Source organism: Pinus tabuliformis, chromosome J, assembly GCF_031772625.1.
Source record: "Pinus tabuliformis cultivar Carrire ecotype Pingquan chromosome J, CPIR1, whole genome shotgun sequence".
NCBI classification, from domain to species: Eukaryota; Viridiplantae; Streptophyta; class Pinopsida; order Pinales; family Pinaceae; genus Pinus; species Pinus tabuliformis.
In genome coordinates, this window is record NC_142295.1 from 354944768 (window position 1) to 355016856 (window position 72089).

Here is a 72089-nt window from a genome sequence, read left to right on the forward strand (position 1 = left end):
AATGGTCAATCACGAGTGTCGCGCACGTCGGTTAGTCATGTTGAACATGTGTGTCGAGATGGTTTGATTTGTTTTGTCGTCAAGTCATGTGAGTGTGTGTTTGCATGATCACCTATGCATCTTTCGATCGTTCACACACTTACTCATTTTTTCTAAAGCCCTAATGACCAGACTCCCCTCTGATAGCCGAACCATCACCCCTCCATCTACTCGATCGACTGTCAACCAAAATAGCATAGAAGCACCAAGCTAGTCTTTTCAATCTGTGATGACTACAAGCAGTTCCATCAACTTCCATGTTGACCACCCAAACAGTTGACCCGACAGTCACCCGAGACTGACTCCCTTCAAAAATTGAGCAGAGGCCACTAACCTCACTCAATCAACTAACTGAGGAAAGTGCACAGAAAGGTTGGATAGACACCAAGTTCCCATCCTTGTCTCCTTTAGAAAATTGCGCAGTTTTCCCAGCCAGTCATCTAGACAATCAGCCGATTTTTCATCCAAGAAATTGCATAGTTTTCATGAGCAGGCCTTCTGCTATCCAGCAATATACTCAACTCAGAAATTGTGCAAAGATGATCAGTAGGCTGACTTCCTAGTGTCAGTGCAATTTCACCACCAGCAGACTGCTAGTTCCCTCCAAGAATTGGGCAATTTCTGCTGCTAATGACTAAGCAGCGAACTGCCATTTCCCTTTGAGAATTGCGCAATTTTGGCTGCCAATGACCCCAACAGCCAACTACTAATTCCATCTGGGAATTGCATAGTTTTGCCTACCAGCCTCCTGCACAATTCCTCCCAAAAACTACACAATTTCTACCTGTTGACCCTTCATGCATCTCAACCTGTTCCTCTAGAAAATTGCACAAATCTGGCTACCCAGCCCTGCTGCCCATTCATTCTGAAAAATGTGCAAAGCATGCCTACCTTGCCTTCTTGTAGCCTAGACTGTCCCTCCCAAAATTTGCGCAATTTTTCCTCCCAGCCGAGCCAAACCTCGTAGGCAGTCACTGTTGACTTAGATTCCCTATCTCCATGACTCAGTGACTCTTGTGCAATTTTCATCAGCAGTGCCCTGAGCCATCATCCCGCTTCACAACCTTGCTACCTATCCCCATCACCTGCATCTGAAATGATCATGTGTCATGGTAGACTAGAAGGTTTTGGATTTGATGTCGTCTCATCATGAGTGACTGTAGGTACAGGTACACCAATAAACATGGCAAGATGACGAATGGGATGAATGTAGGGACCACGTGTAGAAGGACAAGTTAACAAATGGATGAATGAATGAATCATTCAAAGTAGATGAATGCGATGAACATGCACCTTCGCGAACAAATGACCCTGTCAAGCCTTCCAGCATGCAAGCAAGGAACAACTTGCCAAAGCTTCATTAAGCGAATCAAGGACCATCAAAGACTCCATGCACTTCACCATGCGGCAGTGAAGCTATGATACACCATGAAGACATCCATCACCCAACAACATTGTGGCTTAACATGCACTCCAGCAGCAGCACGAATGTACCAGCACTATCATGTCAAGTCATGTCAATTCATGTCACGAGTCATGTCGCCCACATCTCCACTATGGGCTATATTGTCAATCAATGTGATGTAACGTGGAAGTCCAAGAGACCCACTTGTTGAACAAAGAGTCATGTAAATTGAAAATTCATTGAACCCAAACGGTCATGAGGGTAGTCGAATAGCCATAAGGGTTAGTTTCACCCTTGGCTATAAATACCCCCTTATTTGTACATGCAAAGGAATTTTCACCTCAAATCCTCCCACATAGCCAAGAGATTCTGTAATCTTTCTTTGAGGAGTAAGTAGTGGCTCCAATGCCCCGCACTCGGGGTTAGAGATGTATGGTGTAACGACGTGTCTTGGAACTTTCACTTAATTCAGAAGCCTGCTAACAGGCCAACATGTTTTCACACATGTATTGTATCTGTTGTAAGATTGATCTTTAACACTTGTAATGCATGTTGCTTTAACCTGTGTTCTACATCTGAACTATTTCATTTGTTGTAATGCATAATCTATTGATGGAAATGTGTTGTATATGCTGTTAACATTATCTTGCCCATGTAGACTACTCTCCCGAACATTAGACAAACCTTTCACATGAAGTTTGCTATCAAAACCGTTGCACTCGTTCAGACTGATCCATTGAGTGTTGTATGTGTTATCTTACCTTGTATGTTGTGACTTTCGTATCCGTGTGGATTGCTCCTACGTAAGTTGTGCATGTCCTATTGTGTTGTGTGTTTGTAGCACTATTGGGACTGCTCCCAATCAACATTGAACTCACTCTCACCCTCTCCCTCGATAGTGAAGGAAACATTGACACAAGTGACACTTACACTCACCAGGCACGGGAACCTCACTTCTCGAAGACAAAGCAAACCACTCTCCTGTGCTGAAAAGAAAGAGTTAAGGAAAATCCTTAAGATAATGGAAATCAAGCCATCATATCGGATGGGACTCCTACACCAAACAGTGCGAGGTCTAGTTGGGACTTCATACTGTGGAGATCCCCTGATGTTGGCGGGTCCAACACCATCAACATTTTGGTGCTAGAAGGAGGGCAAGATGAAAAGCTAAGTCCTCACATCTGTTTTGAATACCTATCATGGCTAACTACCAAGTTTCTCTTCTAGAGTGTATGTCTTATGGAAATGATTTCATCATCTCGGAAAAGCTCTCAGATAACTTGTCTTGTAAAACATTTGATGGTAGAGCCTATGTAGCCTTGGTTAGGCACGCAGTTGGCATTTTAGGCTCATGCGAAAGACATGGATTCTTGGAAGAATACATGAGTTGCACGTTGTTCATCTACACACTTCAAGCACACCCCATCCACTAGTGTGACACATTATCAAAAAAATCTACTCATTATCTTGCTCATCTGGTCACAGAGATGTGGAGCACTTGGAAGGTATGCTTTTTGACAAGCAATCTAGTGGTTTTTCAATAATATTTCTAACCTTTTCTGCATTATGAGTCTAAAGAATATAAGGGTTTTGATAAATTGTGTGAAAATGGACAAACGAAGCTCAATCACTAATAATTGATGTTTTCTATGCAGAAGGACGTGGAAACAGGGAATCATCGAGTAAAAACAAGAAGCGAAGGGAAAATAACTGCTGTCCCATCGACAGGGAACCGGATGCGGACAAGATCAAGTAAAATTAGAGCCGAATAGTCCAGGAAAAGAACGCAGGATACCGAGACGGAGAATGCAAGAAAGGAAAGAGAAGAACTGAATGATTAGCGAAACCCTCAGGATCTTCGATCCTGAGGGATCGCTGCTTTAGCTTATCTTTTGTATCTAGATATCTCCGTCATTTCTGTTATATAAAGGTACCACGCCATCGAGCGTGGGGGACGACTGTTGTTGTAATTACAAGCTTCAGAACAACTTTGATCATTAAGTTTTGTTAAGACCTGATTTTGTATACTTTTGTTAATGCAATCAATATAAAGGACTTGGTGTTCACCTCGTTTCTGCATCTGAAGTAACTTTAAGCAGTGTACCATTGGTAGCCAAGGGCCCAGCTCTGACGGTCACTTGCTATTGTATCATACGGTGATTTGTGTGGTTTGCTTATTTCTCTTGTTTCAGTAATCCGATATATCTTTTATATGATAGACTATGCTTCCTAATTAATATCTGAATCTGAATAAGTTCTTTAACCCACGTCTTTGTATTACACAAAGTGAATCTATTCGAATTGCATCCATTTCTATAGCAAGATATTGGTATGAATGTTATCATCATTGGATTCATATAAAATAAGTATTTGCGAGGCTTGAAGATAATATCACTTTGTTCAGAAACATAGTCACATCATACATTACTCTCGGATTGCTATAGTAGTCTAGAACGTGTACATACATTTGAGTTTGTTGTTCCAATTTATATGATTGACGTTTCCTGTTTATGATAGTTTGTTGTTCCATTTAATTACTGCTGTTCCATTTGATTACTGTTGTTCCATTTTAGAATTGCTGTTCCATTTTACTTTCGCTAATCTGCCTTTATTGCTTTTGCGTGATAGCAGGCCTAAGGCTGTCGTGAGCCCAGCAAGACGCTGCCTAGCTCCCAGACCTATAAGTCCATGCTTTAGTTTTCTTTCTTTATCAGTTTCTAAAGGGAAGGGTTATTGTTTCCGTACCCTTGACTGATCAACTACTTTGTGTGATTTTATCTTTTAAGTTGGTTTAGTTACAGCTTAGTGTTTGTTTCCTTTCAAATCATTAGAACGCTATACTACCAAGCATTACTTGGACAAAACAGCCTCGGATTGAGTTACTCCTTGAAAGAACAAAACGATCCCAGATTGACTTAATAATGTGGAATAATTGGTGGTGTGAGAGACCCTAGTTATCGCTCTACATTTTGGCGCCGTTGCCGGGGAAGGGGTAATAGCCATTTGTCCTTTATAAAGTAGTGCGCAAATCTGCTAGGAGGGAGTTGGATTTTAAAAACGGAAGGTAAGAACCTGCATACGGAGCATGTAAAAGCCCTGCTCCACCGTCCGCTTTCCTAGCAGAATTGATTGGTTAAATAGGATTTAGCAGTTTAATTGGAGTGCATGACTAAGCAGAAAAAGTTAGAGAAAGATCAAAAGCCTCCATCCAAAGCCAAGGGGCCGGTGACCCTTAAACGAACGACCTTCATAGACGAAATCTATAAGAAAGCCGACTCTCAGCCATCAGTAGGTTATAAGAAATTCAATTCTAAACAGCCTACTAGTTCCCTTCAGGCCTCGGGATCACCATCTGAAGCCTTTGCTGAAGTGCACAGTCAAACAGAGGAGCAGGATTTTCAAGAAATTGAAAATTTGACTCCTGGACCATTGCACGAAGGGACCCAAAGTAACCTTTGTGAAGGAGAAGGAGAAACAGGGGAAATCGAGGAACCTAGATCTCCTATTGAATTAAACCAGCCTTTAAATAGCCCGGACAAGGGAAGCACTGTAAAAATCCTTGTTGAAGGAATTCATTCACCGCAGACAGTTGGGGCCATTATCATCCCTGATCAAGGGAGTGGTGTCAAGACAATCCCTGTTAAGACTACCCCTCCTCAACCAAGGAACACTCTCTTGGAAATTCCTGAAGATTACTGGCATATATTCGATCCCATGGCGCAGAATCAGCCAAACACCCAGACCTCCACATTGCAATATCCGATAGTAGATTCTGCAGCAAATGCGCCCATGAAAGCCATCCCTCTCCAGCATATTCCCACATTTCATGGCCTTACATCAGAAGATCCGGACGCATTCTTGTTCGAATTTGATGTATTATGTAGAGGATACGATTACACCACCGATCCCCAGAAACTGAAATTGTTCCCCTCTACATTAAAAGGGGCTGCGTTAAGATGGTTTATGGGCTTAGATGGTGGGGTTATTAACAATTGGGATCAAATGAAAGAAGCCTTTTTAAAGAAATATCAAGATTACTGTAGTTCGAGAGAACTAAAAGATGAAATCTTTCAAATGTCAGCCAGACCAAACGAAACCCTAGAAGAATATGTGGAACGTTTCCAATATAACTTGCAAAGATCCCCTTATGCATCGCTACCTCTGCCTGATAACGTGTTGAAAACTGCATTAATTAGAGGTATGAAAGAACAATGGATCGAAACGTTAAACATTATGGGGAAAGGAGACATTTATCAGGAAAATTTTGCTGATATCATTGATCTGTGTATCAGGAGCTCAAGAGGCAGCACGAGGATAAAACCAGCGGAATATGATCGCTTCCCCAGAGATAACAGAACATCAACAGAGGGAGTAACACGGGTGGAACTTGGAAATTTGCTAGAAAATTTTAAAACTGATATCCTGGGAACATTAACTACAAAACTTGACATTGTGCAGGCTAAACAGAAGCAAGCCGAGGCGGAGCAGAATCTAGCAGTTTTTTGCCCACGATGCAGGAAGAAACACAGCCACAAGGAATGCCCGCTGGATACAGTCCAAATATGTGCTATCTGTACCAAGGACCACCTGACCGAAAGCTGCCCTTCACTTCCTGGTTTGAAGGCAGTATACAAAGAAGCAGAAGAGGAGCCAGAATCAGCATATTTTATTAACCAGCGTCGTCAATGGCAGCCTAGGCAATCAGGTATGTTTTCAGACCCCTCCTCTTCTTTTCAACCCCCGCAGTTCAATACTCAGCAATAGAATATGTGGCAAAACCAGTCTCAACCCCCGTTTTCCAATTGGTCACCTCAAATGTTTCCTACTCCGAATCCTTGGATGTCCCAATTTGGTTGGCCAAACTGCCCTTATCCTCCACCATATTGGTAGAATAATTCATATCCTCCGCAGTGGACCCCTTCCACTTCGCAAAGCTCATCCTGGCAGACAAGCTGGCCAAGATCGACATATTAGCCAGTAGGATCAATTCCGTTCCCTCAACCGACTCTGCCAGCCTTACAACAAAACCCCCAGCCTAATCTGAGACCGCAGCTCCCAGCCCAACCCAACCCTAATCCAAATAATAGACCAGTTCAATCTCTTCAAATTATAGAATCCTCAGAAATTGAATCTGATCTGCGGGAGTGCAACGATCTTCAGTTAAGATCTGGGCGAATAATAGAAACAGAGGGAGACAAAACAATTCGCATTGAAGATCAGTTACCAATAGAACAACCCCCACAACAGAAGGATGAAAACAAAGAGCAAAACAATAAACAAGCAAGTACATCCTCTCCTCCTTTCCTAGAACGATTAGTCATATCTCGACCTATACAATCTCCAGACTTCGACATTTTGGGAGAATTACAAAATTTGTATATAAAGATTCCATTCCTCCAAGCCATACAAGATATTCCTATATATGCAAAAACCATAAAAGAATTGTGCATCAAAAAATCAAGGAGGAATACAAATACTAACCCCAGAGTCCAAGTAGTTGGTACTTTATCCGACCTATTATCAGGAAAAGAGGCACCTATCAAATATGAAGATCCCGGGAACCCAATTGTAACTGTCCAAATCTATGGCCAAACCCTGACTAACGCTCTAGTTGACCTGGGAGCTATAATCAACATTTTGACAACCTCCACCTGCCAAAAGCTTGGCATCACGTCAGTAGAACCTACCTCTACTCTGTTAGAATTGGCAGATCGATCTGTAGTTCGACCAGAAGGTACTCTAAATGATGTCATGGTTTCCGTAGATTCCTGGGAATATCCCACAGATTTCCTGGTAATTAATCCTAAAACCCGACTAGATGGACATCCGTTAATCCTAGGCAGACCCTGGCTTGCTACTGCCGATGCCTACATTGGCTGCCGGCAGGGAAACATGACTATAACTAAAGGACCGGATGTTAAAAATTTAATTTTATATCCTCCAGCACAGCCAAGCCTGCCAATGATTAAAACTAACTCTTATCCTATGTCATATCTTGCTAACAATATCAGATCTCCATTAACTATACAGAAGGCTTTAGACTTTAAAGATCAAACAGAAGACAATGCCATTAACAATTTTATTAGTCAAACTGAAGCTAGAACACATATGCAGTGTTTTATGATAGAAGCAGCATTTGACAGTGAGCTAGAAGAAGATCCTTTAAAAGATCCACATGACCAAACAATACCAGTAACTGTTGTTGCCAATAGCAAAGTAGTGGAAATTGAACCTGGTAAAACTCTGAATATTAACGCCAACCTTACATCAGATCAAGAAATAAAGCTTGTTAATCTGTTACAAAAATACAAGGATGCATTTGCGTGGGATTATCCTGACATGAAGGGGATTGATCCTCAATTATGCACCCATCACATCTATATAGAGAAAGATGCAAGACCTGTCCATCAGCCACAAAGAAGACTCAACCCTCACCTAAAAGAGATAGTAAAAGACGAACTTCAGAAGCTCTTAGATGTTAACTTTATTTACCCTATCTCTGACAGTAAATGGGTCTCTCCCCTTGTGGTGGTACCCAAGAAAAATGGAAAATGGAGGATTTGCGTGGATTACAGGGAGTTAAACAAGGCTACATAGAAGGATCACTTTCCCCTCCCATTTATAGACCAAGTATTGGACACGTTAGCAGGGAAGAAATTTTTCTCCTTCCTGGACGGCTTCAGTGGATATAACCAAATCCAAATTGCCCCTGAAGACCAAGATAAAACTACCTTTACGTGCCCCTGGGGAACGTTTGCCTATCGAGTATTACCCTTCGGCCTATGTAACGCCCCTGCTACATTTCAAAGGGCTATTCTCAGTATTTTTGCAGATCTAATAAACGATGGAATTGAGGTGTATATGGACGACTTCACATCGTATGGGGATGAATTTGATCCAGCTCTGGATACCCTGGAAAAAGTTCTACAACGTTGCATTGCTACCAGACTCTGCCTGAGCCACGAAAAGTGCTACATGATGATGACGGAAGGGCTCATTTTAGGGCACTACATTTCAGTAGCTGGCATCCAGGTAGACCCTGCTAAAATTCAGATTCTTTTGCTCATCCCTACCCCCACTACTCAAACAGAGGTACGTAGTTTCCTTGGATTTTCTGGATATTACAGACGGTTTATAGAACATTATTCACGAATTGCAGCACCTCTATATGCCTTAACTGGTAATGTTGATTTCTTGTGGACAGAGAAATGTGACCAGGCTTTTAAAGAATTGAAAAAGTTTCTGTCAATAGCTCCAGTCCTTCGAGGACCAAACTGGAATTTGCCATTCCAGATCTCATCTGATGCCTCGGATACAGCAATCGGTGCAGTCCTAGGACAAGAAGAGGATAAGTAGCCATACGTTATTTACTATATTAGCAAAAATTTATCCTCTGCCGAACTCAATTATACTGTTACTGAAAAGGAATTCCTGGCTGTAATTCATGCTGTTAATAAATTTAGGCATTATATTACAGGTTATCCTGTTGTGTTATATACAGATCATTCTGCTATCAAATATCTAGCAAACAAACCTGTCACGAATGCTAGAGTAACTCGATGGTTGATCCTGTTGTAGGAGTTCAACATCACAATTAAGGATCGACCCGGCAAGGAGAACCCTGTAGCCGACTTCCTCTCAAGAATACCCAAATCAATCGAAACAGCAGCAGTAGAAGATCAATTCCCTGATGAACATCTGTTTGCCATTGCCATTCGAACACCTTGGTATGCTGATGTCGCCAATTACCTTGCAGTGGGTAAGTTACCAAAACACCTAACCCCTCAGGAACGAAAGCAAATTGTTCAAAAAAGCACTCGATTTTCGTGGATTGGAGACCATTTATTCCATACAGGGGCAGACATGCAAATCAGGAGGTGTATTCGAGAGGATGAGATCCTAGACATCTTAAAAGCTTGTCATAATGGACCATGCGGGGGGCACTTTGCCGACAAAAGAACAGCACATAAAGTACTACAGGCAGGATACTATTGGCCTACAATTTTTAAGGACGCGAAAAAGTTTGTACAAGCCTGTGACAGCTGCCAGCGAGCAGGAAAACCTGGTCAAGCTGATGAAATGCCTCTGAGACCACAAGTGGTTATTGAGCCATTTGAACGATGGGCTCTTGATTTTGTCGGGCCCATTAATCCACCATCAAACTAGAGGACATACATCCTGGTAGCAACAGACTATGTTACTAAATGGGTTCAGGCTGAATCATTAGCTAGGGCTACAGAAGATTCGGTAATACAATTTTTGTTCCATTTGTTTGTACGTTATGGACTTCCGAGAGAAGTAATTACAGATGGTGGACCACAATTTGTTGGAAATAAACTAGCTACAACACTTAACAACTATCATATCCAACATAAGATCACTACTCCCTACCATCCGCAGGCAAATGGACAAGTAGAAAACAGTAACAAGATAATTGAATCAATCTTAACAAAGACTATCGCATCACACAGGTGTGATTGGGCTGCTCGGCTACCTGAAGCACTGTGGGCTTATAGAACCACATGGAGAAGTACGACAGGCTATTCACCTTATCAATTGGTGTTTGGGAAACAACCAATCTTTCCTATCGAATTTGAGATCCAAACACTATGAACTGCACAAGAGGTCGGCTTAGATCTGAATGAGGCACAGATCAATCGACTACGACAAATCAACGAATTGGATGAGATTAGGCTCTCTGCATTACAAAACACAACATTAATCCAACAGCAGCGAGCTAAGTGGCATGATGCACTTATAAAGAATAAAGTCTTCCATGAAGGAGACTGGGCTCTGTTATACGATTCTCGGTTCCAGGATTTCCCGGGGAAACTCCAGACTCCCTGGCTAGGACCATATGAGATCCAGAAGGTGCACGACAATGGGACCCTCACTCTGATCACAATTGATGGTTCTGGACATACGTTCAAAGTAAATGGCCACCGAGTTCGTCTCTATCGAAGACCTCTTACTCGGGAATCCTTTTGTCAACAGCTACAGCAAGATACTGATTTGGAGATCTTAGGAGAGGAAGCGAAATCTTCCTCACCTATAACTTAAGCAACTCGTTTTTCATAATTTGTACATAACATCCTGTACATATGTTCTTTTCATCTTTGTTTGTAGTATTTTTGTTACCTTATTTTGCACAGCACTTTTTGATTTTGCTGTTCCTTTTCAAAAGGAACAGCACTGGTTTGATTTTGTTGTTCCTTTTCAAAAGGAACAGCACTCGTGTGATTCTGCTGTTCCTTTTCAAAAGGAACAGCACTTTTGGTGTTTTGCTGTTCCTTTGCGAAAAGGATCAACACTTGGTGTTTTGTTGTTCCTTTGTGAAAAGGAACAGCACTTGTTGCTTTGCTGTCCCTTTGCGAAAAGGAACAGCACTTTTTGCTTTGCTGTTCCTTTGCGAAAAGGAACAGCACTTTTTGCTTTGTTGTTCCTTTGCGAAAAGGAACAGCACTTTTTGCTTTGCTGTTCCTTTGTGAAAAGGAACAACACTTTTTGCTTTGCTGTTCCTTTGCGAAAAGGAACAGCACTTTTTTGCTTTGCTGTTCCTTTGCGAAAAGGAACAACACTTTTTGCTTTGCTGTTCCTTTGCGAAAAGGAACAGCACGTGTGGATTTTTGCTGTTCCTTTGCGAAAAGGAACCACACTTTTGTGTTTTGGAATTTTTTTTGCTGTTCCTTTGCGAAAAGGAACAACACTTTTGTGTTTTGGAATTTTTGTTGTTCCTTTGCGAAAAGGAACCACACTTTTTTGCTTTGCTGTTCCTTTGCGAAAAGGAACAACACTTTTTTGTTTTGTTGTTCCTTTGCGAAAAGGAACAGCACGTGTGGATTTTTGCTGTTCCTTTGCGAAAAGGAACAGCACGTGTGGATTTTTGTTGTTCCTTTGCGAAAAGGAACATCACTCTTTGTGCTTTGCTATTCCTTTGCGAAAAGGAACAACACTCATGTATTTCTTTTTCCAAGATATAGAATTTGGCTAATTTTGCTATTTCTTTTCCACAAGATAACTCATTTACATGCTTCTCTCAGAGAGGAAACCATCAGAACCTTTCTGCTCCTATTGGGACGTTTTGCGATTATGCTCTCCTAAATCCTTTAAGATATAGCAATGACATTATGCAATGAACATAAAGCATGATATACCGAAACCAACATATCATAAATCGCTACTATTTTAACAGTCAGTATATATAAGAAGACAAGAGGAGGGACATTAACTTTCGTCTTCACTGTCATTATCTTATTCCCGAACCGTGGTTTGGTAATTTTTATCATGTCGATCTCCCTAAAAACTTTCTTGATCATTACTGAGGAATATGAGCAAACGATTTATATCTGTCTGTTGGGATTGTAAGACTTCTTCCACCATTCCCCGCTCTTAAGGAGTGTGGAACCACCCTTATGTGTAATTGAACAAAGAAAAAGAGAAGTGTGCTGCAAAAGAAGAATAAAAGAAAAAATAAAAACAAGATATGAAATCGTCAAATGCAGGATAGGGGGTCTCATTCAGAGCCAGCCTACCATGATCATAAGGATGGAAGCGAAGTGGCTTTCCCATTACGGCCACCACACCAGGGATATGGTCCAAAGGTAAAATAACAAGCAAACCTTGGAACAGGAGGTCTCATCATGAGCCGGCCTGACCATGTTTCGTGCCTACCTTGTGAATGGCATTATGGTTATCTGGTCACCAAGCCAGCATAATGGCCTGCATTTTGACAAAGCACTCTTCAGTAGATACACAAAGGATAATGGTTCCGGAGGGTGAGATAAACAACTTTGCCAAGGTTATGAACACCTGTTGGCAGCAGAGCTCTGTTAATGGCATTGGAGTCGTAATACTTACACCAACAGGTATGATATTAAGTCTGTTTGTCTTTTATATCCTTTGCATGTATCATATGTCACACCCTGATATAATTATCGCATGAACATTATCACCAATCATGGCAACGGAATTGACAATGACTACTGGAGACTTGGTACAGTTGACAGACGTCCAACCCCTCGGTTCCTCATTATATCACACTGGCTTATCTAAAAAGCGATCCACTTTTCTGCCTCGGTTTCGGTACTCCATTGTCCTTTTACAACATGGCATAATTCTCCCTGCTGTACTTTATGATTTGACTCCCGACTGGCTGCTGCTCCTCTCTTTGACGGCTGGGGGCAGCCTATCAGATCGCGGGGGGGAGGTAACCTCATTACTCCAATGGTTACGTGGATGCACACCATTCGGGAAAAATAATGGCACGATTTAACGGTATGATGATCTCATTCTACAGACTGCCATCCACGATCTTTCTCTTTGCTGCATGCTCTGCGAAGATCCTTCCTAAAATTAGCATCGAGTATCCTCTCTGCTTGGTAAATACTGCAAACAATTGCTGTTTCATTCCTGAGTCTATTTCTGGAGTAAGCTATGGGCGGGAGGACAATTCGAAGTGAACCGCACAAGCTGACCGCGTCCGCTGCTGCCCGCGAAATTCTGGAAAATGCAGGATGGTTGAATTACTTCAACCGCCTGCAAGAATCGAATGAGGCTGTAGCGTTGGAATTCCTGCAAAATTTGCAGGAAAACCACTCTATAGTCGGAGGAAAGCGGATAGGAGTTACGGAGGACATTATCGCAGAAACCTCAGGATTACCAGCTGTTGGACCCAGATGGGAGCTGAAGAAGGAAAGACTGCAGAAAGTAATGGAAATTTTCCAAAGCGAAGGCCAAAGTCTGACAGTCAAAGGGAAAGGAGTTCTGCCGACAACATTGGGGGAACCCTGGACCGAGCTGGCGAAGATAGTGCAGAGCTATATCACCTGCGAAGGGAGAAAAGATGTGGTAAGGGCTCGTCACTTAAAACTTCTAGTTGTTTTAAAGGGAAAATGTTCTGTAAATCTCCCTGCCCTTTTAAATTCGTTATTACATGATGCGGCCCGAAGCCTGAAGAAGGCTCAGCACACAGATACGGTTGTTAGCCACCACAGACTGATTCGGCTAATAATAAGCCACAGTCTTACCCAACAGCAAGAGGCTCCGGTGGCAGGAAGACCACAGCAACCCTTTGTTCGCATTAAAAAGGAAACGGATAGCAAAGAGGTTCAAACAGAAGCACCTCCTTCGGGTGTAATTCGGGTCCGAAATTCCAAACAACGTAATAAGAAGGTCCAGGTTAAACTTCCAGCTTCTACGGCTGTGTGGAAGAAAGACCCAAAAACCAGAACCTTGCATAAAATGATGAAGGAAGCCCAGCAGGAGGCTGAGCAGTTGCGAGAACAGACGGTCCCCAAGGAAAGATATGAAGAGCTCCAACAGCAACTTCGAAACATCAGTCAGTCTGAGAGCCAGGCCTTTGAAGGATGGCAGAAGGAGCAGGAAAAGGTTGCTAAGGTAACTCGTCAACTAGATAGTGTTGTTAAGCAGATGGACACCCTGTGTTCCTTGTATACTGATGTTTTGACTTGTAGAGCCCCTGCTAAAAATTATGCTTTGTTTTTGCTTGAACGATATTTGAGATTAAAAATAAAAGCTGTTAGGGCAGGAGCACCTATCCATATCAACACTGTTAATGATTTTATAGACTGCTGCAAGCACTATGGAGTTAAAGTTCAAAGGTTGTTATGTGAATTTTACCTGCACAATCTTGTCTTAGACCAGGAAACTGATTTGAATCCTGGCCCTTTCGTTGGCGATATACAATTCCAAGCCTTTATCTCATTTGGGGTGAATCAGTTAAAATGGCTTAAAGCTTACAACATCTTCCAGAGGCAAGAGAATAGTTTAGACCTATGGGTACGAGCTGAACCTAGGGACCCAGGAGCATTATGGAGAGAGCATAGGAGTGTGATGAGGATCCCAGGTGTCATGAAGATATTAGGTCCCATGCATGGAGACTTGATCCGAAATGGTCTGGAGTATTTCCTGACTATTAAAGACCATGCCCTCCATGCTGCAAAGTTTCGCTACCGAACCTCTAACCCAAGCATCCAGCTCAGGGAACCCTTTAACTTTGAGAATTTTGAATTGGCTGCCAGTCGATTGAGTCTCTATGGGGAACAGATTCTGCGAGCAGGACCATTCTGGTTGGGGTATCGGTTTCGCAGCCCAATTATTTGGCATCCTGTACCTGGATATCAGGCCCTATATGAGATGCCTGCAGATCAGTTCTTTGACCATCTAGTTGCTAATCATGGTTGTCGACCTCTTCGTGAGATCCCTTCTCCGGCCTACTCTCTCACAGCCTTGCATGCCAATTATAACGTTTTCATGAGGACATGAAATAGGGTAAGCAAGGGGGTGTGTGGAGCACTTGGAAGGTATGCTTTTTGACAAGCAATCTAGTGGTTTTTCAATAATATTTCTAACCTTTTCTGCATTATGAGTCTAAAGAATATAAGGGTTTTGATAAATTGTGTGAAAATGGACAAACGAAGCTCAATCACTAATAATTGATGTTTTCTATGCAGAAGGACACGGAAACAGGGAATCATCGAGTAAAAACAAGAAGCGAAGGGAAAATAACTGCTGTCCCGTCGACAGGGAACCGGATGCGGACAAGATCAAGTAAAATTAGAGCCGAATAGTCCAGGAAAAGAACGCAGGATACCGAGACGGAGAACGCAAGAAAGGAAAGAGAAGAACTGAACGATTTCTGAAGGAAAGAGAAGAACTGAACGATTTTTAGCTTATCTTTTGTATCTAGATATCTCCGTCATTTCTGTTATATAAAGATACCACGCCATCGAGCGTGGGGGACGACTGTTGTTGTAATTACAAGCTTCAGAACAACTTTGATCATTAAGTTTTGTTAAGACCTGATTTTGTATACTTTTGTTAATGCAATCAATATAAAGGACTTGGTATTCACCTCGTTTCTGCATCTGAAGTAACTTTAAGCAGTGTACCATTGGTAGCCAAGGGCCCAGCTCCGACGATCACTTGCTATTGTATCATACGGTGATTTGTGTGGTTTGCTTATTTCTCTTGTTTCAGTAATCTGATATATCTTTTATATGATAGACTATGCTTCCTAATTAATATCTAAATTTGAATAAGTTCTTTAACCCACGTCTCTGTATTACACAAAGTGAATCTATTCGAATTGCATCCATTTCTATAGCAAGATATTGGTATGAATGTTATCATCATTGGATTCATATAAAATAAGTATTTGCGAGGCTTGAAGATAATATCACTTTGTTCAGAAACATAGTCACATCATACATTACTCTCGGATTGCTACAGTAGTCTAGAACGTGTACATACATTTGAGTTTGCTGTTCCAATTTATATGATTGACGTTTCCTGTTTATGATAGTTTGCTGTTCCATTTAATTACTGCTGTTCGATTTGATTACTGCTGTTCCATTTTAGAATTGCTGTTCCATTTTACTTTCGCTAATCTGCCTTTATTGCTTTTGCGTGATAGCAGGCCTAAGGCTGTCGTGAGCCCAACAAGACGCTGCCTAGCTCCCAGACCTATAAGTCCATGCTTTGGTTTTCTTTCTTTATCAGTTTCTAAAGGGAAGGGTTATTGTTTCCGTACCCTTGACTGATCAACTGCTTTGTGTGATTTTATCTTTTAAGTTGGTTTAGTTACAGCTTAGTGTTTGTTTCCTTTCAAATCATTAGAACGCTATACTACCGAGCATTACTTGGACAAAACAGCCTCAGATTGAGTTACTCCTTGAATGAACAAAACGATCCCGGATTGACTTAATAATGTGGAATAATTGGTGGTGTGAGAGACCCTAGTTATCGCTCTACAAGTGATAGACCATGATTTTAATCACTTTAACTGGAAAGCACTTGATCAAGAAATTCTAAAATTACAAAAAGAACCTAATGAATTGATTGATCAGTTTTACACACACTTTTGTAATCTTGCATATCGATTCCCTAAAGAGGAAATTGATTGGGAGTTTCTTTATGTAATATTTCAGTATCTTCTTCACATATCCGAACCCCACTCAACATGATTCGTTGATGGAGCTGCACAATCACATGCAGGCACAGTCGCTGACACAAGTGATTGTCCACCTTCACCTCATCAAACAACTCCACCACCATGGAGTGATGTGGGAGATCATGCACATACCTCTGTTGAACTATCATACTCTCCCACCCCACCTTCTCTTGAGATTTGTGCATATTTGGCTTACAATCATGTTGGTTGTCACATGGAATCTTTCCCTTGACCTCATCCTCACATTCTATTGATCCTCCAGATTTTTGTTTTGTGTTCTCTGATTCCGGACTCCTCACCTGTTGTGAATGAGGATCAAGCTGTTGATAGAGTTGGTGTTATGTAACCAACCTATGCCATCATTCATGATGAGTGTGCGTGGGAATCTAAATAAGAACCCATGGTGAAGGATGACTCCCTTCCAGCCGCGCCTCATTCGCTTCATCCTGACATCCCTTGTGATTCTGCCACTGCTGATTTCTCCTGTGAAAATCCATTTCCAGATGTTTATACTTCAGATCATTCACAGGACACCTCGGATGTCATTCTGTCATTACAGTGCGGAGAGGACACATCTTCCTAGGAAAATCCAGTCAATCTATCATTTATCTTTCTTGAAAACATAGAGGTTGAACATCTTTGCTTCTCATAAACCCCTCTACCTGATTCATCAAATCATGAGGATGCTGACAAACATCTTGAATTTCCTGATCTTGGTTGTTGTGATCTATCCACTTCCTCATCTAACCACGATGTTGATTCAACCATTGTCAATCTTTCCAAGACACTGGTCTACGATGATCTATCTGTCAACAAAATTGAAACCCTACAGATTGTCGAGGCACTTCGGCCCGAGATGATGGTTATGTCAGGCCCTTGCTGTCCTGACGTTGGTTTCACTTCTGATCAGGAAATTGTTGAAACATTCAAGGCTCCTCATCACTCTCTGCTTTGCATTGAAGATCAACCAAGCACCCATCTTTCACTTCCTCCACTCAAGCCACACGATCCCATCGCTCATGAGTTGGAGGAATCTTACACAACAAGCAGACATGCAAAACATAAGTGGCCTACCTTTCTCACGTTTGCTTGCATGTCATAGTCAAGAGAATGCATACACTCAATATTTGCATGCAGTGTAGCACAACACCATGACATCTCCACAGAGTGCATGTCATGCGCATTCACTCATCTCTGTTTTGTGGTCGATCATAAACTCGGAGTGTGTTTGTCTTCATTGTTATATCTTTTTGTTTGCTCGTTCGCATAGCTGTCTTGTTCGTGAACCATGCCTTCACCAACATGGGTCAACCAATGCATTGGTGGCTGCATTTGAAGTATCACCTCACATGAGACGACCCATGCACCATTAGCTTAGGAGTAGGAGTAATGTTTTCTTGTTCGCTTGTCTTTGATTTTTGGTTTGCATGAGTGTTTGCTTACTGACTTGGTTTCTTTGCTTGCTTGTTGTTGTTTTCACTTTGTTTGATTTTCTTACGATTTTTTTTTTACATTGTTTTGTATGCTTGGTATATTACTATTTTTGTTTCCGGAAATAAGTTCTGCCAACTACTACATTCTAGCTTTTGAATAGAGTATGTGGCTGAAATTTGAGGAAAACTCATGACACTGTAGCACTTGGCCAGTCTTGTGTCCACCTTCTCTGTGCTTGGTTGTAACCTTCGACCTATGAAGTCTTGATGGAAAATTATGAACCATCTGCAAGGGAAGTTTTGGTCCAACTGTGAACCTGTGTCCACACTGGGAAGCCCCATGCCTATACTCAACCTTAAGCTCTGTGTGTTGAAGCTGATCCAACTAGTAGAAATGGAGAAGGGGAAAATCTAAATGAGCAAACTTATGTAAGAGGTCTTACATGCTTCTTTGAAGGAACAACCTCTTCTACTCTCAATAAGTCGAAATCCCTCTTCTGCCCCAAAAATAAGTAAGTGCCTATGCACAATCCTCTTGAAAAATACAAAGACGAAAGAAGAGAAAGGCTTCCTGCACAGAGAGGTGAAGCATGCAACTCCACTAGGGTATTGACCAGGCTCGCTGGTAGTGGAGCAATGTGTGTGTTCCTATGTGACTCTGTCGAGGTACTGCCTAGGTCTGCTGGTAGCGGAGTAACACCAGAGATGAAAAATTATACTTTGAAAATCTTCAACTCGTAAGCTAAACTTCCCTTCCCGGATTCGAAACACTAAGATCTAAGCTTAAATTTTGATTGTGTTTGACTGAGTTGGTAAAGGGTGAACCATGTATGTCCATGGGGTAAGTGGGGAAGCTGAAGTAACCCACACAACGATTCGATACTCCCTAAAACACCAAGGCCCTATGTTAGCAATGAACCGAAACAGAGAAACCGGAGTTCTACCAGTGTGTCGCCAAGTGTTGTAGCAGCTACAACCACCCTCCAAAATTTTGGCCTACACCAATTTCAGAGCCTCCCTTGAGAGTTTCACTTGATGACTACACACATGTGGGTTCGCTCCATGAGCTCGTGTGAGTCCTCGCATCTGCCTTGTTTGTTCATTTCATTCAAGTTTCTGCATGCTAGTGTCTAAGTCATGCTTGCAACCATGTTCTGGTTATGCTCAAAGTATTCACTTCATATGTGCTTATTGTGTTCTCTATGAAAGCATTCGTCGCACTCACACACATAGTCATGTTCACTATCGTGAAAACATCATCTTGATTAACGAACGGTCAATCATGAGTGTCGCGCTTGTCACTTGCACATTGGTCAGTCATGTTGAACATGTGTGTCTAGAGTGGTTTGATTCGTTTCGTCATCGAGTCATGTGAGTGTGTGTTTGCATGATCACCTATGCATATTTCGATTGTTCAGACACTTAGTCATTTTTGTTGAAGTCCTGAAAACCAAACTCCCCTCTGATATTTGGACCATCACCCTGCCATCGAATCAATTGATTGTCAACCATAACAGTGTAAAAGCACCAAGCTAGTCTTTTCAAGCTTCGCTGCCCACAAGAAGTTCAATCAACTTCCATGTTGACCACCCAGACAATCAGACCTGGCAGTTACCTTGGGACTAATTCCCTTCAAAAGTTGTGCAGAGGCCACTAACCTCACTCGCTCAACTAACTGAGGAAATTGCGTACACAAGCCAGACAGACACCAAGTGCTCGTCCCTGTCTCCGTAAAAAAATTGCGTAGTTTTCCCAGTCAATCATCCGGACAATTGACCGGCTTCTCATCTAAGAAATTGCACAGTTTTCATGAGCAAACCTTCTACTATCCAGCAGTCCACTCAACTCAAAAATTTCCCAGAGATGATTAACAGACCGACTTCATAGCCTCAATGCAATTTCCCCGCTAGTAGCTCCTAACAGCAGACTGCCAGTTTCCTCCAGGAATTGCATAGTTTCTGCTGCCAGTGACTGAGCATCCAATTGCCAGTTCCCTCTAGGAATTGTGTAGTTTTGGCTGCCAGTTACCCCAATATCCAACTTCCAATTCCCTCTAGGAATTGTTCAGTTTTGTCTACCAGTCTCCCAAACAGTTCCTCTCAAAAACTATGGAATTTCTACCTGCTGACCCTTCATGCAGCCCGACCTGTTCCTCCGGAAAATTATGCAAATATGGCTATCTAGCCCTGCTTCCTATTCGTTATGAAAAACGTGCAGAGCACGTCTACCTTACCTTCTTGTAGCTCGGATTGTCCCTCCCAAAATTTGCGCAATTTTGCCTCCAAGCTGAGCAAGACCTCGCAGGCAGTCATTGTTGGTTCAGATTGCCCGTTTCCATCACTCAATGACACTTGCGCAATTTTCATTAGTAGTGCCCAGAGCCATCATCCCACTTCACAACCTTGCCACCTTTCCCAGTCACCTGCATCTGAAATGATCATGTGCCATGGTAGACTAGGAGGTTTTGGATTTGATGTCGTCTCATCATAAGTGACTGCAAGTATAGGTACACCAACAAACATGGAAAGATGACGAATGGGATGAACAAAGGGAGCACATGCAGAAGGACAGGTTCACCAATAGACAAACGAACGAAGCATGCGAAGTAGACGAATGCGACAAACACACACCTTTGTGAACAGATGAGCTTTTCAAGCCTTCCAATATGCAAGAAAGGAACAACATGCTAAAGCTTCATCAAGTGAACAAAGGACCATCAAAGACTTCATGCACTTCACCATGCGGAGGTGAAGCTATGATACACCATGAAGACATCCATCACCCAACAACACTATAGCTCAACATGCACTCCAGTAGCAACACGAATGTACCAGCACTGTCATGTCAAGTCGTGTCAAGTCATGTCGCCCACATCTCCATTATGGACTATATTATCAATCAATGTGATGTAACGTGGAAGTCCAAGAGACCCACTTATTGAACAAAGAGTCATGTAAGTCAAAAAGTCGTGGAAGCCAAATGGTCATGAGGTTAGTTGAACAACCACAAGGGTCTGTTTCACCTTTGGCTATAAATACCCCTTCATTTGTACATGTAAAGGACTTTTCACCTCAGCACCTCCCACATAGCCAAGAGAGTTTGTAATATTTCTTTGAGGAGTAAGTATTGGCTCCAATGCCTCGCACTCGAGGTTAGTGATATATGGTGTAACAATGTGTCTTGGAACTTTCCCTTAATTCAGAATCCTGCTAACAGGCCAACATGTTTTCACACATGTATTGTTTTTGTTGTAAGACTGATATTTAACACTTGTAATGCATGTTGCTTTAACCTCTGTTCTACATCTGAACTACTTCATTTGTTGTAATGCATAATCTATTAATGGAAATGTGTTGTATATGTTGTTAATTCTATCTCACCCATGTAGACTGCTCTCCTGGACATCAGGCAGACCTTTCAAATGAAGCTTGTTGTAACAACCAGTTCACTCATTCAGACTAATCTGTTGAGTGTTGTACGTGTTATCTTACCTTGTATGTCATGACTACCACATCCATGTGGATGGCTCCTCCAGAAGATGTGCATGTCTTGTTGTGTTTTGTGTTCCTAACATTGTTGGGATTGCTCCCAATCAACCTGGAACTCACTCTCACCCTCTCCCTCGACAGTGAAGGAACCGTTGAAACAAGTGACACTTACACTCACCAGGCATGCGAACCTCACTTCTCGAAGACAAAGAAAACCACTCTCTTGTGTTGACAAGCAAGAGTTGAGGCATATATTTAAGATAATGGCAAACAGGCCATCGTACCGGATGAGACTCCTACACCAAACGGTGTGAGGCCTAGTTGGGACTTCATACCAGGGAGATCCCTTGATGTTGGTGAGTCCAACACCGTCAACAATTGGATAGACAAGATGAGAGGATAAGGGGGGATGCCCAATAGGGTAGAAAGGAGAGATGAAAGAACTCTCTCACAAAAATGACACTCAAGAAACGAGCTACAAGTATGCTATCAAAAAGAAGGCTGAGATAGGAATGTGAGATCTAGGTGCAATGGTAACACAGTTATGAGAAAGACTGCATGGATATAAATGCATGTGAAACACTAGAAGAGCTTAGTGGAAGCTTAGGTTGAAATATGGTTTTGATAAGGTAGAGCGACAATGGACTCTGGATTCTTGCTCAATAGGTAGATACATTGGGCACTTTGAGCCTTCTCTTGGTGTTTCAAATGTGGACACCTTGAAGGTGGACTCTAGATTCCCATGAAATCTATCAGGTTGAGGCATAGTGGGCTTTTGATTCTTGCCGGATTATAGGTGGAGGTACTATGGGCTTTGGATTCTTGTAGTGTGAATTAGGTGGATACATTGTGGGATTTGGATTCATGTAAGTGATTGCTTAGGTGGAGACACTATGTGTTATGGATTCCTACTAGATCGTAGGTGGAGGAGATGCATGTTCTAGATTCCTAGAAGTGATTGTTGGGTGGAGACACTGTGATCTCTGTACTCCTATTGGATTACAGGTTGATGAACTATGTGCTCTAGATTACATGTGTTATGAATGACTATTGTGATCTTCCATTGAGTACTTCACTCCTTATACTTTGAATTTGGCTCGAGGGTGGTTATCTGCAAGAAAGAATAGCAATGTAGTTAGCCTATGGTTGGGAGAAGAGTTGAAGTCCCTCTCAAAGTTTCCAATCATTTAACTGAGAAGATAAAGTGTTTACTTATACCTCTATGTATGTTTGTTGCACTTGAATGATAAGCGATGTTGTTATATAATCAAGAGTATATCAATATTTCTAATGAAGGAATGATTATTCCACATGTGTTTACAATGAGATGTATTGCATGATTGTGCTCATGATATGAGGGGTTGGTAGATCCCTGTAATTGTTGATATACTCCTGACTATTTACATGATTTCTACTAATGGTTTAAGAAATTTTTTAAACTACTATGGAGTAAATTTCCATGTTTGAATGTTATAAATATCAGAGGGTCTCTATGTTAAGAATATTGCAATTTAAGGAGTTGAATATGGCTTGCGTGGATCTAGGTGGTTGAGCATTACAATCTTGTTTTTAAAGAGTTGTTTGTAGCTTAGTTTTGAGTCAACATGAATCCATATTGTGTGTGTATCTAATTTCCATGTTCCTTAATCTTGGAGCAATGAATGAAATAATGCATTTATGGATGACTATGCTAAGAGGCATGATGGAATTGTTTAGGACCTATGTTGGCTAGGCCTGGGGTTGTTATAGTCAAAACTATAGAGTATAGTAACCATAGATTTGGCTTGAACACGATTCCTATGTGGAAGGAAATTTCATATTATCATGGATGTATTCTATTTATGGTAAAAACTTGAAGTTCATTGCGTTGATGTATTGATGTGAATTCTGGTGGTTGTGCATATCTTGGGTGTAACCAAGTTCTTCATATAATCTCGGTTTAAACTCTACGATTGAGAAAAAAATTAGAAAATCCCTTTGACTCACTAAGATTGAAATTTCCTTGTAGTCAAGGAGGACTTAAGGCGAGTCGAGACAAGTTCGAGAGCCTAGGCATTCAGAAGGAGCAGTGAGTGTCATGTCATCACGGGACCGAATTCTGTATGGGCAGGTCTTAGCTAGTGCGGGGTTTATCAGAATAGACAAGGAATATTTTTTATGGGGACCTTCAGAGTTGATGTTGCATTAGGTAAATTTTGAGGTAAAAAATGGGCCTTAAAACAAAAAATTTAGTAACGAAATATGTTAAAAGAATGTAGCAAGAAAAGCTCAATTTGACTTTAGCCTTAGTCAAATTGAGTAAATTGAATTTCCACATCAGCAAGACAACTTGGAGGTAGTTAACTAGTGTGACATGGCTCTTGTAACTAAGTTAGCTCACTAAATTTTATTTCGAGGACTTGGAGTTCAATTATGCACGTGTGATTACTAAATTTTAGCAATCAAGTTTATTTATTTTTAGTTGTATTCAGTTAAGTGACCTCTAACTATTGATAGAGTCATTTGAAGTTCATTTGTTTAGTGGAACAATAGTCTAACTCAAAGAATTGTCACTTAACTGATTGATCAACCCAAAATAGCTAATGCATGCATGAAATTCAAATTACTCAGATAAAGTGGAGATGAAAGGGAAGTGTAACATGAGTTGTATACTAGTTGAGTGTACAATTGTTGCATGGAGTGAAGAGATCCATCCTTGGGAATTGTGCAAGAAAATAGGAGGAACTTCCTATATTTTAGGAGCTAATTACCTCAAGGTTTGCACAAGGAAATAGGAGGTTGGATGAGCAGATAATTGGTTAAGTGTTGGTCAAATTTTCTCTTTTACTTTTTGCTGAAGCAAGAGTCGTACCTTCTATTTCATTAAATCGAAAAGAAAATTACATATAATACAACAGTCCACCAGGAACTGAGGGCCAAGGAAAAAAATATCCTCTAAAAGCTAAGGACACCGAGCTAAAGGCCAAAACCTCGAGCTCTACAAATAAAACTGCTATACCCTCAAAAAACAGACAAAGCTAAGACCGTGCGATCTCCCCTTAGATATCTGATAGACGAGACTCAAATCGGACCGGAAACAAGCACACACTTTAAAATAAGAATTGAACCTGATGAGGAAATAGGGACCAGTCCAAAAGGATTTTGGGTCTGAATGGGGGATAACCCTCGATCATGTAGAACGTGCAAAAACCATCGATTCCCGCCATGAAGTGAAACAAGCACGGAAGATAGTCCACACCCAGACTTGCATCCTTTATCTTAACCATCGAATCACCTCACCAGATCCAACAGTGGAGGAAGATGTCGTAGTACCTAGAAGCACAGCGATTAACCACCTGGACCCACCAACATGCTCGATTATTCCTGACCGTAGATCCATCTTGCTTGATCCGACGGCTGAGGAACATATCGCATGAGTCTAAAGCACTGATAAATACCACGCGATGAGGGTTTTATTCTTTTCCATCCCTCGGCCATGTGTTGCTTGGTGAGTGGAATCACTCCCAATTCAATAAAACCACTTCCAACTTGAAGGGCCTGCGATAAACCATATACCACCCCAAGAGCGGTATTGCGTCCATAGAAAGAAAAAAGGGGTTTTTAAGGCAGCCGAGAAAGCCAGGATTTCGGTGAATGAACCAATGTAAGATGATATTCCATTTATCCAGCTGACCATCTGAGAAACAGAGTCTATCGAGAAACTTCCACCTGAAACATCTGTGTTTTCACTTACCCGAGTTGAGGAGGCTGAGAGTGTCCTGCATCCCAAAAAAGACCTCACTACGGAAAAAACATTTCATAATGAATCCAAATTAGCTAAACCCTGCCTTCTTGGCTCTATTTCAAAACACCATCATGTCCTCTTCCACCTGGTCGTGACAATGCACCTTTAGTATGTTCTAAGGCATCCCTTGCTAACTCAGCACAACCCTGCTTTTGGTATAGAGCACCCCTTGATTGGCCAGAATGTCCACCAATTTATTGGCCATCCTTCGCACATGGTTGAAACTTACTGTATGAAGGCACAGGAGGTGAAGCTGAATCCGTTGAAAGACCTGGAGCAGCCTCCAGTGTTTTGAGACTTTTTCCAGCTCTGTGCCACAACTGATTCTCTTGACCAAGTTAATGATTAACTCAAAATCAGCTTCAACAATCACATTTTGGCAATTATCCTGCTCCAGGAATTCTAAACATTGCTCAAGAGCCATTAATTCTGCCATATTGTTAGTGGCTCTTCCTAAATGGTAGTGGAAGATGAAAAGGATACTTCCGTTTTCATCCCTTAACACCCCTCCAAAGCCAGCCATACCCGGGTTGCCTTTTGAAGCCCCATCAATGTTGAATTTCAAAAAACCCTGAGGGGGAGGATGCCAGTAATCCTGCTCAGTATCCATTTTCATTACCTTCCTATCCAAGCCCTGTGGTATAAGCCCCTGCATACCCAACTGAAGAAGTATCTGCATTTCAGCTTCTGTAGGTGGGTTCTTAGGGGAAGTTCGTACTATAGTACCAACCATCTCCTTAAGCTGTCTTAAGATCTACTCGAAAAGGTGTTGGGAGGAACTCTTTTCATTTTTGAAGATTCTGTTGTTCCTTTCTTTCCAAACATTCCATATTATGAAGCTTGGCGTGAGAGCCCAAGCTGAGCCAAGAAATTCATAATCAGAGAATTTTCGTCTCCAGTTGTTTAGGGTATTGTTGATACTTCCTTTGTCCCTGTCGGTCTATTGGAAAATGGTGGCAAAAGTATCCCACAACCTGGAGGTGAAAATGCAATTATTGAGAAGGTGCTCCATTGTTTCCTCTTGGGCTTCATAGAGCTGGCATCTGGAAGGCCCCAGAACACCCCTCTTTCGAATGTTATCCCAAGTCAGAATTTTCTTATGATGTACCAGCCACATGAAGAGTTTAATCTTCATCCAACCTTGATGTCTCCATAGGTTCTGCCAAATCCTATCCGGTGCCTTGGAATCCAACTCAAGGAGTATGCATTTTTCCTCCTTAAGATTGAAGGTACCTTCATTATTGTTGCCCCATCTGAGTTGGTCATGCCCCCCTATCACTAAAATCTTCCTTTGTTCCAACATTTTCATAAGTGCCTCTGCTTTTGCTTTTAAGGGGCTATCATCCCTGTAATCTATGTTCCTCCAGGTTCTCCATTTTCCTACACTATTGGTTTGATCCCAAAAATCTTTTACCTTAGATAACCCTTTGGTGTCTGTCTCTTTCTTGAGGTCCAAAAAGTCCTCTCTTAACAGTGTAGGTTCTTGTTGTCATTTATCCTCCCAAAATAAAGCAAGATCTCCCTTTCCGATTTCCCAGAATCTATTATTTTGAACTAAGCCTCTGTTCTTCCAAGCCTTATTCCAGATGTGTGATCCCTTTATGCTACCAGACATCCTTATGTGATCATTATTTTTTCAAGTGCTGGCATATTTTTCTTTCTAGATGCTAGCCCACTGAGCCTTTGGGTCTTTTACCCATCGCCACCATATGTTTGCCCCTAAAACATTGCTTAGTACCTCCGAATCATCCAATCCAAGACCCCCATGGTTTTTAGGTTTGAAAATCTTATCCCAGGCTACCAAGGCCCATTTCTTTCTTTCCTCCCTCTTTCCCCAAAGAAAGTCTCTTTGAATGCTTCTAAATTGTTGCAAAACTCCTTCTGGAGCTGGAAGGGTTGATAGCATGAATATGGGGATTGTTTGAAGAACATATTTTGTAAGCACCAACCGACCAGCCAAGTTTAAAGATTTAATAGTCCATTTCCTGATTTTATCCTACTTCTTATTAATCAACAGCTCCCAAAATTTCTTGTGCAAAGTTTTAGCAGTTAGAGGAGCTCCCAAATATTATGAAGGGAGGACATCCCTTTGAAAGCCCAGAATTCTGGAGATATTCCTTTGAATAGCAATATTGGTGTTAAAGAAAAAAATCTTAGATTTGGAGAGATTAACTTCCATACTTGTAGCCATGGAAAAGTCACATAGGATTTGTTTATACGCTAGTGCTTCTTTGATTGTGGGGATTCCTTGCAGCATAGTATCATCAACAAATTTTTGATGAGTCAAAGCCTGTCGAGTCTTAGAAAGTTGGAGACCCTTGATCTTACCAACCTCTTTCGCATGCTTGATAGACCGACCAAGTCCTTCCATCATGAGGATGAAGAGAAAGAGAGAGAGCAGATCTCCCTGCCTGAGGCCTCTTGAAGGAATAAAAGTCTCGGAGGGAGAACCATTAACCAGAATTGAAAAGCTTGAAGAAGTTACTAGGGCCATGACCCATCTTACCCAGTTGTGATCAAACCCAAAAGCAATAAGGACCTTCCTGATGTAGGTCCAATTCAACTTATCGTAAGCTTTAGCTAGGTCTAATTGCATGATCATTCCAGCCTTCCTATTGCTTGTCAATGAGTGCACCACCTCATGTGCTTGAATGATGTTATTGAGAATTTGTCTGCCCTCCACATAACTAGATTGTTCCACAGAAACTAGAGTAGGAAGAAGAGGTTTGAGTCTATTGGCAACAACCTTGGATATTATCTTGTATACCACATTGCATAAAGCTACGAGTCTAAACCTGTCTGGAATCTGAGCATTGTCCTGTTTGGGGATCAGGGAGATGAAGGAGGTATTGAGAACCTTCAAAATATTTCTATTCATCCTGGAATCTTCCACTACATTCAGAATATCCTGTTTAATAATATTCCAGTGAGCTTTAAAGAAATCCACGTTGAAACCATCAGGGCCTGGTGCTTTACGATTCTACATTTCTTTCATGACCTCACTAACCTCCTCTTCAATCACTGGCCTATTAAGGTTGAAATTATCCTCTCTAGATACCAACCTAGGTATATGCCTTGTTAAGTCCCTGATAAAATGCTCTCTGTCTGAAATGGTTTCCTTTGCTATACCTTGAAAGTGTTGAACTAACACAGCTTCTATATCTTCATGGGAATTAAGTAGATGACCTCCCTCATCCTTGATTGAAGAGATCCTATTATGAGATCTGTTCGCCATGGTGGATCTGTGGAAAAATTTGGTGTTTCACTCTCCTTATTTTAGCCATTGAACTCTAGATTTTTGTCTCCAAAATATTTCCTCTTGTTTACATAAATTCTCCTAGTCTTGATGATGTTTGGTGACTTGATCATTTCTGACTTTATCAAAGCCATCTGTGATAAGGGCTTGGTTGAGATCCTGCATTTTATCCTCAACAGCTTTTTTTGCTTCAAAAATATTGCCAAATTCATTCTTGTTCCAATCTTTAAGTCTGAGCTTGATGTGCTTTAGTCTTTTGTGTAGTAGGAACATTCTTGTACCCTGAATATGCAAATCTTCAGACCACCAATTTGCAATGTTGCTGATGAAATCTAGGTGGGTGAGCCAGATATTCTCAAATCTAAAAGGTCTGTTCCTGGGGGTACCAATGCCCTGAACCTCAAGTTGCACAAGCCAGTGATCTGAGCCTCCAAAGGGGAGAATTCTTGCTATCATTTCCTTGTTGGTGAGCATTAGGTCCTCTGAGATTATGAATCTGTCTAACTTTGAGGCTACTTGAGACTCTCCTCCTCTTTTATTGTTCCAAGTAAAGATACCATTACTCATATTAGTGTCAACTAGCTTCATATTATCTATAAAAGTTTGAAATGCTAAAGATTCTTTGCTTAAAGTTCTGGTTCCCCTTTTTTCTCTGAAAGTGATTTGATCATGTTGAAGTCCCCACCCATGATCCATGGTATTCCTACATGTCTGTCTCTGAGATCCACAAGAGAATCTAGAAACCTGAGTTTATCATCCATTCTTTGAGGGCCATAAACATTCGTGACCAGATAAGTCTCCCTATCTCCCACAGGTTGAATAACCACTGATAAATAATTCCTAGATGCCTCAACATCTATTATGCCAATCTTTTGGGGGTTCCAAAGAGTGAGTATGCCTCCTACTGTATTCTCTGCTTTGACTTCTAGAAACTCAAATCGATTGAGCCATTTGCTGTGAATTTCTTTTATTTTTTGAATGGAACATTTAGTTTCCTAGATGAAGATCATATCTGGAGCTTCTTGTTTCATTCTATTACTAAGTAATCTTTGTTTTCTTTTACTACCTAGACCCCTGATATTCCAAGATGTGAACTTCATTATTAAAGATTTGTAAAGGAGTAGTTGGTTAGGTCTTTCATCTTACCTAAATCTATCATTAACTTTCCACATTCAATCAATAGCTCGTTCTACTTTTTCTTGCCTCTTTTCTTTCCTGGGTTTCTAAGTGCTAATCCTGGTGTGGTTTTCATAGTTTTCACACCTTCATTGCCCTGCCTTTCATTGTTTCTTTGCCTTTCCATCCCTTTAGCTTGAGTTTTCCATAGGAACAACTGTTGTACCCTATTGAACTTTTCTTTAGGTAATGAGTCTACAGCTCCCATGGTTCCCTGTTTCAAGAACCCTTCCAAATCTAGGTGTTCTCTGTCAAGAATCTCCTGTAGTTCATGGTCCTCCATTTCCATCTCACACTAGGTCATTTCCTGGTCCATCTCCAGTTCTACATCGCTCATTATAGTCTCTTTCTGTTTATTAATATCCGGTGTTTGTTCACTGTCTTCTTCTTTCTCCTTCTCCACTGGACTTCCTTCCACTACCTAATCTAATTTTGTTATCGCTTCTTCTTCTTCGAGTACTTGGAACCTGTTCAGGCTGGCCTGTTTCCCTTCTATTTGGTGTTGCTTTGGCCCCCTTTTTCCCCCTTTTCCTCTATGTACCACATTGTGAAAGCCTTCAGTATCTTTCATTGTGGTAGCTTTACTCTTGTTTTCTATTTTACTAAGAGGGCGATCTCTAAATAGGTGCCCATGCTCATGGCATCTACGACGTCTGAGTGGAATATGTTCATAATCTACTGTTTGCACCTACTCTTCATCAAAGAATTACAAGATGACCTCATCTAGTAGAGCTCTAGATAGATCCATATCCACACATATTCGTGCAAAGGAAGTGTATTTTCCCCTTCCGGTGGCTTTAGAATCTTTGACAAAACGCCCTAATTTATTTCCTATGGCAGATAATGATTCCATTTGCCAGTAATTAAGAGGTAGGTAGTAAATTCTTACCCAAACCGGGATCGAAGTGAAATTCTCTCGCTCTGGGACAAAATTCATCATCCACGGCCACATGTAGAGGCCTACTGCAACATAAAAGTAGGGCCCTCCTTCAAGCACCTTGTCTTTGTCCTAAATATTTCTAAAGACCACAGTGAAGAATCCTTTTGACCCAACATGTAGATCTATGCTTCCTTTTGGTTTCCAGTGGTATTTAATCCATGTCTATAATGCTTTTTCAGTGGGCCATAACCCCATGAATTTACAAATGATTGCATATGTCCTCATGTGGTCCTTGTGCGCCTGCAGAGCAGGATCATTTAAAACTACCCTGGGTGTGACCTCAGCTTTGGGTTTACATGGTCCCTTTTGTGCTTTATTTTTTGCTCCCTGTTCCTTGTCTTCTTCCTCATTTTCTTTTGTGCTATTATTCTCCCTTGATTTGGTACAATCTTGCTCCTCTTCCATGTTCCTTTTCCCTTCTCCTAAAGGACCTCTATCATTTTCTATTGGTTTCTTACCTTGGTTGGCCACGGCCTACTTGTAGGAGGGAGTGGAGCTCCCTCCTTTGTGCCCTTCCATGGAGTTCAACACCTACAGAAGCCTGCAAACCCTAGCAGTTCATCTGCCTCTCCTTCGGAATCTTGGTTCCAATTTCTCCCATCGGCCAAATTTTCTCATTCAGCAGAGAGAACAATAATTATTTTGTAGGTTCTGCTCAAAGCTGAAACAAGAAATAGTAATAGTTTCTCTATTCAACGGATTAATTAAAACAAGATCGAGGGGTTTTTCCCATTTGGGTTCCCCTAGAAATCACTGTGTATTTTTGGTTTTTCATATTGCATATCTATGCATGTTGTTCTAAAATTATGATTTGCATTCTGTAGATTAGTAGAGTAGAATTGTGTCTCTTGTTTTTTAGTTTGAAACCTTGAGAAAATTTATACATGGTATCAGAGCCTTGAAATCACATTAGAACCAATATTTCGAACTTTTCCCTCAATAATTTCAAATTTGCAGCTTCAGTGCAATAATTTTTCTTCAGGATGAGGAGAATGTATTTCAATGGTATGATATTGGAGTATACCCTAGAGGGTAGCTCAAATTTCATAGCCTAGAAGGCTCAAATGGAAGTAGTGCTTGATGATAATGGTGTGTTAGAATATGTTAAAATTGACATTGAAAAACCTCCTCAATTGGATGCACAACAGTTAAACCAGTGGAAGAAGGATGTTGCAAAGGCCAAGAGAATTCTTCTGGAAGGTGTGAAAGACCATGTGGTCTCAAATCTCAATGGAAAAGGTATGCTATGTGGAAGGCACTAACTGGGCTATTAAAAAATAACAGTGACCATAGAAAATTGGCCCTGAAAGACAAACTTCGAAACATTAGAATGTAGAAAAATGACATTATTTCACAGTATCTCTCCAGGTCTACTCAAGTTCAAGATGAGCTTGGAAGCATTGGAGTGAATGTAGCAGAATATGACCTAGTGAGCGTAGCTCTTCTAGCATTTCCAAAATCCTGGCACAACTACCAGAACTTTGTGAATGTAATGGAAATATTACCGAATTGGGAAATGTTGTGGTCCAATTTGGTTCAAGAAGAGATCTGGAGGAATACCAGAGATGGAACATCATCCAAGGGAGAGGATGAAGACACTTTTTCTTTTGGGAATGGGAAGAAGGGAAGACCCAAATCAAACTCGATTCCAACCAAAATAATGGAAAGAAGAAAGACTTGAGCAAGATAAAATGTTTCCATTGCCATGACTACAAGCACTATGCAACAAAATGTCTACACAATAAGTCTAATAAGAAGCCTTCAGGAGGAGCAAGAGGTGAAGCACTAGCTTCACAATTCAAATTAGACTTCAACCTGATAGCATGCATGACCAAAACTATTATGGGGAGTGTGTGGTACCTTGATTCCGATGCCTTGTTCTGTATGATAGGGTGGAAGGATTTTTTCAGTAGGTTAGAGGAGAAGGATCTCTATATGCCTATCGAATTGGGGGATGATGGGAATTATAGTGCTATAGGAATTGGTATTGTCACCTTTGAAAGGGAGAAATCCTCCCCTCTTCTTCTCAAAGATGTTATGTTTGTACTTTGACTGAAGAAGAACGTGATCTCTATATAAGTATTGGAGGACCGTGGCTATGATGCTATTTTTAGTAAAGGGAAAGCCTTTTGAAGACACATAGCTACGGGCAAGTGAACCATATTGGAGTTCGAGTGAATAAACTATAAAAACTTAAGGTGGGAGATTATGCTACATTAACTAGAAAGGTAGAAAAAGTGCAGAGTTGAGATGTTGGAGAACTCTAGCATAGGAGATTGGGTCATCTACACCATGTTTCCAAAATCATGCAAAAAATTACCACCGATCTCCCTAAAGGCTCTCTTAATCAACATGATTTTTGCAACTGTTGAACATCGGGGAAATGTGTCAAATCCACTTTCCATGTTTGAGATAGCAGAGCAGATGCAATATTGGATCGAGTCCACTCTGATGTTTGTGGGGACTTTCTCTAGCCTCCACATAAAAACATAAGTACTATGTTATTTTTATTGATGATTTCTCTAGAAAATGTTGGATCTTATTCATGCACAAGAATGATGATTTTTTCTCAAAATTTGTTGAATTCAAGGCATTTGTTGAGAAGGATACGTGGAAGAAAGTGAAGGCCCTCAAGAGCGACAATGGAGGTGAATTTGTTTCAAATTCCTTCAAGGATTTTAGTGTCAAGGAAGGCATTCAAAGAGAGATGACAACACCCCATAACCCACAACAAAATGGGGTAATTGAGAGGAAGAACATGAGCACAGTGGGAGAAGCAATGGCCATGGTACATGATCAGGGCTGCCATTACATCTATTGGAAGAAGCATGCAACACCATAATCTACTTGTAGATTTGGATTCCTCATAGTATAATTGCTATGATCACACCGAAGGAAGCCTTCCCTCGGAGAAAGCTTGATGTGTCTCATTTAAAAAAATTTGGAGCTTCAGTTTATTGTCATGTCTCCAAGGATTAGAGGAGAAACTTGAGCCTACTTTAGAGTTAGGATTTTTTGTAGGATACACCAAAACTCCACACAATTACAAAGTGTATTTTCCTTCACTGATAATGACAATTGTAAGGAGATATGTCAAGTTTAATGAGGACAAGGTTTTGAGATTCTCTTTGGAATGAGAGCTAAGTATCCCACTGGAGTAGGAGCTTCTAGCGCCAAAGGAGGAGCCTCAGGATGAGCTTCAGGAGGTTGTGGAACAACCACATGTAGAGGAGAAGATGGGAGGCAGAGTGGAGGCACCCACTCAACCAAAATCTTCTAGAGATGGGAGAAATAGAATCAGGGAAGTTGATAGATTGATGCAAGATGCATGAGAGCATGTGGGAGAACTTACATCACAGTGTAGGTAGAGGAGGTCACGTGAGAGGTACATTGGTTACATGGATCTCATTAAGTCAGAGCCTTCTTCATTTGAGGAAGAAGTTTCTTAACTTGTTTGGGTTGATGCCATGGTGGAAGAATATGAATCCATAATGAAGAATAATGTATGGGAAGTGGTGTAGTGACCAAAAGGAAAATCAGTGGTTGGTTCCAGATGGATCTACAAAGTGAAGCATGCAACTGATTGGAGCATCGAGAAGTACAAGTCTAGATTTGTTGCAAAAGGATTTTATATGAGGAAACATTACCCCCCATGGAAAGGTATTCCTCCATCAGATCAATTCTTGCATTAGTTGCACAGATGGGTTGGAAAATCCACTAGGTGGATCTGAAGACTGCCTTTCTCAATGGTGTTGTTGAGGAGAAAATTTACATAGAGCAGCCAGAAGGATTTGAGACATATGATCAGGAGTCACATGTGTGCAGAATCAAGAGAACATTGTATGGTATCAAATAGGCACCCCAAGAATGGTACACTTGGATCGATAGTTATCTCATTAGATTGGGATTCACCAAAATTGAAGCAGATGTGAACATCTATCACATTGTGGTAGATGCTAAGTTGATTATTTTTGTTTTGTCTGTTGATGATTTAAAATAGACAAGTGATGAGAAGTTGATCTACTCTTGCAAAGAGGATCTTGTAATGGATTTTGGGATGAAAGACATGGGATTAATGCATTACTTCTTCGGGATAGAATTATGGAAAGGTGGTGGTGAATTGTTTAGGTCTGAAGGGAAGTATACCTCTGAAATACTTCAGAAATTTCACATGGAGAATTTTAAGCCTATGGACACACCTCTATCTACAAACTAAAGGAAGGAGAATTCCACTTCAGGTGAAGAGGTTGATGCTACCATTTATAAGTAGCTTGTGGGGTCTTGGATGTATCTTGTGAACACAAGACCCAATATGTGCTATGCAATAAACCAACAGAGTCAAGCTATGGTGAGGCCTACCAAGCTATATTGGAAGGCATCAAAGCATGTGTTACAGTACCTTAAAGGCACCACCGAGTATGGATTATGGTACAGGAGGACAGAGGGAGTGAAGCTCCAAGGCTTCATCGATGCATATTGGGCAGGGAGTCCATTAGACACGAAAAGTACTTCAGGTTCTATCTACAATGTATTAGGGTCAGTAGTTTTCATTTGTCGAATGTCTTTCGAATTCTTTAATTTTCAGTTTGAATAAGTTGAACTTATAATCACTGTCACTGTCATAAGTTAGAAAGTCATTGTCCAACATCGCCATGAGTTTATTCATCAATTAGTTTAGTCAAAGCATGAAACAATATCAAGTCATTGGTAGTCATGGTTACAAATTTTTGAATAGTAAATTCATGGGGTATGTGTCAGTTATGTGTCTATTAGAATGTTCTCTTGTGTGTTTTACAGTCAAAGTTCTATTTCTCAAGAAAAATTGTCTTTTCAGAATATCCTATTTCTTTTCCCCTTTCTCCCATCTCCCATTGTTCATTCATAAATCCCTTTCCCTATCCCCTATACATTAGCCATATGACTTTTATTTTTCCCATCCCATCCTAAGCCTATTCCCTCAAAAGACCATGATTACATATTATACATGACATAACCCATATATTCCCCCCACTATCTAAGCAATGTATCTACCCAAGTGTTCTAATGATTCACATACACAAATCATCATATCACCCCAAATAAAGATCCTTATCACATCATGCTACATGGAAAAATAGGTGCCAATTCAAATAAAAAAAATGACTGCCATATCTCTTGCATAGTGTCTGCATCGCTGAGTTCAAGTTGGTTAATTATCATGGTTGAAGAATAAGGATTGATTTGAAGCTAAGCCAGTGATCAAGGATAAATTTACAGCTATTACAGAGTCATTTTCTGTGAACTGGTCCTACGCAGTCATTGCTGCACTCAGCGCTACGCAACATCCTTCCAAAGCCATACAACCTTGACATGACTTGTTTTTCATTTTCTAGAGAGTAAGGATGAGGGTGCAACATATATTGAAGATCCACACCCTAGATCTAGCTCTGAAGGTATCATAAATAATCCAAAAATTTCCATTCAAAAAGGATCGGAGTGGAAGTGTTACACTAAAAAATGTCACCATGGCTATTTGCAGTTAGTATGGCTCCATCCACTGTCATACTATCCTCCTTGGCAAGTCTCATGCCTTTGCTCTTCATGTCAAACTTCAAGAAAGAGAGAAAAGTCATTAAAAAGTCAATTATCTCTGGTACGCAGTTTCTCTTAGCCTTACCTGCGTGTACACAACCCAATTTCACAATACCTGTGTACTTGTACGCTCTGTATGTAAAGGTGTGGGTGCGTACTCCTGTAAAGGTCAAAAGGCGCAAGTTTCACTCTAAAAAAGTTACTTGTGGTCATTTCTAGAGCATTCTAGAAGCTTGTTTGACGTGTATGGAGCGCCTCCAGATGGTTCATGTATCCCTATGAAAGAGGAACTTATCCCATCAAGAGGGGAGCTATCCCATCCAAAGAGGGGCTTATCCCATTGATGGTGGACCTGAATAACTTCCTCTAGAGCACTATAAATACAGGCATTGGGCCAAAGGGAGGGGAGGTTGAAAGCTGAACATTCCTAAGGGTAGATGCTGCTGGAATTAGGACTTCCTTGTAGAAGCTTGTGAGGATAGATTACCATCTTTACTTGTTTCCATTGGGAGGTGGGTGAGCTGATCAGAGTAAGGGATAACTCTTGTGGACCCTGGGAGGAGCTTGCACAACACCAAGGCTTAGGTTGTAATGGTTCCTTTTGTTACCTTTAATACAAATTAGTCCATTCTTCTCAACAATTTGTTATTTATGAGTTGTTTCATATACTCCTTGGTCTATATGTTAAATATGTTTTATTTTATGTGATATTCAGGTGCTATTTAATCGTTTGATTGTTAGTGAATGCAGGTTTTGAAGGGAAGGAGGAGCTCATCCGAATCAACGAAGCTGGACTACTACAACAACATTGGATTACAGGTGGGATCTAAACACTTGATTTCTCATATTGTAAAAGCATATTTAGGGAAGGATTGCTCTTATTTGTCTTGTTTGTCATTAGAAAGTCTTAGGCTTCTAGGAAGGTCGGTTGTGTCCGCACTAACGACTCTTTCCTCGTGACAAAATGGAAACTCCGCTGGGGAATCCATGAATGTGTTTGAGTTCTTTTTGATTTTATATTTTGGTATGAGAAAAATCGCTTGTTTTCTGATTTTTGGCTGTCTAACTGTGTATTTGGGTGGGTTAGCTTAGAGTCAATTTAGATTTTTATTTTTCTTAGCTTTTCCAGTAGTACACAGTCTCTGAGTTTGACACAGTGCGTACTTGTACGCACTGCGTCTTTGTGCACAGGGCGTACCCGCGCCTGTGTAAACAGATCACCTACGTACCCCTGTCAAATTTGAGAAAATTCCATTTTTCCTCTTTTTGCTCTTTAGATTTTGTTTTTACTGCCCAGATCCATTAGTTTACTGTCAAAGATCTTCACCTGAACTTGTCCCGTTAGTGTCGAGGGTTTTGGTGGAATTCATAGGGATTTTGCCTTAGGGTTCGATTTTTAACTGGTCCTGTAGTGACTTTGGCGTTAGAGGTTGTCAAACTTTGGATCTCCTTGGTTTTGACCAGTCCTCTTAGGAGTCGGGCCTGTCATAGAAGTCACCCTTGTGAGAGACCTACCTTTGTGTCTTCTCTTTGCGAATCTCGAAAAGTTTGTTTGTTAAAGCCTTGAATTCCATTCTTGAGAAAAAAGAACAAAAAGATTTCGTTTTTGTTTTTTGGTTAGTTTATGATTCTGCATGAGCTGATCCTTAGTTGCATTTTGACTGAATAAAACATCCGGGAATCATCCTTGTAGGCTTTTGACCTCATTATTTTTTGCTTTTAGGTAAATTTACTTTTAATTTTCTTTTGAGTGAATTTGATTTGATTGTATTAGATTTGTTAAATTCGATTTGATAAAATAGTTTTTACATGCTTTATTAATATAGAAAAAACACAAAAATTCTTTTGGAAAAAGTTTGCTTTGGTAGAATTTGTAGACTTTTGGGAGAAAAAGGAAATTTCGTAGAGTAATTAGTGGTCATGAGTTGTGTGTTTTGAAAAGATAAAGAGAGTTGTTTCTTTGATTGTCTTTACTAAGAAAGTTGTTTTCTATAAAATTTGCATTTTCCAACTCTCTTAGTTAGGAGATTCATTGAAAAAAGAAAAGTAGTGTAAATCATCTTAGGTGCATCTTTGTAGTGGTTGCGAGTCGAGTCTACACACCACCAGTTTCATCTCCACTACCTTTTGTCTTTAAGAAAAACCATAATATTAACGCTTAAAGTAAAATCAACTTAGTAACTTTTATTTACTAGGGCTCTGAAACACCAATTTAGATCAGGCTAGTGTCTTGGAGTAGGAGAGTAATTAACTCTCCAAGACAACAAAACCAAACAAGTAGCTTATCTTGTGATAGAATAAATCCAATTGTTTCATTTGTACTCTGGGAAAGCTCCTCTTAAAGGAGAAGCACGAGCTCGTGTCCGAACCAGTGAGGGGATCAATCCTCCCTCGTTGGGAACGACGCCAGACACGCACGTATTACAAATGGTAAACCTCGGATTAACCATTGTCGAGGAGCCAGGGGTCACTTGTCGGTAAACCTTGGATTATTGTCAAGGAGCCGGCAAGGGGATTGAGCTTGATACTCTGCCCTTGCGTGCTGTCGGAGTGTAGACTGTTCCCCCAGGTGCATTTGTTGCGGTTGGTAACCTTAGTGACCTTTATCTTTAGGATTCTATCGAGGTGACGGTGGAGGGAAGATCCCACTGTACCTGGAGCAGACGTCGGATAGACTCACTTGGATTTTCCGGGGGGTTCACTTCACTCGAGACGGTTAAAGTGGAGGAACTTGTGCCGGTCTATTCATTAAGCAGGTTGCCGGGGTAACTGTTCCACCCGCCACTTCTGTACTGAATCCGGCGATGTTGGGTTTCATCTCCAACTAGCGTTTTCGGTCTGGAAGGTTACTGTTTGTGCTTGGTTTGACGCCCTAGATTCTTTAGGCGTATGATTCAAATTTGTTTGGTTCTTTAGAGACTTTAGGTGGTTTGCTTTGAGATTTTACTTTGTTTGCGTGTGCAGTAGTTAAAAGGTTTTAACTGTGGCAGAATTACCGAGACAGTCCCGTAGACTTCAGGGCAAGTCTCCTGAGGTTGTTTCTGTGGCCGAATTGTTGAGAAAATCCCGTAGACTTCGGGGTGAACCTCCTCAAGATGTCCCGAGTCATTACGAAGGTTTAAAGGTCCTTGTAACTCCTCCTAGTGGCAGTAGAGTAGGTTCACCTGAAGAAGGAGAGTCTTCGTTGGTAGTCCATCAAGATTACCAAAGTCTAGAGACAGGTTATAATCCTGAAGCAGTTGCAGTTTCCGAGCTTGCTGGTAGTTTTTCATATACTAGTGATATAGGTGAAGAACCTGAAATATCTGAACCTGTTACTCCAACTTCTAGTGTACCAGATTCACCTAGGGTAGAAAGAGTCATCACCGAAAATCTTCCTACTGGTTTGATAGCTATTGAAGAACTTGCTCCAGAGGAAGAATTAGGCGTATCTATCCTTGAAGATCAACCTACTATTGATCTAAGGGAGCGTGAATCTATCTTTTACAGTCCTGCTAGAAGTACTACTTGGTACCTTTCGTTAACCAATTATTTAGACAACTCAGGGGTAGGTTTTTCTCCACCTCGTACTCCTTTTCCACCTGGAGGTATTTATACTCCTGTAAATATGTCTGGTCAGTCGTCCGTGTTCACTCAATCTCCTGAATCTTTCTTACACGGCGGTCCTTCTGTTCCCACCGGGTATCAGTCACTTTCTGGTACCTTTGCGGGGGCATCTCCTCAACCCATTGATCATGGGTTATTAGCTGGAAACAATGGTAATAAACCGTTGGGTGTAGGGGACATTTACATGATGTCAGGTTCAGTTCCCGTTTCTCAACCTCAAGGTGGCCAATTACCGCCTGGGGGTCAGCCTCAATTAACGCCTGGGGGGCAACCTCAAGGTACACAAATTGTGTTTGGGGGGAAACCTCAAGGCCAGTATGTACCCATAGTACAATACATGCCTCAAGGTCAACCCCAGCCTCCATATGTACCCCAGGGTCAACCTCAGTATCAATATTTACCTCAAGGGTATCAACCTCAAGGGTATCAACCTCAAGGTCAAGGTCAACCCCAGTATCAGTATTTACCCCAAGGTTATCAACCTCAAGGTCAATACTCGAGTCAAGGTTATCAACCACCTCAAGGTCAGTCATATGTTCAAGGTATGGGAACTGTGCCTTTCAGTTATCAATGCTATCCTCAATCCGGTTATGGATCTCAGTATCCTCAACCTATTACGGGTCAATACCCCGGAATGATAGTGTGGGATCCATCACAAGGTCAACAGGTGTTGCAGCCAAGTATACAGTTGTTACCTCAAACTGGACAACCCGTAGTTTCTGGTTCACCCCAGCAAACGCAACCTGTCCAGTCAAATGTTCAAACTTCTGTAACTTCGGTAGTTACTCAACCGCCAATTGCACCTAGTACTCCATCTCAAATGGCTGCTGCAACTACCACAACATCTACCGCACTTACTTCTGGAGTATCGACAGCTCCGGTTTCTACTGTCTCTGCAACCACTCCTCAGACATCTTTACCGTTGTCCGGATCTACGATTCAAACCACGGTCCAGATGCCTGTAGGGCAGCCTGGTTTAAGTACTGTTGTAACAAGTCAACCTCAATTTACCTACCAACAGTACCAGGGACAGTACCAACTCGGTCTTGCTGTCCAACAACCGGTTTACCAGTATCAACCGTATCCTGGGTACACTTATCAACAACCTCAGCAACCCCAGTACAGTCCGGTTAATCCTGGTTTTCCAGGAGGATATAATATCCCGAATGCGATTCCTGTTCCTAGTTATCCTGGATATCCTCCTCCTGGAACTGGTATTGTGACCCAGAGTTTTAGAGATCCTAACCGGCAATTACCTTTTATCGCAACTTTGGATTTACCCAACTTGACGCGCCTAACGAACGATCCAATTCAATATCTTTCGTTCTGGCTGCCAATGCCAAATAAGTTGCCCAGTGATATACCCAAGTTCGAAGGTAAGTCTGGAGAGGATCCGTCCAATCACGTGATGACTTACCACCTCTGGTGCGCTTCAAATTCTATCTCGGATGATTCGATCCGCTTACGTCTTTTCCAGCGTACGCTCATTGGTCTCACGGCCAAGTGGTACATTGAGTTACCACGGGCCTCTTTTTACAATTTTAGCCAGTTAGCTACCTCGTTCCTAACTCATTTTCAGTTGCCGGTCAGATACGACAATGGTACTGAGTTATTAACTTGATTAAAACAATCGACGTCCACTTATATTTCCGATCATATTCATGAATGGAGGCGTCGAAGACGTTTAGTGAAAGTTTTTATCCCGGATCAAATCTTAGCTGAATGGTTTGTAAAATCATTATTACCGAAGATTACTGAAGATGTGGCTAATGCCGGAGTAGTTACTGAGGAGCAAGTCATTTCTCAAGCCTAGTACCTTGACTTAGTTTACACTCAATCGGGTACGTTGCACGAGAAGATCCCAGATCTTCCTAAGTCGAATCAAATCGATGCTGCTCCTTCGGGGTCCCATGCTGCTGATGGCATGATTAGTACGGTGAATACTAAAAGTAAGAAGAAATCCTCAAAGAATTCTTCTCCAATAATAACCTTACCGGACTCCCCGACAAGAGAATCTTCTCCTGAAATTACCGCCGACATTCACGCTGTAGAGTCATCTACGGCTAAATCAAAAAATAGTGGTAAGAAGAAAGGTAAGAAGAAGGATAAAGCAGACAACGCTCCAAAGGAGAAAAAAGAGAAGTCGGAATCTAACGACGAAAAGTGCAAACCTCGCTATCCTTGTTTAATTTGTGAAGAAGATCATTTCACAAGAGATTTCCCTCATCGGGCAGAGGTTGTGAAAATCGTTAAAGGTTCCCCAACTCCTGCTGTTTTGAAAGATCCATTTCCAAAGCAGGAGAGTAAAATGATAGGTTCTTCCTCGAGTGCCAGTGAAGAACCCATTTTGATGATGTCTCATGTACGGATTGCGACTTGATCGCAAGATTATGGTAGTAAGAATCCTATTGATGGTAAAGAAGCGAAATCTTCTCATTATAATCCATCAACCTCAGCTCCCGGTTCTGATCCACTACAGATCGAGAAACCTAACCCGGACTTGGTAATCAAACCGCCCGCCAAGGGTATACTTCGAAAGTCTGCTTTCAATCCACATGCGAGAGCAGCTCATAATTATAACATTGTTGAGGATTTAACTGTTTCACCCTCAGCAATTTCGGCTTTGGAAGTGCTGCAATCATGCCCTGCACAACGAAAATTACTCTTGTCGGCTATAGGAGCTGTTGATATTCAGGACCCAAACCTGATAATCTTTGATCTAGAAAATAGTACACCGCGTCTCCCTCATCAGATGGCTTTCCAGATACCAGTGATAGTAAAAAACAGGCCTATTCATCGGACTGTAATTGATGAAGGAGCTTCTACATGTATTATGTCGATTCAGTGTTGGAGATCGCTTGGTTCTCCTTCACTGAACCAATCCCCGACGATTCTTAAGGCTTTTGATGGCCATGGGTTCCATCCGTTTGGCATTCTATAGGATTTGCCTATAGGGGTTGAAGGAAAAACCGTTAGTCTGGATGTGGAGGTGGTTGATGCCCCTCTAGACTACAACCTTCTTTTGGGTCGCAGTTGGTCTTACGCTATGATAGTGGTCGTGTCATCGGTCTTCAGAGTTATAAAGTTTCCACATAATGGTAAGATCGTAACGATAGACCAGCTGGCTTACTTTTCATCCAACCCAGCCTCTTTAGAGAGTATCCAGCATGTCGGTAAAATGACTATCCCTTACAAGGATGTTGGTGTAGGATTAGTTAAAGATTCCGGTTTACTGGGAACTTTTCCTTTTCCTTCGATCAATGCAGACCCTTCATTCGCATCCATTCATATGATTACTTCAGACACTATTATTTACGATGATCCTTGGATTGTCCCATCTGAATCTGAGATAGACTCATTCGGAAATGCAATGTCTTTGAGTCCATATGAAATTGCTTATGAAGCCGTGCAGTCTTTTACCGACTCGCGTTCAACCCAAATCAACCAAATGAATGTGGTCCGTGAGGAATCACTTTTCAAATCAACCTCAGAACGGATAACATTTCTTGAAGTCGTGTCATCTAACGAACAACTTCGCGAAATCCTAAGTTTAGACGATCTACCATAGGAAGATCTTCATCATAGATCTTCGTTTTTACCTGAGGGTGATGACTTTGAGAATGATTTTTCATCAATTTTTAAAGCTGAATATGTCAAGGACGCTCAAAATCCCATGAAACATCCTGATTCAGAGTTGAATTTGGGAAACATTTCCCAAACTATTGCCATTGACATTTCAGTCAAAACCGGAGTTATTGAAAACATTCATATAGGTGCCTCGTGTACAGATAACGAAATTCAAACATACAAGGTTCTATTTCAAGAATTCCGCGACGTGTTTGCCTGGTCCTATGAGGAAATGCCAGGAATTGATCCCTCCATTGTTGTTCATGAAATCAAGACCTACCCAGACGCTAAACCCGTTCGGCAACATCTGTGTCAGATACACCCTAGGAAAGCGGCTGCGATTAAAGCAGAAGTCGAGAAGTTGTTGAAAGCAGGTTTCATTTATCCGATCCCGTTAACAGATTGGGTATCGAATATTGTTCCGGTTAACAAGAAACAAGGAACAATAAGAATATGTATCGACTATAGGGATATAAATCGTGCTTGTCCAAAAGACAACTATCCCACGCCCTATATCGATCAAATAATTGATGATTGTGCCGGCAGTGAAATATTTTCCTTTATGGACGGTTTTTCTGGTTACAACCAAATCAATATTCTACCTGCCGATCAACCAAAAACGGCTTTCATTTGTCCTTGGGGGACATTTGCTTACTGCAAATTTCGATAATGCCGGAGCCACTTTCCAATGGGCAATGTCTTACGCGTTTCACGACATCAAGCACATTGTGCAACCGTATCTCGATGATTTGCCTGCTCATTCTTTACATCGAGCTGATCACCTTGTCCACTTACGTGCTATTTTTATGAGGTGTCGGCATTATCGAATTCGGTTGAACCCACACAAATGTGTCTTCTGCATAGAAGTGGGATGATTTCTAGGATTTGTCGTTTCAAAAGCCGGTATCCGCATCGATCCCTCAAAGGTTGAAGCCATCATCAAATTGCCTCCTCCTTCGAGTCTGCGACAACTCCAAAGTTTGCAGGGGAAAGCAAACTTTTTACGTCGATTCATTCCTAACTATGCCAAGGTTACAAAGGGTTTCACCCGGTTGTTGAAACAAAACGCTCAATTTTCTTGGGATGAGATAGCTCAGAAATCTTTTGATGCACTTAAGCACGCGTTGACCCATGCACCATTGCTGCATCCTCCCAACTACAACCAGGACTACTTTTTGTATCTCGCCGCTTCCCACTCCACCATTGGAATGGTCTTAGTTCAGGAAGACGAATTCGGAACGGAACATGTGATATATTATCTTAGTAGGACGTTAAATCCCACCGAGCTAAAATATTCTCATGTGGAGAAATTGGCCTTGGTAGCCGTTCAAGCTGTCCAGCGATTTCGTCACTACATTCTTCTCTGTAAAACTACCGTGATTTCGGATTGCAACCCTATGATCTATATCTTGACTAAACAATTGCTAGGGGGCAAGTACTCCAATTGGATTGTTATCCTGCAGGAGTTCGATTTGGAGTTCGAGAAGTCCAAGTCTAAGAAATCCTTAGATTTTGCGAAATTGATGTGTGACTTCCCGCGTGCTGACACGGAAACTGTGGCAGAGGAACCCATTGCAGACGAATCTTTGTTTCTTATCAGCACTTTAGATCCGTGGTATGGGGATATAATCATCTATCTCCAAACCCAATCCTTTCGGCCCGAAGCTTCAAAGTCAGAACGCCGGAAAATTCGATTCCAGTCCCAACAGTAAAAAATTATTGGAGATACTCTTTATCGTCGTGGGGCAGACTTAGTTTTTCGTCATTGCTTAACTCATGAAGAGGCAGAAAGGGTTCTGAATGACTGTCATTCTAGAGCATGTGGCGGTCATGTGTCTGGGTATGCCACAGCTCAGAAGGTGTTGCGTGCTGGCTATTTCTGGCCGTCCATGTTTAAAGATTGTATCATTGCGGTCCGGAAATGCCACAACTGTCAAGTGTTTGATCGCAAGATGCGCGCACCACCTGCTCCTCTCCACCCTATAATTGGCGTTGGTCCTTTTGCTAAATGGGGTATCTATTTTATTACATGTAACCCTCACTCGGCTGGGGGGCATGCGTATATCATCCTTGCGGTTGATTATTTTACTAAGTGGGCCGAGGCGATGCCTACATTCGAGGCAAGCGGCAAGACAGCAGCGATTTTCGTATTCAATCATATTATTACTAGGTTTGGTGTCCCACAAGCAATAATCACTGACCATGGGCGCCATTTTCGAAACATTATGATGACAAAACTTACAAGCCAGCTTGGTTTACGTCATGATAGTTCTACTCCTTATTATCCTCAAGCAAATGGTTTGGTTGAATCCATCAACAAAGTTCTAGTTATCATGATCCGACGAATCATTGGTATTCATCGGTCGAATTGGCATAACATGTTATTTTCAGCGCTTTGGGCATACCGAACCTCAGTAAAAACATCAACAGGGTTCACTCCTTTCCAACTAGTTTATGGTTTGGAAGCAATGTTGCCCATTGAATGCGAAATCCCATCACTTCAAATGGCTATCGAATTACTCCCAGCTACTTCCGAAGAGGAGAAGCGTCTGTTATACTTAGCTAAATTAGATGAGACTCGACGTGATGCTGCTTTGGCAATCGAGACTCACGCAAAAAGGATGAAAGCTCAGTATGATCGTAACGTGACCCCTCGTAATTTTTCAGAAGGAGACCTAGTGCTATTATATGATCAAGCTAACGATAAATTAGGCGCTGGAAAATTCGTTCCCATGTGGCATGGGCCCTACATTGTCAAGTGAAAGCTAGCAAAAGGGGCCTATGAGCTGGTAGATTTTGATGGGGACTCTTTGGGTAAGCCCAAAAATGGACTTTACCTAAAGAGGTATTATGCTTAAATGGTGGGTATGGAGATTCAGTTAGTTTTAGTTAGGTTACTTTTTCTTTCTAGCTGGTATGTGTGCTTATTTTAGACTGTGTGCTTAGTTTAGAGAGTGTGTTTTTCGTCATTATTCTGGCTTATCTTGGTTTTACTCTTGATATTGCAGATGTCGATGCCTCTCCAAACGTACATTGGATTTTCTGATGGTGCTTGTCGTAGTACATGGAATATCTCTTCTGCAGCTTGGGTTATCTATTCGCCCTTTGACGAGTTAGTTTCTATGCATGGGGTGAGCCTCGGTCAAACAACAAACAACATTGCAGAATACAGTGCAGTGATTGAGCTATTATCTGAATCTATTTCATTTGGGATTCGGAGTTTGATAGTGAGGTTAGATTCTGAACTCGTTGTATTACAGCTTAATAGAGTCTATGCCATTAGAAATCCGGTGTTATTAAGATTGTTTTTGAGGGTGCGTCTCTTGGAACGTGAATTTGATTACATTGAATATCAGCATATTCCAAGGTCTTTAAATACATTAGCAGATGCAATGGCGTCTCGAATGTTAAATAGACATTTGTAACAATCATAAATGTAAATTTATAAACATTTCATCACACATGTTTAACAAAATAAGCCGGTAATAATGATATATATAGATAGGAGTGTGTCAACAATATACATCGTCTTCGATCATAGGTTGAAAAACACCTTATGATCGGAAAAAATGATAAGTACAAAAAACCAAAAATGTCGCATGTGTCTACAAAGTGACTAGCCAATCACTGGTGGTGCTCTCTATACGAGACCACTGCCCACGCTACCCTACACAGGAACCTCCTGAAAGGTCCTGGGACTGTGACCACGTAGTGCCGAAGTCGGATAGGAATGTCATCTATAGTGGTCTCTGGTATACCCGCCATCAGACGCTCTAGATCCTGTTCCAGCTCAGCTAAGGTCTCTGCGGCCGCATCCTATGGGGCCAGTGCTGGTACAGCTGGTACTCTTCTCTCAAAAGCCCGGAGATTGGCCGGACGCCGTGGACCTACATCTAAATTTTGAAAATTTGTGCTGTCAGTTTTGAGACGATATATATAAAAAAAAAAAAAAAAAAAAATAGATAATTTTAAAAACTTGTGAAAAATGAAATACCTCTGTCGTCCCATTGTTCTCCCTGTGGAAGAACCATGTCCGGATCATTGCGAAAATCCATTCCAGCATAAGGAAAATCCTGGATCGCAAAGACCTAGCCCTCCAGCCAGTGAAAGTAACCATCGGGAAATCGAACAACTGCTGCTCTCTCATCAGGATGCCGGGCCATTACCGCAACCCATCTCGTTAACTTAGGCTCCCGAGGAGGCCCAACTGGAACTGTAAGATGCTGGGGGATTAGCATTGGAACTCTCTCTAGGGCAAAGCTCACAACTAAAGGACCATATCCAAAAGTCTTCAGTTGTCCGTTCTTTGCCCTGGTTAGTTGGCCCTTCATATTGGCCAACACAGCATCGCACCAGTTGAAAATGGTGCCTTGGAAGCAATCTATAGCCATCCGCATTTGGGAACCAGTGGCTATGTGCAAAGCGGCAGCACCGCAAAGTCTGGTAACTGTAAAGGCAATTACCATAAGTTCAGGTCAGGATATGTATTTGATTTCTATCCCCTTATCCTGGTTTTGATTGTTGCACCACTCTAGCCGGAGACTAGCAAGGGATTGGCCACCCGGCCTAGTCCCGAATAGAGAGAGTTGCTCGCCCCTGTTAGGCAAGCCAGTGAGAAAGTATATGTCAGAGGACTCTATCTCGAGCTGGTGTTCTCCGATGTAAAAACATTGATCCTGAATGTTCCACCTTTCAACCAGCCACTCTAAGAATGGCACCTGGGCCCTCATGCCAGGTATGGCCCAGTACTTGTAGAGACCGCATGCCTTTAAAGCATCAATGGAAGGTTGATGACCTATTGCGGCCAAATCGACATCTTCGTGTTCTCTTTCACGCCAATCTAGCATGGTGGGTAGTCTACACACCAAAAAACATTGATTAGAATTCATAAAATTAAAATTTGATGGTTGATTTTTGTGTTTAGGGTTTGAAAATCCACTTTACGCGGAGTACGCACCCCGCGTTCAGAAAACAGAGCGGCGGGACGCAGCTGTTCTGAAGGTGGGCTGCGTACTCCGACCTTTTTCCCATATACGAAAAAGTCGGGGTACGCAGGTCGCCCATGGGGCACCTGCGTCCCCCGAGAAGCGAACCCTAAAACCCAAAACCCTCTAAAAAATCAAACTAAGACTTGAAATGAAATTCTAAATGGATGAAATTGAAGAGGAGGATGTTGTGAAATACCTGAAAGAGACGACGCTCGATTCTGACGGTCGGATTCTCCGCAAAGTCCACGGGAAGTTTCTTGTCAAAAGCCCTTTTCTCAACCTCAACAGTAAAATGGTAAAAATGACATGGTAAAAAGTCTTTTTATAGGTTTTTTGGATAAATGAATGCTAAATTTGTTTATTTTTCACCATGAAAGGATATTTTTCAATGTATTTTTGCCCATCTTAAACAGGTATGAGTAATGTGTTGTTTTTGTGCAGGACAAAGGGGCTTTTGGGTAAAATCATCATTTTTCACGAACCAAGAAATCAGAGTCATCTTTTAAGCCCTTTTCTTACTCCTAAAACATGAAAAGATTGCCGAGCGTTTCTTTTACACTCGTTAAAACAGAATTAAAAGACGGTCCTCTTATAGCCCTTTTCTGACCATAAAAACACGAAAAGATTGCCCGATTTTTGTCGTTTCAAATTCGATATTGGAAATAAAACTACATGCCTCTAATCGCTTTTTACTTTTCAGGTCAAAGGCATTAATCATGAAAGTACTCCTTGGTCGCAAGATCAAGCGGTTCTCTCAGGTATTATTTTATACTTTTTCGGGCTTGGGAGACACAAATTTACGAAAAATTTCACCTTGGAGTCTTCTTTAGTTTTTTCAAACTCTCTAAAATTGAAAAACGCCGAGTTTCTCCTATACTGGACTCGTTAAAATTTCACAGTAAAGGACCTGTTCGATTACAAACAGGAATGGACCACTCCTTCTTAGGGTCCGAATCTAAACTAAGTTGGACTCATCCGAAGGATGAGCTTATAATCAAGCATATGTTATCCTCCTCAAGCTTGTAAAAAATAAAGAGGTACTTGCCAGAAATGGTGGGGGAAAAGAGAGAAGAATGAACCTATTTGTCATCCTTTGTTACAGAAGAACCTTATCACCGCTCTTGAACACGACACTTTTCATTCACCTGGGTTGGGAAATCCTTTGCCTTAAAGTTGATCAAACCACTTTGAAAGTCTTCAACCGTTTCCGGGTATTAACTTTGGGTCAATTGTCACCAAGCCATCTGTCGTGTCGTTATGTGTTCAAGAGGTCTCTGCAAATAAACCATTCATATGCAAAATACTCGTCATCCATTTGACCATCCCTGAGTCAGTCCTTACAGCAACATTTCTTCAACTTGAACAATGATTTCGTGTTGTGGGCTTGCCTGCAACGGGTCGCTTTCTATCGACATCAGCACATTATCTAGAAAGACGACTTAGAAATCGTCAGTACCTTGAAGTCTGCATGCATCAATGGCAGGTTTCTCGCCTTTGACGACAGTTTACATCATTGACTTTCGATCAAAGGATTCCATGACGTGTTCGACATCAACCCATTCATTCACATTTCATGGATTGTACTAGGTACTTTGAGAACCATTGACATTACTGGTGGTCTCTCTCACACTTGTTAACGGTTTACATCATTGACCGGTAATCAAGTGGTTTCTACCATGCTCGACATCAACTCATTTATTCGCATGGATAGAATCGTACCAATTCGGGAAGTAGAAATGAAGACCCTGGATCTAGTTTCCACCATCCAGGCTGCGAGGAGTTTTGTATTCATTATATAGTAGACTAATCATAAACAGATGGCTGCATCCATACTGTGTATACAAAAGTCTATGATTGTGATGTACTGCAAAATCATTCTTGTATCAGAGCAGTAGTTAGATTGTTAGTTAAAGTTTTCAATCTGAGTATGGGAATGCCTACCTCAGCGATGATATCATCTTATATATGTATTTTTTGTTGAATATTTGCAGGTTCTGACCAGGCTCTCCGCAAGATACTCCTTGAAATGATAAAGTACTTCACCCTTCCTAGATCATAAAAACCCTAATCTACTACAGGCTTCGCACTTTAGGGGGCAATCTGTTACACTAAAAAATGTCACCATGGCTATTTGCAGTTAGTATGGCTCCATCCACTGTCATACTATCCTCCTTGGCAAGTCTCATGCCTCTGCTCTTCATGTCAAACTTCAAGAAAGAGAGAAAAGTCATTAAAAAGTCAATTATCTCTGGTACGCAGTTTCTCTTAGCCTTACCTGCGTGTACGCAACCCAAGTTCACAATACCTGCGTACTTGTACGCTCTGTATGTAAAGGGGTGGGTGCGTACTCCTGTAAAGGTCAAAAGGCGCAAGTTTCACTCTAAAAAAGTTACTTGTGGTCATTTCTAGAGCATTCTAGAAGCTTGTTTGATGTGTATGGAGCGCCTCCAGATGGTTCATGTATCCCTATGAAAGAGGAACTTATCCCATCAAGAGGGGAGCTATCCCATCCAAAGAGGGGCTTATCCCATTGATGGTGGACCTGAATAACTTTCTCTAGGGCACTATAAATACAGGCATTGGGCCAAAGGGAGGGGAGGTTGAAAGCTTAACATTCCTAAGGGTAGATGTTGCTGGAATTAGGACTTCCTTGTAGAAGCTTGTGAGGAGAGATTACAATCTTTACTTGTTTCCATTGGGAGGTGGGTGAGCTGATCAGAGTAAGGGAGAACTCTTGTGGACCCTGGGAGGAGCTTGCACAACACCAAGGCTCAGGTTGTAATGGTTCCTTTTGTTACCTTTAATACAAATTAGTCCATTCTTCTCAACAATTTGTTATTTATGAGTTGTTTCATATACTCCTTGGTCTATATGTTAAATATGTTTTATTTTATGTGATATTCAGGTGCTATTTAATCGTTTGATTGTTAGTGAATGCAGGTTTCGAAGGGAAGGAGGAGCTCATCCGGATCAACGAAGCTGGACTACTACAACAGCGTTGGATTACAGGTAGGATCTAAACACTTGATTTCTCATATTGTAAAAGCATATTTAGGGAAGGATTGCTCTTATTTGTCTTGTTTGTCATTAGAAAGTCTTAGGCTTCTAGGAAGGTCGGTTGTGTCCGCACTAACGACTCTTGCCGCGTGACAGGAAGCGCAAGTTGCTTGTGACAATTGCATTAAAAATGCTTAGAAGTTCACAAGGAATACTAACTACGTGGTCAAAGTGAGCTAGAAAGTATGAATACAATGTCACTTCAATAAAAAGTTTGTTGAAGACTCTAAAGTGCTCATTATCATTGATTGATCTACTTCGGACATGGGAAAGAAAAGTCATCACAGAGGATAACAAGTAATATTGAAAGGCCTATTTGACTAATTGAGTACCACATGGGATGAGGTCAAGGTCTATCCCATTCCAACAACATTATATCTTGTTAAAAATCTTTTGTAGTACTATATCTTTTTTCATGTTGATGTGCCAAGCTACCAGATCTTGAAGAAATTGAACATTATCAGTACAGGTGTACTGTATCAAATTATTTTAAACAGAAAATTAATGGATATTCAATGGTCATCTTATATTCTCTTGTCTATTGGATGCACAACTGCATAGTTGAATTCATCATCAGATCATGTTTTACAGACTCCCATACAAGGTTGGTTCATGGCTATTATCATGGCACTGCTCAGTGGATTTGCTGGAGTTTACACTGAGTTGATCATTAAAAAATGACTTTCGAGGAACATCAATGTGCAAAATTTCTGGTTGTATATCTTTGGCATGATTTTCAATGTTGGCTATGCTCACACAAGATTATGATGAAATTATGAACACGGGATTTTTCCAAGGTTATTTAGCCATCATTGTATGCATGAATATCAACCATGCCCTTAGTGGAATCACAATATCTATGGTGATGGATGTCATATGATGAGCTCGTCTTGGTAAAGGTTTTTAGGGTTGTGTAATTTGTTAGCAGTCTTTGAAGGTGTCAATACGCCCTTGTCCTCACTATGCAACGTGTCTATGAAACACACCCTATTGTCGTTTATATCCAAAAAATATGAGTATTCTATTGCTATTGTAGTCCACATAGTTTTCCACAAAGGTCCAAAAGAGATTTCCCTATGTACATAGATAAATGGCTCCACCTATAAGCAAAAAGGGAGGGGAAATTTATGAGTAGAGCCAAAAAAAGTCTAGCCTTAGTCAACTCTAATCTAGCGATTAGGGCAACATTTGAAAACTCAGGGTGTATTCCCTTCTAATAGAAAATCCAAGTAGTAGGTCACCATGTGCATTTGGCCTGTTTGTTTGCCTTGAATCTCAAGGAAGGAAAGGTAAAGCTAGGAGACCCAAAGATGGTTATTTCTGAGAGATTTATTGTTGATGCCACAAGTATCCCTAAAGATGGAGAGAAATGGTTCAAGGGGATGATTTAAATTTTTCATTATTGAAAGAGTTTGTTAAGTCATAGTTTAAGAATAAATTTGATACAACTTTTCCTAGCACATACCTTCAGAATCAACATCCTCATCGACCTACTGCCAGATGGAGTACTCGTGAGCATGACTAGCTAGATTGGCTAAACCATCGTTTTAGTTGTTGTCATACATATCTATGATTTTTCTATTTTGTAATTAGTCTAAAAATGACATTATGATAATTATGGATAAGTTAGATAGGACTGGATGAATAAGTATTCGAAGATATAGATAAGTTTATGGTTTCAAGATCAGTTTGTTAGCTTGATGTATAAGTTTTGTTTTTAGTCTTTATCCCAAAAAGGACAAGATGTTTCTAAGCTTGATGGATAAGGATGTGTTGTATCTAGTCATGATGATCATATTCTAAAACTTGTATTTAATATAAAAGAAATATGAAGAATGGGTTTGATTTTGGGAAAAGAGGACTGTGCATATGTGTTGTGCAAGTTGGTGTCTTTGATCTCAGAGATTCTTGTGGTATATTGCTTTCAAGTTTGTTTTCCTTTGTGTTATTTTAAAATCCTGTTCTAAAGATTTTTTCTTGAATTCATTTTGAGATGCTTAGGGTAATTGTGGAATCATACATGATGTAATTCTTCATTGCTCTGTCATGGTTTTTATAGTATTTGGTCATTAGTTTATGCTACATAATTGATTATAATATGTTATGCTTCTTGTGATTATATATAATTGTGTCTCTTTCCATTCCCCACTATAATTCAACTCCTGTCATCTTAGAACATATGCCTACCCTACCTCCATTTTTCTAAAGAATCATGCATGCCTTGATATTAAGATTATGTTACTGGCTTCATATCTCAGTTGTATTTTCCCGAAACTCTAAACCATTTCATTAAGTTTTATTTCATCTTTTCCAGAACTGGTCTCTGTGAGCTTTAAATTGTTTATCATTACAGTTTTATAGTGAGGGAGCCCCCTCCAGTTGGAAAGGACTAGTTTCCAGCCCAGAGTGGTTTGTGGTTACCCTTGTAAATGTCTCTTAGCCTAGAGGTTAAATTATAGGGTGCTAGCATAGTGGCGTTGTTGTCACGGACTGAACGAAATTTTTGATTTTACCTAGGAAATATTATCAAAGTTGCAGATCTGGTTGTTGATGATGAAAAACAAATGGACACAGAAAGGTTGAACTATTCACCTGATAAATCTAAAATTCAAAGAATCCATAAGATCAAACGTTCACAATGACTTCACTGGTTAAAGGTTAGTATTTTTTATAATTACTGGTGATTATTTTCGATAGGGGTTATGCAAGAACGAATTCTAGGTATGCTCCTATGGATAGATCTCGTATTCCTGGTTTTTTGAATCTTATGCCTCATGTTAATTGGTCAACCTATCTCCCAATTTTCAAAGATGGAAAGGGAGAAGATGCTTCTCCACATTTAATTAAATTCCACATGCATGTACGTAGACTTGAAGTTAATTTTAATGAGGATTCAATGATGAAAATGTTTATGGAAACCTTAGAGGATAAATCTAGATCATGGTATGAAGGTTTTCCAAATGCAAGTATTTGTTCTCTGATGGATTTATATTCAACATTTTGTACAAATTTTAAACAAACTTATCTTTCTGTAGTGATGACAGAAATATTTTTTGGAAAATTAGATGATTTGTTTCATCTCATGAGAATTGAAATTTATGATCAGGATGAAAATGAAGAAGCCTTGCTTGAGTTGTCTTTTCCTCGGGAAGAAATAGAAGAAGTTTGTTTCCTAGATATTCAAGTAGAGTACCAACATGTAACAATTTTTGCAGTTGCAGATGAAACTGATCAGCCAGAGGTTAATGAATAAATTCACCAGAGCAAGCCATATCAAGAAGAGGAGAGAAATGAAAATAAAGGGGTTGTTCTAAAGCCTCTTGCACATGAAGATTTTGTTCCGGAAGGTTTGCCTCCAGAGTCTTTTGAAGAAAAATAAGTTGTCCTAGATGAAGACATCAATGATGTGGATCAGGTGGTTGCCTCAATTGAAGAGAGAAAAATTGATGAACAAAGTGCTCATGTGTAGGTAACCAATTATTTTTTTGAAGATCCTTTTGCTGATCTCTTGGAATCATTGAAAGAAGAGGCTTGTATTCCCATGGCCAGTTTGTTGCAGGATCTATGCAAAATTGTGCTATTTATGGTTTCTGGTTCTCAACATTAGTTGAATTGAGAGTTGCCACTCTCTTTTTTCTTCTACCTGCTCAAGAGAACTACGAGAAACATTCAGTCAAGTAGCCATTTGATTGAATGGTTACATTGGAGAGAGGAGATCACCTAATATGTACATTTCCAGCAGGTGTGGACAACTCTCATTGAATTTAAATCCCAAGGAGAATGCCCTAAGTCTTCAGTGATGCGCTGTCAAAATTTACTTATGTCATTTGAATTTTTTCAGTATGTATAATGTTTTTGAGAATAAGTGAAATAAGTCAGCTAGCCAGTTACATTTTTCAATTAGTCAATTACATTTTTGGTTTTTATGTTGACTATATTTCCCAATGGTCTTGTCAAGCTACTAGTCTACATTTTTGTTCCTCGCACCTCGCTAGAAGGTTACCATCCCCATGGGAGCCAATGTTATGGTTAGTAGTTTGAATAAGTTGAACTTATAATCACTATCATTGTCATAAGTTCGAAAGTCATTTTCCAACATCGCCATGAGTTTAGTCATCAAGTAGTCCAATCAAAGCATGAAACAATATCGAGTCATTCAGAGTCATGATTAGAAATTTTTGAATAGTCAAGTCATGGGGTATGTGTCAGTTATGTGTCTATCATAAAGTTCTCTTGAGTTCATTACAATCGAAGTTCTACTGCTCAAGAAAAGTTGTGTTTTTGGAATATCTTATTTCTTTTCCCCTTTCTAATCTACTTGTTTATGGTGCTAGATCCACCAACACTTAGGTGATCACCCCAGTATGAACTCCCAACTAGACCTCACACCATTTGGTGTGGGAGTCCCATACGGTATGATGGCCCGACTGCCATTATCTTAAAGATTTTCCTCAGCTCTTTCTTGTCAGCACAAGAGAGTGGTCTTCTTTGTCTTCGAGTAGTTAGGTTCACATGCCTGGTGATTGCTAGTGTTACTTGTGTCAATCATTATTTCACCGCTGGGAGAGAAGGTGGGAGTGAGTCCCAAGTCGGATGGGAGGAAGTCCCAACTCTGTTAGGAACACACAATAGAGTTAAACAACACATATAACACACTTTCATTAATATATATGTAATACAACAATTGAATGAGTTCAAGTGTTAAACATAGGTTAAAGCAACATGTATTACAAGTGTTCAAGATTATTCTTACAACAATTACAACACATGTGTGAAAACGTGTTGGCCTATTAGCAGGCTTCTGAATTAAACGAAATTTCCAAGACATAGCATTACACCATACATCACTAACCCCATGGGCGGGGCATTGGAGCCACTACTTACTCCTCAAAGGAAATATTACAGACTCTCAAGGCTATGTGGGAGGATCCGAGGTGAAAAATTCCTTTGCATGTACAAATGAGCGGGTATTTATAGCCAAGGGTGAAACTGACCCTTGTGGTTGTTTGACTTCCCTCATGACTGTTTAACTTATATGAACTTTCGAATTCACATGACTCTTCATATGACAAGTGGGTCTCTTGGACTTCCACGTTACATTACATTGAATGAAAACATGGCCCATAGTAGATATGTGGACGACATGACACATGACAAGACTCAACATGATAGTGTTGGTACATTCGTGCTGCTGCTGGTGTGCATGTCGAGTTACAGTGTTGTTGGGTGATGGGTGTCCTCATAGTGTGTCACAAATTCACCTCTGCATGGAAAAGTGTGTGGAGTCTTCGATGGTCATTAGGTTCGCTTGATGCTTCATTCACAGGTTTCTCCTTTCTTGTATGTTGGCATGCTTGACAAGTTTGTCTGTTTGCAAAAAGTGCATGTTCATTCATCCATCTATGTGCGAACACATCCTCACATGTTCTTCCATCTGTGAACACCTCTTTGCCTAACCGTTCATTCACGAGCACATCCCTTTGCATGCATCATTTTTTCATTCGTTGGCAAACATGTCCTTTTGCATGTACTCCCTTTGTTCATCCCATCCATTGTCGCGCCATGTTTTTTTGTGTACCTGTATCTACAGTGACTCATTATGAGACAACATCAAATCCATAAACGTCCTAGTCTACCATGATGCATGATTGTTTCGGATGCAGGTGACCAGGAGAGAAGACAAGGTTACAAGATTTGAGCTAGGATGGAGGCTCTGGGCACTACTGGTGAAAACTACATAGAAGCCACTGGGAGATGGTGATAGGCAATCCAGATTGACAGTGACTATCCAAAGGGTTTGTTTCAGCTTGAGGAAAAAATAGCGCAATTTTTGGGAGGAGCAGTCTGGGTTGCGGGAAGGCTAGGCAGACAAAATCTATGCAATTTGTGGAAGTAGTGGGTAGCGCGAGCCTAGCAGCCAAAACTGCATAATTCCTGGAGGGAACTAGCAGCTGACTGTTGGGACCTTAGCAAAAAAATTTGCGCAATTCCTGGAGGGAACCGATAGTCAGTTGCTAGAGCTTGGGAGCAAAAACTATTGAATTCCTTGAGGGAATTGGTAGTCGGCTCCTGGGAGCTGCTGGCAGGAAAAACTGTGCTGATGCATGGAGGTTGGTATGTTGATCACCTCTACACAATTTCTGAGATGAGTGGACTACTGGGAAGCAGAGGGATTTCTCATGAAATCTGTGCAGTTTTCTAGGTGAGCAGCCGGTCGACTGAATGGCGGGCTAGCTGGAAATACTACACAATTTTCTGAGGGAGATAGGGACAAGCACTGGGTGTCTCTCTGGCCTGTTTCACAATTTTCTCAGTCATCAGAGTAGGCAAGGTCTGCAGCCTCTATGCAATTTTTGAAGGGAGTCAGTCTCAGGGTGACTACTAGGTCAAACTCTTTAGCTGACCAGCAGGAAGGTTAATTAATCAGCTTGCGGGCAACACAACTTGAAATGGCTTGCTTGGTGCTTCTGTGTTGTTTTAGGTGACAGTCGGTCGAGTCAATGGTAGGGTGAAGGTCCAGATGTCATATGGTGATCTGGTTGTCAGAGATTTAGCAAAATGACTAAGTGTGTGACTGAGTGAAAAGGTGCATATGTGAACTTGCAAGCACACACTTACATGACTTGATAGCGAGATGACTCAAACCATCTAGACACACATGTTCAACATGACTGACCAATGGTGTAAGCGATAAGAGTGACACTTGTGATTGATCATTGGATAATCACGATGACGCTTGTGCAATAGTGTATATGACTCCGTGTGTGAGCATAATGGATGTTTTCATAGAGAACACAACATGTACACACGAAGCGAAGACCTTGTGTGTGACCAGAACATGGTCACAAGCATGACATTGCTATCAACATGCAAAAGCTATCTGTTGAACGATCAAGCAAGATGGGTGTGAAGACTCACATGAGCTCACGGGGTGAACCCGCGTGTGTGCAAAAATCAAGTTAAACTCTCAAAGGAGGCTCTAAAATTGGATGCAGGCCAAAATTTTGGAGGGTGTTGCAGCCGCTACAACACTTGGTGACATGACACTAGTAAAACTCCAGCTTCTCTATTTTGGTTCATTGACAACAAAGGGCCTTAGTCTTTCGGGGGGTATTGAATCACTGTGCAAGTTACTTTGGCTTCCCCACTTACCCCATGGATAGACATGGTTCACCTTTTCCCAACTTAGTCAAACAGAACACAAGTTTAGCTTGATCATAGTGTTTTGAAATTGGGAAGGGTAGTTTAGCTCGCAAGTTGAAGATTTTCAGAGTATAAGTTTTCATCTCTGGTGTTGCTCTACTACCTGTAGGCCTGGACAGTACCCCATTGGAGTCATGCAGGAACACACACATTGCTCCACTTCCAGCAAGTCTAGACAGTACCCCGGTGGAGTTGCATGCTTCACCTCTCTGCACAGGAAGCCTTTCTCTTCTTTCGCCTTTGTATTTTTCAAGAGGACTGTGCATAGGCAGTTATTTATTTTGGGGGCAGAAGAGGGATCCTGAATTATTGATATTAGAAGAGGTTGTTCCTTCAGAGATGCATGTCAGACCTCTGACATAGGTTTTCTCATTTATATTTTCCCCTTCTCTGTTTCTACTAGTTGGATGAAATTTAACACACAAAGCAGAAGGCCGAGTAAAGGCATGGGGCTTCCAAGTGTGGACACAGGTTCATGGTTGGACCAAAAATCTCCTTGCAGATGGCTTGTATTTTCCTTCAAGACTTCATCGGCTGAAGGTGTTAGCCAAGCATAGAAAAGACAAACACAAGACTAGCCAAGTGCTGCAGTGTCACAAGTCTCTTCATAACTCAGCCACATACTCATTCAAAATCCATAACTCAGTAGATGGTAGCACTTATTTTTGGAAATAAAAAATAGCAAGGTATTAAGCAAACCAAACAAATGAAAACAAAAATTAATAAGCAAAGCAAACAAAGTGAAAACAAATAAAGTAAACAAGGCAAACAAAATGAAAACAACAAACATCAAACAGACTATGTACATGGCATGGGACGTGGCCTGTGTTAGTGTCGGTCTTGAGCCCTCCATCAGTGATCAATAACTCTTTGCATATGCATTTATAGGTGTCTCATCAGTGTCAATTTTGCATCTCATTAGGCATGCCATAACACTGAATGGAGGAGCTGGTCTTTGTTCCCTTCTTGGCTTTGCTGGATCAGGTCATACAACAATGTAATTGAGTCATGCTTGTTCTTATTTTTTGTCTTGAGATCCCATGGTCTTAGGTCTAGGGTTTTGAGTCAAAATCATTTCAAGGTAATGAGTCATGGTCAGTAAGTGCCCAGCAAGCCGGAAGGAGTTTTGTACATATGTTTCATTATCATTTTCTTCAGCTACTGTTCATTTTATGCCTTGGATTTAAAAACCCTGTTTTTAAGTCCAAGGCCATGTGGAATTTGAAAAAATAAAGAAATTCTCAAAAATTTGTAAAAGTGCCGGCAATAACCCTGGTTCCTTCACTACAGTCCCTCAGGCGGTCAACCTGCAAAAAGAACGGAGTCAAACGCATCAAGAGAGGTCATTTCAGGACAAAAAGACTCTAAACAGTGTTAAAAAGAAAAGCAAGTTCAAAACATTAGAAAGTGGGTTCTAAAGTTAATTTTTTTTTAAAATGAACCTATAAAAGCTAATTTCCCTCTCTAGTCACTCTTATTGTGCAAATGAAAGTCAAAAATTCGTGCTAGAGGCTAAGGAGGCAATTCGTGGCAATTTTCTGCAAGTTTCAGCACTTGGGAAGGTGCGCGACCAAACCACAGGTGTGCGCGACCACCTGGGTGGTGCGCGACCAAACGGAGCGTTTTTTGCTGTGTTAAAATACACGGGCGCGACCATTTGCTGGTGCGCGACCATTCTGGGGACGTGCGCGACCAAACAGTCTGCCCACGTAAAAACTCACCCAAACGCCAAGTCTCCCTCAAATTCGCTCAATCAAGTTAAGCATACTTCACAGCATTTTGCAGGCAGGGAAGCGGTCATCTTCACTTGTTTATTCCACCTTGCTCAATAACACCATGTCAACCACTGAGACTAATGAGCAAGGTGATGACCGGTCTTCTTCTACAGAGGTTGAGACACAGCAGAGGCCTCGTAAGGGTGGCAAAGGTGGTCATCATAGTGGTTACATGTTTGCAAGGCTAAAATGAAAATTCTCCAAAGGAAGCTGTCTGAGGCCCGGAAGAGGAAGAAAAGGACAAACCCACTCCACATCTTGGCTGAGGCATCTCTCACTCATCATGGTACTGATCAGCCTTGATCTAGCATCAAAATGTGAAAATTTTGAGAATTTTGGAGCATTTTGGAAATTTTTGGTAAAATTACAGGTTTTGCCCATGGAATGGTCTCACCCCGGGTGAGACCATTTTGGAGGACTGCTCGGAATTTTGAAAACTTGGCATTTTTGGAAAGGGCATGCAAAAAGAAAAATTACCAATGCTTGGGAGAAGCCTGGTTTTGAGTTTTGAGCCTCCAAAAGCTCAAAATACATCAAAAAAATGACTTTCTGCCCACTTTTTGAGTTGCAGAAAGTGACCTTGGGAGAAATGGTTTTTGAGGGGTCAAATCAACACCAAATTGAGAAATTCCACTTGGGATGGAAAGTAGACAGGCCAAGCTTTCCAATGAGCCATCTTGCACCTATTTGGACCAGTGGAACCCACTCAAAAACAGCTGTGAAGGGGCGCGACCAGAACTTCCAGGGGCGCGACCAGAACTTCCAGATTTGCTAGAATTCACATTTTTGGTCAAAAAAACACTGTTTTGACTATGGTTGACTATTTTTACTTGTAGATGATGGATAAATGTAATATTTTCATGGCACTTTGATAGATTTTATCTCTCTTTACCCTTCTAGAAGCTTCCATGATGTAAAAAGTGAAAAATTAATGCATGGATGAGTTAGCTAAGTAATAGAGGCAAGTTGTTGGGCTGCCTATTTTCTAGTTCTTAGTTTAGAATTAGTTCAAATTGCTCCTAGGAAGCTGAGCTCGACCCCTAGAGGTGGGGAAAGGAGTTAGATGGTCCAGATGGTCTATATTATGCTCTCTCCTTCTCATTTTCATGGTTGGACTCTTGTGGAAGAAAGCTTTCATTGTATATTGTACATCTATCTCTGCAATTTAAGGAAAAGGAAGGCCAGGGTTTTGCAGACATCATTGTGGATTCTTGTGGATTGTTGTGTTGATGGTGTGTTCTCTACATGTTCTTGTAAGTTTTGTTTATGTATTCCACATCTCTCTTTTGCTTCTAATTGGACAGATGAAGTGGTAAAGTTTGAATTCATGCTTTGACATGCTCAGCTTTTTAGTTTGTTCAATATTTATGTTTTCTACTGTCTAGAGAGGATTCAAATTGGTTGTTTGCCCTCTTTAGCTCCTCCTCTATCATTCCTGATCATCCACCTCAGATTAAGGCATCAGCACTCACTCCTACCTTGCCCCTAAGATCACCCTGCAAAAACTGTGCTCATTCCCCGCACCCTGAATTGCACTTCCACCAATTGCCACCAAAAACCCCAAAAATCATTAAATCAACCCCCCTTATCAATTTACTAGCCTAAAATCTTTATTATTAATTGGTCAGCCTAATCATATTGAAATATCTATCGAATCTGACCCGAGAGAGCCTTCTCATACCTCGTAGGGCTAGCTACGAGGTGAAATGGTTTGATGTAGCCTTGAAGATTTACCTTCCTCAGCCTAGGGTGAAATCTCAAGCGCTAACAGCCTGACCTACCGAAAATAGTGTTTAAGATCTTGGTCATTGATAGGAAGATTGTGAATCCTCCCATCAAGTGATTTCAAGCAGTACGTGTGTTGTCCAGGCTTCTCATGTACTGTATATGGACTATCCATTTCCACTATCGGAACCTAGTGGTATCCAAAAAGACCTTTAGGTGAAGACAACAATACTACTTCAGATATTGTGTGTAACATAGGTTCTGATGATGGCACGGGGTAGTTGTTTTTGTTCCAAGAACAATTCAAGTTTCTGAATCAATGCATGAGAGGATTTCCTAGGATTTATTACATACATAACTTAAAATAGAAACCCATGTAAAATAACGAACTTTGTAGGTGATATGAACATCTAACAACTTAGTTAGTTCTTTCGGTATAAGGGTTTCAAGCGAAATATGTGTTTTACCTAGTTTTACTACAATGGCTTGGCTCCTTCTTTTCTTGAAATCCCATGTTGGATTATTCACGTGTCATATGTACTCAGGTCATCATATGCCCACACGGACACATCCTAGTGCTGTTTGAACAAGCAGAAAATGGTTTACCACTATTGCGATGTGCAGTATGTACTGAGATTAACTAACTCTGGATTATGGTTTGTTCTCAGGTTGCTCTGTTCATTCCTCATGGTGGAACTATGGGTTTTGGCTATTTCTTGATCCTTGACAAAAGTTCTACAAATCATAGAGCCTGCTGAGAGAAACTGCACCCTTGGGGATGAGGTTTCCTTTCTCACCATCAGCTGCAGTTTGCAGGGGCTACTCATGCTTATCTTCATCAGCTGTTATGTCCTTGAAAGCATCGGCACTATTCATGGAGTGCAGTATCTGTTGACCATCACCAAAAATGCGTAAATAAATTATGTTATCAGAGACATAAGGCTTATACAAAATTTTAACAGTACATCTATCCCTAAGTGGTGACATGCTAGCAGTTGTGGTGGCCAAGGCATTGGCAGCTACAATACGTGTTCTGGGCCCAACAATGAGCTTAAATGCTTGGAAGTTAGAGATCAATCACCATACCTCTAGCTGGTAACTTTTGAGACGAGGTGACAAACAGTGAATGGCATTACGTACTTGTCATGCCACTATTTCCGAATCACCTACCACTTTAAGTGTGACCATGTTGAGGCTAATGGTTTTTTGAAAGCCCAACATGAGTGCTTCATATTCAACAACATTTTTTGTGCACTCAAACTCCAAACAACTTGAAATCATGTGCTTTCGACTGTTTGGGTCGACCAAGATACACCCGGATCCTGAGTCGTCCTATGTCTTTGATCCGTCAAAATACATGGTCCACAACTCGTCCATGCATAGACCATTCGATGCGCTTTCACTACTGCTACTATTGTTGCTACTACCACTACTACTATTGGTACAATGTACTGTACATGCTTCATTACCATCATTTGGGAAAGGAAGGAGACCCAACTGTGTGTCTGATAGGGTTGGAGCTGGCCATGCAGGATAATGCCCCAGTGTTGTTTCCAGGAGACAGTTGCCAAACATGAGTTCTGCGAAGGCCAACGGTTCATTTTATCCATTAATGGGAGTGACGTTGCGCCTCATATACCTCTAGGATAACACCTGTATTTGATTATTTTTACCCTTGTAAGGAAGCGACATATGCGACCAGTCCGTAGCGAAATATCCATTCAATTTTCTGGACAAGTCTCTACTAAGTAGTAAGCCATATGCTTCTAGTATGTCCACTGGCAAACTCGACCATCGTGAGATAGTGGATGATCACATCTTGAAGTTCACCAATGGCTGGTATATATTTTCAACCAATTTGGATGATTTGCACGAATATCTTGCTCCAATGTGCATTGATATTTTTGGCAATGGAGACCGACATGACGCTGGCTACCACGCCAGAATCAACCAAACAGTTGTGAACATTACAGTTGAAAATTTCAAATGATATCAGGAATGGAGGGAAAACTGAGTTTGCTTCCTCCATCCGGAGTATGTTTAGCACAATTGAAAGTGATTCAGGAAAAGTGCGTGCTCCCTTGCTAGTAGAGGTTGTGCTATCTGTTGTTGTCTGTCCCAGTGTGCGCATCAGAATGTCTCGCTGACTTTGGATCTTAGCTAGCTCGAACAAACTGATGTTCACGTGAGTTTTATTCATGTCATCCACAATGTTGTAGTCCAGAGGTGGTAGACTCATCAAGATGTCTGGGGTAAGACTAAGGTTCGTGTTGCCCGATAGAGTGTTCTGCAATTTGCTTCTCATGGACATACTCTTGTTTGTCGTTGTCTTCCCGGACTTGTTTTATGTTTTCTGCTATGGTATGGCTGGTGGATCAGCCTTCCTCAACTTCAATTTCATCTTTTCTTGCTTTTCCCCAACTGTAAGGGGAGCCCATTTACTCCTAAGATTGTAATGGTCATTTTTCTTTGGGGATTGTTTCTCAGTGTTCGCCTTCAACACTACTTGTGAGCATTGATACATGTTCACCACATGCCCAGAACTAGATGCTTCATTAGGTGCAACATCTTTGTCACTATCCATATCTTCTGGTTGTTCCTGCATACTATTTTCTGCATCAAATGTACGACTGCATATAGAGCCTTTGAATCGCTTCCAGTCTGAACAAAAATTATCTGGGTCACAATCTTCGTGGAATGAATAGAATTTAGGATTTGCACACTAATCAAGATGGAACACAAAGCTCTGTGCATTTTTTTGCAGTGTACCGGTTGCTACCTGACGACATGCTTCCTTTTTTTTGTTTGGGTGAATGGTTGCTTGCAGGCGTGTGCATTTTCTGTTGTTTAAGCTCAGACACTTCTGTTGTCAAGTTATTGACGAGGCGAGTGAAGGTTTCGATATCATTTGTTTCCTTGTATCTACCTTTGCTCACCATCACCTGGGACTTCCTGCTCGTGTATTTGGAGTCCTTTACTAGTTCATCATCCTTGATGACACCAATCGCACACAAGTATTTCTCAATAGTGATCACCTCTTCACAGTTTTCCAATAGTGTTGGTTTCACAACTCACTTGACAAACTGCGCAATGTTGGTTGGAAGTGCGGAAGTGTAGTAATCAATAGTGATGGAATCATGAGGTTTGTTGTTCACTGAAAACTTGTTCAATATGTGTGTAAACCTCTTATTGAAGTCTTTTACCTTTTCTTTCCCCTCCATCTTCAAGCTTCCCAATTCTTTGAGTAACATGGCTGGGGTCTTGTCATCAATGTTTTTTTCAAGGAACATGCGTTTGAACACACCCCAATTCTGTATGGAGTTGACTGGAAGGTTGTGATACCATGTAGTTGTGCATTTGTCCAAGGTACATGGGAACAATCTACATGCCACGTCATCGTATCATACCTCAAGGGTCTGCAGCTGTAGGTATAAGTTGTCCAAATGATCTTCTACCTTCACTATGTTGTCAAGGTTGAACTTGATGTTCATTCTCTGCATCCACTTTGGCATCTTGTGCAAAGAACCCGGGAGATTCAATGGTCCCTGAGTCATCCATTCAAGATTTTGGTCAGCCATCTCTTCTTCTTCTTCGTCCTCCTCCTCTTCTTCAGAATCTGATAGTTCCATATTTGAGTCTGTTGGTTCGTCTCCACCTCTGCCTCCTCCACTACCTTCCCCTCCGCCTCCTGTACCATAGTCGAACCCCAATATCATTAGGGTGTCTTGTTCCCCCTGTTGGAAGACCGGAGGTTCCTCTCCATCTTCAATAGCTTCTACCAGACCTTCAAGTGTGGCAAGAACTGCGTCTTCCACTAATGATACAGCAACCCCTATGGGAGTGGACTTTGGCTTCCTTTGCGTATGGAAGATGTTGTATGCCTAGGATCAGTCTAACTACTTTTGTGAGCTGGAACTTGATGGGATAGATAGAGTGAAGGTACTGATATGGACTTTCATGTTTAGTCTTGGGAGGTGAGAAGTAACCAACTCCAAAGTCACACGTAGGTGAGAGGGAGTGCGAGTTATTACCTTGACCAGATGGTTGATAAGTGAGTGTGAGAGGACGTTCAGCCATAAACAACTGACAACCCTCCTTCTAGCGCCAGAAATGTTGACGGTGCTGGACCCACCAACATTTAAGGGATCACCTCGGTATGAAGTCCCAACTAGACCTCACATCGTTTGGTGTGGAAGTCCCATCTAGTATGATGGCCCAGTTTCCATTATCTTAAATATTTTCCTCAGCTCTTGCTTGTCAGCACAGGAGAGTGGTTTTCTTTGTCTTTGAGTAGTGAGGTTCGCATGCCTGGTGATTGCTAGTGTTACTTGTGTCAATGGTTCTTTCGCCATAAAGAGAGAAGGTGGGAGTGAGTCCCAAGTCAGATGGGAGGAAATCCCAACTCTATTAGGAACACACAACACAACATGACATGCACAACTTCTGGAGGATAAGTCCACACGAATGCGGCAGTCACAACACACAAGGAAAGATAACACGTACAACACAAAACAGAGGAGTCTACATGACATCGACGGTCATTATAACAAGTTTATGTGAAAGGTTTGGTTGATGTCTAGGGTGGTAACCAACACGGGCATGACAAACATTAAAAAATCATACAACACATCTTCATTAATATAACAATTGAATGTGAGTTCAAGTGTTAAACATAGGTGAAAGAAACATGTATTACAAGTGTTCAAGATTAGTCTTACAATAATTACAACGCATGTGTGAAAACGTACTAGCTTATTAGCAGGCTTCTAAATTAAGCGAAAGGTCCAAGACACGTCGTTACACCATACATCACTAACCCCGTGTGCGGGGCATTGGAGCCACTACTTACTCCTCAAAGAAAATATTACAGACTCTCAAGGCTATGTGAGAGGAGCCGAGGTGAAAAATTCCTTTTCATGTACAAATGAGGGGGTATTTATAGCCAAGGGTGAAACTGACCCTTGTGGCTGTTCGACTTCCCTCACCATTGTTTGACTTCTATGACCTTTCGACTTCACATGACTCTTCATATGACAAGTGAGTCTCTTGGACTTCCACGTTACATTACATTGATTGATAGCATGGCCCACAATAAAGATGTGGATGACATGACTCATGACAAGACTAGACAGTGCTGGGACATTCATGTTGATGTTGGTGTGCATGTCTAGTTGCAGTGTTGCTAGGTGATGGATGTCCTCATGGTGTGTCACAACTTCACCTCCGCATGGAAAAGCGCATAGAGTCTTCGATGGTCATTTGGTTTTCTTGATGATGCATTCGCACATTGCTCCTTGCTTGTATGTTGGAATGATTGACAGGTTCTTCCATTCACAAAAAGTGTATGTTCATCTGTCTGTCCGTGTGTCAACACATCCTCGCATGTTTTTCCATCTGTGAACACCTCTTTGCCTGATCGTCTATTCACAAGCACATCTCTTTGCATGCATCATTTTTTCATTCGTTGGCAAACATGTCCTTCTACATGTACTCCTTTTTTTCATCCTATTATCACTGTAAAACTTCCTTAAAAAATTTGGACAACTTACATGGTTTCTCAATTCTTGTATCAGTCATGGTCAAGTCATGGTGAAGTCATTTTTATGTTTTAGAGTCTAAGTCATAGGGTTAGAGTCTCATGTCCATCTTCAAATAATGTTTGACAGCCTCATTCCATGTTTTAGAAGTCTTACCAGGTGTTTATAAGTCATATCTCACATCATTTTGGAGAAATTTTGAAAGTAGCTACGAAATCACTGAACTAGGAGTTTTCGTAGCGCGCTACGAAACCCCTGTAGCAGCCTGTTTTAGCATAAAAAACTCTGTTTTCTGCTTTTACTAGTCAACTTCTAGAAGGGTTCCTGAGCAGCTGAAAACTTAATTTTGAAAACTGAAAGAGGCTTTTATTCCTAACATACCAAACTACAAAAACCTCTTTCATTTTCTTCAAATCCATTCTGAGGTGGGAGGAATTTATGATCAAACTTGCGCTACGAAACTGCTGTAGGTGCAAGTTTTCCACAGGCATATTTCTCTGTTTTAGCAGCCTTTTTCAAGATCAGTTTCTGGTCACATGAAAGGGTATTTTGGAATTATGAAGGAGGTTTATCTTCATAAACTCTCCTACTACAATAACCTATCTCAATTTCTTCATAAGTGTTTTCAGTTGGGAGATAATAAGATTTCTTTGAAACCCTAATTTCAGAAAACGAATTTTTCCTGTTTGCCACGTGTTTTTCAAGGACAGTTTCTGGACAGCTGGAGTAATGTTTTCAAAAACCAGGAGAGGTTTTTTTTCTGGACAACATGGGCTACAAAAACCTCCTTCATTTTCGTAAAATGTGTCATGGATGAAGAGATAAAGGCTCTGTCACACGTGCCAATTTTCAAGGATCTAAACCTAAAAACAGGGAAACATGTTCCCTAATTTCTAGGGTTTGTCTTCAGCAGTCAGATGACCACGTGGGAGGCTTCATCAAATTCGACTTATTGAGGTTGAAAGTTGTCAAATAATGCTTTAAATACTTAGATAAGGTTGTTGAATCATGATAAGGAGTTACACTCCTAGTTGCATTAGGTCTCTAGGACTGCTAGTTAGGTGTCATTTGCATTTAATAATTAGTTTTATGTATCAATAGGTGTCATAGTAGGATGAATTCAAATTCCCCTCATGCTGGAGGAGGAATCTAAGTTATGTAAATAGCTCTATATATAGAAGAAGATCTGATGTACAAAGGGTTGGAAATTTTATGAAAAGCTTGTATTTGGCCTATGTAAAGACTCATTTTCAATAATACATGCTTGACTTTACTTCTCAGGATTCATGAAGGATTTGTTATGTTCAGAATATGTGATGTTGTCCTTTTCTTAATTCTTACAGTGGTATGGATGTATAATCACTCAGAATTCACTGAATGTGCTCTGACTTCCTGTATACATTTATAAACTGTGTGGTCCCATATGAGTTTATATTCTGAATGTTTAAATGCTGAATGCCTTGACTTCCATGTAAGGTTGAGTTCATTGTTATTTTGAGGTGTTGTTGACTCCATAAGCCCCATGGATGTTTACTGATCATGTTCAACCATTCATATTTTTCACTTGTTTCATAGAGTTAGCCATCTAATCTTTATCAAAATCATTAACCTTTGAGAGAGCCCTCTCAGGTTGAGGAGGCTAAGCCTCAGCCAAAAGTTGGTTTGAAATAGTTACTTGAAGTCTTCCTGGTCTGCAGCCTTCCAGGGCCTGATTTTGAGATAACACATCCCATTCGTCATCATGCCATGCTTGTTTGTGTACATGTATCTGTAGTGGCTCATGACGAGATGACATCAAATCCATAAACCTCCTAGTCTACCATGATGCATGATCGTTTCAGATGCAAGTGACCAGGAGAGAAGACAAGGTTGCGAGCTTCGAGCTAGGATGGAGGCTTCAGGCACTACTAGTGAAAATTTCCCAGAAGTCACTGGGAGATGGTGACAAGCAATCTGGATCAACAGTGACTATCCACAAGGTCTGGCTCAGCTGGAGGACAAAACTACGGAATTTTTGGGAGGAGCAGTCCGGGCTACAGGAAGGTTGGGCAGACAAAATCTATGCAAATTTTGGGAGTGGACAGTGGGAGCCTAGCAGCCAAAACTGCGCAATTCCTGGAGGGAACTGGCAATTGGCTATTGGGACCTTAACAACAAAAACTGTGTAATTCCTGGAGGGAACCAACAGTCAGCTGCAGGAGCTTGCAGCAAAAACTACATAATTCATGGAGGGAACTCACAGTCAGCTATTGGCGAGAAAAGCTATGTTGATGCTGGGAGGCTTGCTTGCTGATCACCTATGCACAGTTTCTGAGTTGAGCAGACTGTTGGGCGGTAGAAGGCTTGCTCATGAAATTTGTGCAGTTTTCCGGGTGAGTAGTCAGTCGGTTAACTGGGGGGATGGCTTGAAAAACTGCGCAATTTTCTGAGGGAGACAAGGGCGAGCACTGGGTGTCTGTCCGGCATGTATAGGCAATTTTCTCAGTCGTTGGAGCAGGAAAGGTATGTAGCCTCTACGCAATTTTTGAGGGGAGTCAGTCCTGGGGTGACTGTTGGGTCAAACTCTTTGGCTTACCAGCAAGAAGGTTGATTGATCAGCTTGCATGAAGTGCAACTTGAAATGGCTTTCTTGGTGCTTTTGCACTATTCTGGGTGATAGTTGATTGAGTTGATGGTAGGGTGAAGGTTCAGCTGTCAAATGGTGATCTAGTTATCAGAGCTTCAACAAAACGACTAAGTGTGTGAAAGAGTGAAAAGGTGCATATGTGAACTTGCAAACACACACTTACATGACTTGACGACAAGATGACTCAAACCATCTAGACACGCATGTTCAACATGATTGACCGATGGTGTGAGCGATAAGTGCGACGCTTGTGATTGATCGTTGGACGACCATGACGACGCTTGCGCGACAATGTATATGGCTCCATGTGTGAGTGCGACAAATGTTTTCATAGCGAAAACACCATGTACACACGAAGTGAAGACCTTGTGTGTGACCAAAACATGGTTGCAAGCATGACATTGCTATCAACATGCAAAAATTGTTTGTTTAACGATCAAGCAAGGTGGGTGTGAAGACTCAAATGAGCTCATGGGGTGAACCCGAGTGTGTACAAACATCAAGTCAAACTCTCAAAGGAGGCTCCAAAATTGGATGTGGGCCAAAGTTTTGGAGGGTGTTGCAGCCACTGCAACACTTCCCTTGTTTCCCTAATTCCATAACCTATATCTCCCAATCTCCCATTTTTCATTCATAAATCCCTTTCCCTATTCCTTATACATTAGTCATATGACTTTTATTTTTCCCATCCCATCCTAAACATATTCCCTCAAAATACCATGATTACATATTATACATGACATATCCCATATATTCCCCCCACTATCTAAGCAATGTATCTACCCAAGTTTTCTAATGAATCCCATGCACAAATCATCATATCACCACAAATGGAGAGTCTTATCACATCATGCTACATGGAAAATTATGTACCAATTCAAATCAAACAAAATGATCACCATATCTCTTGCACAATGTCTGCATTGCTGAGTTCAAGTTGGTTAATTATCATAGTTGAAGAATAAGGATTGATTTTCAGCTAAACCAGTGATCCAGGATAAAGTTACATCTATCACAAATTCATTTATTGTGTACTAGTGCTACACAGTCATCATTGCACACGACAATACACAATCATTGCGCAACATTCTTCCAAATCCATACAACCTTGACATGACTTGGTTTTCATTTTCTAGAGAGTAAGGACGAGGGTGCAACATATATTGAAGATCTACACCCTAGATCTAGCTCCAAGGTATCATAAATAATCCAAAAACTTCCATTCAGAAAGGATCAGAGTGGAAGCACAAGTTTCTTGTGACAATTGCATTAAAAATGCTTACAAGTTCATAAGGAATACTAATTGCATGGTCAAAACGAGCTAGAAAGTATGACTACAGTGTCACTTCAACAAATGTTTTGGTGGAGACTCTAAAGTGTGCATTATCATTGATTTCTCTGCTTCAGACATGGGAAAGAGAAGGCATCATAAAGGATAACAAGTAATATTAAAAGACATGTTTGATTGATTGAGTACCACATGGGATGAGGTCAAGGTATATCCCATTCCAGTAGCATTATACCTTGTTAAAAATCTATTGTAGTACTAAATATTTTTCTATGTTGAGTGCCAAGCTACCAAATCTTGAAGAACTTGAATATTATTAGTTTAGGTGTACTGTATCGAATTATTTAAAAAAAAAATTAATAGAGATTCAATGGTTAGCTTATATTCTCTTGTCTGTTGGATGCACAACTACACAGTTGAATTCATGATGAGATCATGTTTTACAGACTCCCATACAATGCTGGTTCATGGCTATTATCATGGCCCTACTCAGTGGATTTGATGGAGTTTACATTGAGTTGATCATTAAAAAGCGACCTTCAAGGAACATCAAACTCTAGAATTTCTGGTTGTATATCTTTTGCATGATTTTCA

The 72089-nt window shown here is 41.0% G+C and overlaps 2 pseudogenes; both read left to right on the plus strand.

Moving 5' to 3' along the window:
* The first annotated feature begins 16815 nt into the window (after positions 1-16815).
* LOC149227222 (CMP-sialic acid transporter 2-like) lies at positions 16816-52221 on the plus strand (annotated as a pseudogene).
* Positions 52222-54378: 2157 nt separating this feature from the next.
* Positions 54379-72089, plus strand: part of LOC149227223 (CMP-sialic acid transporter 2 pseudogene) — a 17857-nt pseudogene continuing 146 nt past the window's right edge.